Genomic DNA, 72,089 nt, shown 5'->3' on the forward strand with positions numbered 1-72,089 from the left:
GTATCCCATGTAAAGATTCATAAAATGGGTTAGAATCAATCCACCTTTTGGTGAAGTCGCTTCATGTCACACTGAAAAAATGAGAAAAATTCAACCTTTAATTGTGAGTCATGAGTAGCTATTTTTAATAACCATTCTCTGACCCTTCATAAGAACACTTCTCCCTTACTTGGTTTGTGTTCTTGTATCTTTCCCATCTTGATGGATGATTAAAGGATTTTGGCCTCTGGGTCACCTCATATTTGTCCCCCAGTTAATCAGGAAGTCATGGATTACAGCCTGAAAGTTCCTACACACTACAATCAACTCAAACATGTACAATTTAAATGGGAAACATGCTTCAGGTACATTGTGTTCACTATCATTTCCAGGGGTGCCAATAATAGTTTCGGGCACTGTGTGTATATTTTCTGATTTATATTCAATCACTTAAGGTTGGTACTGCAAATTTTGTCGCGACACTCTTGAGGAGTAAAAGATTATATCATAACCATTTAACGGTTCTTGAGGTTTCCCTTTGGGTGAATATCTAAAGGTAGAAACTCTTTCAGAAGCCTTCACTCTCTGAAGAACCTGTACTGTAGAGTGTTTGGTTGCTTTCACTAAGTTCTCCCAGATTCCTCACACTGTTCACAGCTCACAGTGATCAAAGTTCAGCCTGTTTAGCATTTTGTCTTGTCTCAATGGCGAAGCTGGTTAATAAGCAAACTAAATAGCTATTAGGTCTCAGTGTGAGTAATGTACTGTCTGTACTGAATAGTACGTAGGTGACACTGATGAGGTGGACACACACTCTGTGTAGAAACATAAACCGAGTCCAAAGTCCTCTTCACGAGGAGACAGTGAGTGGAGAATGTGAGATGATATGAGCCGCTCTTCCTAACTTCCTCCTACTTCGACAGACTTTTTTAATTGATTTAATTATTTATTTTAAAATAACACATTAAAGAATATAAAAAATAACCTGAAATGACATTCCAAAGGTGCAAAGAGCTACTGCAAATATTATTAAGATATATTTACTTTTATACATTATTATTAGCTATATTTAGTAAGTTGTTGGGTGCTTTTGATAACTGCACTGTATAGTTGAATTTCTGGGTGAGCTGAATTAGGGGTGTGCTGAAAATGCTAGCTCTGCATCAGTTCTACTTGTACTTCAGGAGCCAAGGGTGGTGTGGGCTAGCAGAAGTAAGCAGGGGTGTGTGATGCAATTACAAGGAATTTTGAGATAGAGTCAGTTAGATACCAGTTCAACCTGTACTTCGGGAGCCAGGGGTGGTATGTCTCTGATGAAGTCACTAATGCACTCATAGCCTCTCCACACCCAAGACCGCTGTGCATGGTGAAGAGCCACATCCTTCGCGAGGTGCCCCTGTTTGGAACTGAACACAGTGGATCTAGAGGAGTCTAACCTCAATAAAAATCCTGCATATACTTGTGTGTATGCAGTAGTTCACGTGGCATGCTTTAACAGACCGATGTTATGGTATGATCAATTGACCTGACAATGGGCAGGCACCCATGCTGTAATAACCTGAGAACCACAAGATTTCAGGAGGAGTTGCGACCCTGATCTTATTAGCAGCAGAAAGACAGGAAATGTCCGACCGAGGCTGTTGAGGAGATGATGAGAGATAGTTGAATTTCTCATCTCATCTCATTATCTGTAGCCGCTTTATCCTGTTCTACAGGGTCGCAGGCAAGCTGGAGCCTATCCCAGCTGACTACGGGCGAAAGGCAGGGTTCACCCTGGACAAGTCGCCATGTCATCACAGGGCTGACACATAGACAACCATTCACACTCACAGTCAATTTAGAGTCACCAGTTAACCTAACCTGCATGTCTTTGGACTGTGGGGGAAACCGGAGCACCCGGAGGAAACCCACGCAGACACGGGGAGAACATGCAAACTCCGCACAGAAAGGCCCTCGCCGGCCACGGGGTTCGAACCCGGACCTTCTTGCTGTGAGGCGACAGCGCTAACCACTACACCACCGTGCCGCCCCGGATAGTTGAATTTGCGCAATATAAAACAAAAAAAAAATGCAAAAAAAAAAACCAATCCAAAAACTGTATCCCATCCATTGACCCAAACCACTGGGAGCTTTTCAGATTTTTTTTTTTTAATTTGAGTTTATTTATAGATGAGCTTGTGAATATCAGGTCATTCAAAACCAATTCAAGTGGTAAACCAACAAATATGGATGGAAACGTGTAATAAAGTGTCATTTTATAGACAAATGTTGACTATTTACCCATCAAAAAGCCACAAATTATTGTGTGGTTATTGGTTAAGCACTGTAATGTGATCAGAACAAAACACAGGAAGAGTGAGTTTTATTTTATATTACAGTATATAGCAGCTATTTAACAATTATACACCAAAGGCAGTTATTATTCACCAATATTCATTAAGCCTTAGGTGGATAATTGTTTTAGAATAAATACACAAGTGATTATTTTTTTAAAAATGTATTAAAGAATCATTTATTTCAAACTCAAAAGCTGCATGCAAATGTAATAAAGGTGCGGCGCAGACTTCTGTCACTTATCTACACCGACTCACATAAAATCCTTTGTTTTAAAATTGATAAAATCAATCAGAGTTCCACCTTACCTTTGAATAGTTTTAGACCAAACTTCATAGCATCTTTAGTGCTTTTAGGAACAGCATTTTCTTTCATTATTTGTAATTCTTCCTCACTTACGGTGACGAAGCGATTGGCTGCCATTTTGCCGAGTCGCTCGAGGTGATAATCGAGAAAGAGCCTGAATTTCTCGACCAATCAGTGCACGATTTCCTATAATCACCTGTGCATTTATACTAATAATGTTTAAATGTGAACTGTGATTTAATATATTCACTTTTTTTTCGTCCTCAAGCTAATTTCAGAGTTAAGGTTGAGGGATATTCCAGAAATAAAAATTAACAAGTTAACCAGCAGTACAAATGCTGTGTGAATTGTAAGTTCTCCAGCCACCACACACACATCCATCACACCAAGCGTTTGGCTTTACTGGTGTTAGGGAATGTTGGCTTGGTGTGGTTTGAGCTTAATGTTTGTGTCCTAACACATCCTGTAAATCCTCACCGATAAGTTTCTGTTCTTCCTCTGCTGTGATGACAAGAGAACATGTCTCTACATGAGAAACCACACACTCCGAACACCTCTCATCTCTAATCTCATTATCTGTAGCCGCTTTTTTTTTTTGTTCTACAGGGTCGCAGGAAAGCTGGAGCCTATCCCAGCTGACTACGGGCGAAAGGCGGGGTACACCCTGGACAAGTCGCCAGGTCATCACAGGGCTGACACATAGACACAGACAACCATTCACACTCACATTCACACCTACGCTCAATTTAGAGTCACCAGTTAACCTAACCTGCATGTCTTTGAACTGTGGGGGAAACCGGAGCACCCGGAGGAAACCCATGCGGACACGGGGAGAACATGCAAACTCCGCACAGAAAGGCCCTCGCCGGCCACGGGGCTTGAACCCGGACCTTCTTGCTGTGAGGCGACAGCGCTAACCACTACACCACCGTGCCGCCCCACTCCGAACACGACAGATATCGTGTGCTTTTTTTTTCTGTGAAAGAGAAGAAAGTAGGGTTTATTTCAAACACCAGAGTCTTTTCTGGATTGATACTTTTTCCCCACAAGTCGTCAGTGTCAAGCTATGAAGTTAAAAAGCATTAAAATGTCAATTAAACAGGAATATTAAACCTTGCTGAATTCTTGATTCTGATTGGCCAGATGGTTGTTGATTAATTTGCTATAACAGGAGCTCTGACAGTAGTCACTCTCAGAAAATAAAGTACATTATTATATGGCATGAGCTACTTCCGGTAAAATCGTGCGCTCTGATTGGTTCCTTGGCAGGCAGAATTTTCCTGTAATGCTGGTGGGTGATTATGGACTTGCTTTCCAAGGTGCCGGCTTTCATCTCATCTCATCTCATTATCTGTAGCCGCTTTATCCTTCTACAGGGTCGCAGGCAAGCTGGAGCCTATCCCAGCTGACTACGGGCGAAAGGCGGGGTACACCCTGGACAAGTCGCCAGGTCATCACAGGGCTGACACATAGACACAGACAACCATTCACACTCACATTCACACCTACGCTCAATTTAGAGTCACCAGTTAACCTAACCTGCATGTCTTTGGACTGTGGGGGAAACCGGAGCACCCGGAGGAAACCCATGCGGACACGGGGAGAACATACAAACTCCACACAGAAAGGCCCTCGCCGGCCCCGGGGCTCGAACCCAGGACCTTCTTGCTGTGAGGCGACAGCGCTATCCACTACACCACCGTGCCACCCCGCCAGCTTTCAGTGTTGCAAAAAAACAAACATAAACAAAAATAAAAGGACAAAATCAAAATGGAATCAAAAACGGCCAAAACACAAAAAACAAGCAAGAGTCACGGAGTTACAGTGCCTTGCAAAAGTATTCATCCCCCTTGGTGCTTGTCCTGTTTTGTCGCATTATAACCTGGAATTAAAATGGATTTTTAGAGGGTTAGCACCATTTGATTTACACAACATGCCGACCACTTTAAAGGTGAAAATTGCTGTTTTATTGTGACACAAACAGTAATTAAAATGAAAAAAAAAAAAACAGAAATCTGGAGTGTGCATAGGTATTCACCCCCCAGTCAGTACTACTGTAGAGCCACCTTTTGCTGCAATTACAGCTATAAGTCTCTTGGGCTATGTCTCTATTAGCTTAGCACATCTAGCCACTGGGATTTTTGCCCATTTCTCAAGGCAAAACTGCTCCAACTCCGTCAAGTTAGATGGGTTGTGTTGGTGTACAGCAATCTTCAAGTTATGCCACAGATTCTTAATTGGATTGAGGTCTGGGCTTTGACTAGGCCGTTCCAAGGCATTTAAATGTTTCCCTTTAAACCACTCCAGTGTAGCTTTAGCAGTATGTTTAGGGTCACTGTCCTGTTGGAACATGAACCTTCATCCCAGTCTCAAAACTCTGGCTGACTCAAACAGGTTTTCCTCCAGAATTGCCCTGTATTTAGTGCCATCCATCTTTCCTTCAGTCCTGACCAGCTTTCCTGTCCCTGCAGATGAAAAACATCCCCACAGCATGATGCTGCCACCACCATGCTTCACTGTAGGGATGGGGTTCTCAGGGTGTTGGGTTTGCACCACACATGGAATTTCCCATGATGGCCAAAAAGATCAATTTTAGTCTCATTTGACCAGAGAATCTTCTTCCATGTGTTTGGGGAGTCTGCCGCATGCTGTTGGGCAAACTCCAAATGTGCTTTCTTAAGCAATTACTTTTTTTCTGGCCACTCTTCCATAAAGCCCCGCTCTGTGGAGTGTACGGCTTAAAGTGGTCCTATGGACAGATTCTCCCATCTCTGCTGTGGCTCTTTGCAGCTCCTTCAGTGTTATCTTTGGTGTCTTTGTTGCATCTCTGATTAATGCCCTCCTTACCTGGTCTGTGAGTTTTGGTGGGCGGGGCCTTCTCTTGTCAGGTTTGTAGTGGTGCCATATTCTTTCCATTTTGCTATAATGGATTTAATGGAGCTCTGTGGGATATTCAAAGTTTGGGATATTTTTTATAACCCAACCCTGATCTATACTTCTCCACAACTTTGTCTCTGACCTGTTTGGAGGCTCCTTGGTTTTCATGTTGCTTGCTTAGTAGTAGTGTTGCAGAGTCAGGGTCCTTCCAGAACAGGCTGATTTATACAGAAATCATGTGACAGATCATGTGACACTTTGATTGCACACAGGTGGATCTTAATCAACTGATTATGTGACTTATGAAGTGAATTGGTTGGACCAGCTCTTATTTAGGGGGTTCATACGAAAGGGGGTGAATACTTATGCACACTCCAGATTTCAGGGTTTTTTTTTGTTCATCTTAATTATTGTTTGTGTCATAATAAAATGACAATTTGCACCTTTAAAGTGGTAGGCATGTTGTGTAAGCCAAATGGTGCTTACCCTCCAAAAATCATTTTAATTCCAGTTTGTAATGTGACAAAATACCAAGGGGGATGAATACTTTTGCAAGACACTGTAAGTTCATAGTTTGGTAAATATTATTGGTGTTGGACATTTTTTCCAGTGTCTGGAATTAGTCGGGGTTAACCAGGCTATCAGTTATATGCATTTATAAGATTATCCTGAAACAGAGAAGGTGCAGAGTTTGGCATCCGGGTGACATTTGGATGGTGGATTAATCTGTTTCATATGTATAACTATAAAAGTCACATTTTTTCAGTGACTCTTTTTAATTTGAAAGCAGACCATAACTCCTGTCTATTCGGTCCTAGCCAGTGTGTGTATGCGTCTGTGTGCGCGCATGTCCATCACTAAAATATGTGCATGCCATTAGAGAACATGAGTAGACTGTTATCTCTTACAGTGAGTTGCCATTGAGAACAAATTACTCCCAGGGAAATACACCCACTTTACTCACCCAAACAAGCCACATAAAGCCTGGATACGCTAATGCAGCCATGTGACACACACGCATACCTTCTCTTAATGGCTACAGCGTAATATTAACCCCGGGTCAGGTGGTGTGTGTGTGTGTGTGTGTGTGCAGCTTGGATTCAATCCTGCCATACTGTCAGGGTGTTGCACGCCTCCTCTGTGCTCTTTCCATGAGCCTTCCACAAACATTGGCATATAAGGGGCTGTTGTGGCTGCAGTAATCCTGCTGCTGGTTCACTACTCATTCACACAGCTGTGCTCACATAGGCATATTTATATTAGCTCCAGTGCTTAATCACTAGGTGTAAGAATGCATCACATTTCAGTGCAAATGTATTGGAAATGAGAAATCAGGGTGTCATTTCACGCAAAGTGCGTATACTGTAACACTTGGTGGGGATGTGAAAAAAAAATGCTTTTGATTTTTTAGGTGCTAAACAGCATGGAAAAGCTCCAGATCCCCTCTGATCTAGTTCACAAAGGGCACCGGCTGATAGGTGTAAAGTAGGTGCAGTAAAACCCCTAAAACTTGAAGGTCTATGGGTCAGAACTAATGTGTGATACTCATTAGAGTTATATCAGTCTATTAAGTTTGAGCTAATGCACTGCAAATAAGATGTTTTGGGAATGTTAGAATGGTGCCAAAATTTGACTCATTCTTTACAATATATTTCACAATTATTCCACGAAATCGAGTCGTACATGAGCTGATAGTGGATGAGATGCGTAGCACCGATTTGTCTATAATCCATGTACGACGAGATTGAGTGGAATAACTGTTTTATTCTATCCACATTCACTGGATTTTGAGAAACAGAGCATTTTTATTTTTATTTTTTGCAAATGTGATCAATAAAAACTTTATACAAAACGTCTGACAAAATCATTTCCGCTTAGAATGTAAACAAACTGGCGTAATGACAGGAGCAATTTGTGAAAAATGCTGTAATAATAATAATAATAATGGGCGGCACGGTGGTGTAGTGGTTAGCGCTGTCACCTCACAGCAAGAAGGTCCGGGTTCGAGCCCCGTGGCCGGCGAGGGCCTTTCTGTGCGGAGTTTGCATGTTCTCCCCGTGTCCGCGTGGGTTTCCTCCGGGTGCTCCGGTTTCCCCCACAGTCCAAAGACATGCAGGTTAGGTTAACTGGTGACTCTAAATTGACCGTAGGTGTGAATGTGAGTGTGAATGGTTGTCTGTGTCTATGTGTCAGCCCTGTGATGACCTGGCGACTTGTCCAGGGTGTACCCTGCCTTTCGCCCGTAGTCAGCTGGGATAGGCTCCAGCTTGCCTGCGACCCTGTAGAACAGGATAAAGCAGCTAGAGATAATGAGATGAGATGAGAATAATAATAATAATAATAATTCTTGAAAATTAAAAAAGATACGTTCTTACCATGAAATACTTCCATTCCATATTTTGTTGCTTTTTTTATTTGTATTTTTTGGAGTTTTGTTTTCGAGTAGAGTTTTTATTTCGTCCTCGGTTGGTTCAGCAAAACGCTCCGTCATTTTGTTTTTCTCTACTCACAGTATATGCGCTGATAGCCTAGTAGTAGAGTAGCCAATCAGGGCACACGATTGCTCATATTCAGTGACTGTGGATAGAATAAAAGCTGTTATCCTGTTAACTAGCTAGAAATGTATGCTAATATTAGCTAGCTATAACTATAAAGGGTGTTAAAACTGAAAGATATTTAGTAAAATTGTTACTATAATCTTAGCTTGTAGAAGTAGGTAGAAGTGTTGTAATGACAGTAGGCAGCTAGCCACAAGCTTCCTTTCTGTTTTGATGATGAATTCTGGTACTGAACAACACTGTTCCTCATGATAAACAACACAAGACGAGACAAAACAAGGATTTAGACTTTTGCTTTTCAAAAGAGATGTGTTTAATAGTAATGGACCAATCACTTTTTTTTCCCAATTATCTAGCGATGCATGAGGCGGTCAAGGCGCTCCATTTCGACCGGTCCTACGCTATTCTGTTGGGATCTTTCCAGTTTTTATGGACCAGATGTAGGTCTCTCTCCACTGTTTGTTGCCAACTCATTTTGTGTCGCCGTCTTTTTCTTTTGCCTGTTGGAACCCATTTGGCGACCTGATTTGCAGGTCTTGTTGTGGGAAGTCTCAATACAGCGGAGTCCCTAGCCAGCGGAGGCGTCGCTTGCAGATAATTGTTGATACAGAAGGTTGTTGATGTCTGTCTCTTATCTCATTGTTTGACACAAAGTTGTTCTATTTGATGCCTAGGATTTTTCTGAGGCATTTTGTGTCAAACACATTCAGTTTTCTCTTTTGGCTGGTTTTCAGTTGCTGGGTTTTGCATTTGTATGGCAATGTGGATAGATCATTTGAGTTGAAGAACCGCAGTTTGATTTTCAGGGAGAATGTCTTGTTGCTTTTTTTCTTCAGGGGAAAATCATCATGGTTTTATTTAACTTCATATTGCCTTGCTGAAAAATCCAGCTACCAAAACACAGTCATAGCTGCTCAAACTAGTTGACAACCTTTACCAGCTGGTAATTTATTATCTGATTTCATTATTAGCTAACCCAATTAATGTTTCAGATTTTCTGCCTCACCTTTGTTTGTTCTTTCAAATAACTTGTCTTTGACTGTGATAGACTTCAATCCTATCCATGATGGCAGTGGTGGCTCAGCGGCTAAGGATCTTATCAGGTTATTCATCTGAAGGATGGGTGTTCAAGCTGTAGTGCTGCCAAGCTGGCCACTGTTGGGCCCTTGTGCAAGGCCCTTAACCCTATCTGCTTTTAACCCTAGAGCGCACAATTGCTCATATCCAGTGAATGTGGATAGAATAATATTAGGTATTCAGGCTGTACATCATGAATGAGTGGATCTGTTTTTACTTTAATCAGGACTAATACAAGAGTGCAGTGGAAGAGTTTCTGCCTTGCAGCTCCGAGTTCCTGAGTTCAGACCTCCATGCTTGTCACATGATGCTTTGCATTTGTCTTATTCACCAAGACAAAATGTGAGAAAATACTGTAGGATGTAATTACTGCAGAATCACCATAATACCAATCATATACACTGCTGTAATGATGTAATGATAATATGCTACTGCCATGTGAACTATCTTTGTTATGAAATCGCAAAAAGATCGTATTTTCAAGAAAACAGCTTTTGCTACTTTAATCATAAAAAATATGAAAACTGATCTCAAGATAACAGAATAGGAAATAAAATAAATAATTCCTGGCCTTTCTGGACTTCAGTAGTAATTCCTACACTGTTCACCTGCTTTGGATTTAAATACCTTCAAACTAAAGCTGTAAGTCTGCACATATTCAACCCTGGTGTACTGTAGTAGACAGCTCAAATGACAATATCTTTATGAATGTCTAAATATTAATGGCACTGACTGTCCTGTATGTACAGTATATAAGACACACACACACACACACACACACACACACACACACACACACACACATTTATACCTGGACAATGCTATAATGATTTGCATGCTGACTTGAAATATTCAAACTAACACCTGAGCCACCGATTTGTGTTCCCAGCTGCAGTGTATGTACAGACGGCTAACATGCTAAAGGAACAGTGTAACATTAGCAAGGTCTTGGGCCACTACAGGCCACCAGAACAACTCCAGTGTGCCTTGACATTGATTCCACAAGCAACTGTAACTGTACCAGAGCAATGAACACCATTCTTCTAAACAATATTCCCTCAGCTGGTGTTTTGATGATGGTGGTGGACAACGCTGTCTAACACATCTCTCCAAAATCTTCTATGTGTTTTCAACTGGCTTGAGATGTGGTGAGTGTGAAGGGTGTAGCATATGAGTTACATCATTTACATCCTCATCATCTTGGAGGACACCATGACCATCAGGATATAGATGTTTCCTTTTCATCATACAATAAAGATGATCAGTCAGAATAAGTATTGATTACTTCTGCCAACTTTGTTGGAGGAGGTTATGTTTTCAGCTTGGCTTGTTTGTTTGTTATTTGCGAAAATCGGAGATTTTTGCAAGTATGTTGATCTGTCCATTTGTCAGTTTGTTTGTTTGTTTGTTTGTTTGTTTGTTGCACTAGTGTCATCATTTCTTGACCAATCTTCACCAAAATGCACAGGACAACTCATTAGGGTCACACAAAGACACAATTAGTTTATGGTGGGTCAAGATCAAAGGTCAAGGACACCAAGGTCAAATCTTTTAAAAACAGTTCATCAGCCATAACTTCCGTTTCTTTGTGATTTTTGCAAGTACCATGCTCTGCATGACTTTTCATTTGTTTGTTTGTTCCCAATGCAAGTCAAAAAGTAGTGAACGGATTTTGATGAAATTTGAAGGAAAGGTGGGCCATAGGCCAAGGAACAACAGATTAGATTTTGATCCAAATCCAGATATGTATAAGGATTCAAGACCCAGATATGTATGCAAATCCAAGATGTTTTTGTTTGTTCCCAGCGTAACTCAAAAAGTAGTGAATGGATTTTGATGAAATTTGGAGGAAAGGTGGGCGATGAGGCAGCATGTGGTGTAGTGGTTAGCATTGTCGCCTCACAGCAAGAAGGTTCTGGGTTCGAGCCCAGCAGCCTGCGAGGGCCTTTCTGTGTGGAGTTTGCATGTTCTCCCCGTGTCTGCATGGGTTTCTTCCTGGTGCTCCGGTTTCCCCCACAGTCCAAAGACATGCAGGTTAGGCTAACTGGTGGCTCTAAATTGACCGTAGGTGTGAGTGTGAATGGTTGTTTGTCTCTGTGTCAGCCCTGCGATAACCTGGCTACTTGTCCAGGGTGTACCCTAGCTCTTGCCCATAGGCAGCTTGGATAGGCTCCAGCTTGCCTGCGACCCTGTAGAACAAGATAAGCGGCTACAGATAATTGATAGATGGATGAAGGTGGGCCATGGACGAAGGAACAACTGAATAGATTTTGATCCAAATCCGGATATGTATGAGGATCCAAAATCCAGATATGTATACAAATCCAGGATTTTTTTGTTTATTCCTAATATAACTCCAAAACTAGTGAATGGATTTTGATGAAATTTGGCAGAAAGGTGGGCCACGGACCAAGGAACAACTGAGTAGATTTTGACCCAAATCCAGTTTTGTATGAGGATCCAAGATCCAGATATGTATGCAAATCGAGGAAATTTTTTTTGTCTGTTCCCACTGTAACTCAAAAAGGAGTGAATAGATTTTGATGAAATTTGGAGGAAAGGTGAGCGATGGGCCAAGAAACAATTGACTAGGTTTTGATTCAAATCCGAGTATGTGGCTTGGCAGAGGTATGCACTTTACCGAGTGCCCTTCTAGTTTGCAATAAGGCTTTATTACATACGTTGTAGGCATTTAGCAGACGTTCTAATCCAGAGCAACTTACAACATACCCAGAGCTGCCTGGAGAGTAGTTGGAGGTTAGGTGCCTTGCTCAAGGGCACTTCAGCCATTCCTGCTGATCCATGCCCCTTTTCCACCAAGGCAGTTCCAGGGCTGGTTCGGGGCCAGTGCTTAGTTTGGAACCGGGTTTTCTGTTTCCACTGACAAAGAACTGGCTCTGGGGCCAGAAAAACCAGTTCCAGGCTAGCACCAACTCTCTGCTGGGCCAGAGGAAAGAACCGCTTACATCAGCGGGGGGGCGGAGTTGTTAAAACCAACAACAATAACAAGACCGCTAAAGATCACCATTTTTAAGCGACGAGAAGCAGCAGCTGTACAAACGTGAAGTCATCCATTATTATTGTTGTTGTTGCTGCTGCTGCTTCTTCCGTGTTGTTTTTGCTTCGATATTCATGCCAAGGTTTATGCAAACGTAGCGACGTAACTGACGTATACAGCGACGTAACTGACGTATACAACGACGTAATGATGTGGCTTCCTTTAGCACCGCGAGCTATGAAAAAGCAAACTGGTTCGTTGAACGAGTTGTGAACCAGCACTGGCCCCGCACCAGCCCTGGAACTGATTTGGTGGAAAAGGGGTATCAGGGAATTGAACTGGCAACTTTCTGGTCCCAAAGCTGCTTCTCTAACCTTTAGGTCATGGCTTCCTCCATGGCTTTATGGTAAATCGACTAAAAAAGAGAGACTAAAAAAGAGATATGATATGAGGTATCAACACTTTGGAAAGTGCTGTTATAGGAACATTATCAACTTTGATTATTGAGGAATTTTAAAGCAAAGCATGATCATTGGAAAATACATCATCAATAATCACACTCCAAGCCTCTTTGGAGTACGTGTTTGATTGCACTTTCTTAGGCATTCCTACAGTATGAATCATGTTGTTATTACCATAAGTCAGGTCCACTGAGTGTTCTCGACTGCTTTTAAGGATACTCAAGTACTTATACATTCATTTTTGCAGGGTCAGAGTGAGAGAGAAAGAGAGAGATGAAAAATAATCAATATCATTAAAATCTTATGTGGTAACCACAAACGTGCACTGTAAAAAATGTCCGTAGAATTAACAGTAAATTTATGTAAAATCATGACATAAAAAAACTGTAAATACAAAAACAATGAAGCAGTGTGTAATTTACATCAATATACTGTAAAACTCCTAACCAAATACCACTGTTAATTTAACAGTAAGAATATGTTGAATTGATTTTTTTTTTTTGTAGAATTTACAAATTGTTGTAGTTTAAACACAAACTGTAATACTGAAACAGAATGTGATAGTTAAAATTACATCATTGCCCTGTTAAAAAAAAAAAAAAAAATGGCAGTAGAGGCTCTCCGGCACATTTCGTAAAACTCTAAATCAAATAAAATATCTGTCTAGTAGATCATTGCTTGTAACCATCATTTTGGAGCCACAAAAACCAATAATCGAGAACACTCGCAATTCATTCCTAGATGCTTTTTTATTGTACAGTGAATATCCGTAAAATTAACAGTTATGTGTTGATTATTGTACATTGAATACCTGTAAAATTTACATTTAGCTATCATTAATTGTACATGGAATCCCAGTGAAATGTACAAGCTATTCTGTAATGTTGTTTACATTTCACTGTATTTTTAACAGGATTATTCTGGCAACCACAGCTGCCAGTATTTTTCGGTAAAAACAACGGATTTTTTTTACAGTGTGTCTATTGACAGAGAATGGTGCAATCTGTTTAATCACACCGTCCTGAAAATGATATCATGATGATCTACAGCAGAATAAACCACCTTCATGACCCATGTTATCTAAATGCATAATTAAATGCATAATAGTTCACTAGTGGTGCGTTATAGGAATGGAATTGTACAGTCAAGTGCAAGAGTTTTCACACTCTCAATGTACTGTAGCTACATTTAAATTTATTTATTTTCAGTGTTGTCCTCCACTTGCTGCATCAGCTTGTTTTGTTTTTGTAACAGGAAGTATGTTGTTATCAGTTGTTATCAATCAAGTTAAATGGTCATGTGATGATGTCTTTGCGCTTGTGATTATGATTTATGTTTATTTTTTTCTTTCACTTTGGTAAATTACAGCACTTTGTACACACTCACCGGCCACTTTATTTATTAGGAACACCCATAGATCCGCCTGCAGCTGTTTGATGCAGTTCTCGAATCAAATCCTTGTTTGACGGCAGCACGATGCATCAAATCATGTAGATACAAATCAAGAGCGTCATTTAATTCATGTTCACAATCTTCAAACATCAGAATAGGAAAAATTGTGATCTCACAGTGATCACTTTCACTGTGGCATGGGTGTTGGTTTGAGCCACATGAGTATTTTTGGTTTGAATATTTCAGAAACTGCTGATCTCCTCCTGGGGTTTTCCACACAGAACAGTCTGTAGAGTTTATACAGAATGGTGCAAAAAACAAAAAACATTGAGTGAGTGAGTGAGTGAGTGAGCGACAGTTCTGTGGGTGGAATCAAACGCCTTGTTGATAAGAGAGGTCAGAGGAACATGGCCAGACTGATTCGAGCTTTTCTTTGGCAGGAAGGATATAGTAACTCATAGCAACTCTTTACAACTGTGGTGAGCAGAAAAGCATCTCAGCATGCAACAGTAGAAGAACACATTGGGTTCCACTCCTGCAGCCAAGAACAGGGATCTTAGAATCAAAAATTAATCGCTCTTTAAAAACTGGGCGCTTTCCTTCAAACTGGAAATGTGCCGACGTCACTCCTGTTCACAAGAAGGACTCAAAGGAGCCTGCTGCAAATTATAGACCTATCTCTTTGCTTCCAGTTGTAAGTAAAGTTTTGGAGCGCTGTGTTTGCAACAGACTTTATGATCACATCTCGCGACTAATAACATCACTCCAGTATGGCTTTGTGCGCAGTTGCTCGTGTGTCACACAACTTCTGTCCGTACTTCACAAAATCGGTGAAGCTCTAGACAAAAACAAACAATCGGACATTTTATATGTGGACTTTGCAAAAGCTTTTGACTGTGTTGACCATACTATCCTGGTCGAAAAGCTGAAATGGTACGGTATCGATGGGTGTCTGCTAGAGTGGTTTCGAGATTATCTTGGGGGAAGAACACAAAGAGTGGTAATTGACAGTGCGGTCTCTAAGCCTCTGCCCGTGACCTCCGGTGTGCCTCAGGGCAGCCTGGTCGGTCCTGTGCTTTTCACTATTTTTATCAACGATCTTCCCGAGGTCGTGGATAAAGAAACTGGAGTCACTCTATATGCAGACGACACAAAACTTTTTCACACTATCCTGACATCCGAAGACAGCGAGCAATTACAGCGCGATCTAGCCAATGCTGAGGGGTGAAGTTGTGAATCGAACGTGCAGTATAATGCCAACAAGTGCAAAATATTGACTGTCACGCGGAAAAAAAACTCCAATCATTCACAACTACCACCTGGGCAGCACATGCCTTCAACGAGTTGACGAAGAAAAAGACCTGGGTGTGGTTATTTCAAGTAATTTAAAATGAGATTCACACGTTTGCTCAATAGTCAACAAGGCTAACCAGATGCTTGGCTTTCTAAAAAGATCCTGTCCCTTGCTGACGGAAATTCAAGTGAGGAGGACTTTATATTTGTCGCTTGTCAAGTCACAGCTCTGTTACGCATCTGAAGTATGGTCCCCTGCTAGAGTCAACCTTAGAAGCCTGTTAGAGAGACTCGTAGAGGTCTGCGCGGGTCGGATTTTTCAGTCCCGCTCCCGCCCACGCCCGCATTGTGCAGTCCCGCTTCCGCCCACGCCTGCAAAAAATTATGATTTTCAGTCCCACTCCCGCCCGCAAATCCCGCATGATGCAGACGTTCGCGTTATTTCTCAGGAAAGTTCTTGTCTTGACACAGCGTGATGGTGCCCCGCCCCCTACTTTGAGTGGATTTGAGCATAAATATCTACAGCTCACGTTTGTTATTATTTACCTTGTTTCTGAATTCAGCATGCAGTGTCTCTAATAATAATAATTAGTGCTGTCAAGCAATTAAAATATTTAATCACAAATCGCACATTTTTATCACATGAGAAACCATTGTAATTTTCTGATCAGCATAAAAAAGTGAATGGGCTTGCTTTGTACCAATGGTGTTTTTTTTTTTTTTTCAAAGCAGAGCTAGTAAGAGAAATGAATTGATTTACTGCTTGAGTTAGTCTACAACTCTAATCAGAGAGACAGGTTACACAGTGACGGTAGGCTTGACTCAATGCTATCCCAGAAATCCTTCCTGTAATATGCAAATTTGGCCGCCTCTGATTGGACAGCCAAATTTGCATATTACAGGAAGGATTTCTGGGATAGCATTGAGTCAAGCCTACCGTCACTGTGTAACCTGTCTCTCTGATTAGAGTTGTAGACTAACGCAAGCAGTAAATCACTTCACTCATGGTTCTCTTACTAGCTGGGTGTGAACTGCGAGTCATTAGAGTGATCAAAGGATTTCCCGTTAAGATGCCATTCCTCACTCAATCTGGCAATCTGACTCTCTCTGCAAATTTAGGCATCTTAAAATGTTTTTATTAATGCCAAATAAAATATCCAGCACAAATTATATATGATAGACATAAATTAATAATTTATAAATTTTATTTCAAACACGTTTTTAGTTAGCGGGACTGCAGCTTATCACCGCTCCCACCCGCGCCGCATATGTACGCTCCCGCCCGCGCGCGCATATGTGCACTTCCGGTCCTGCCCGCGCCCGCAATGAGCTTTCAAAATTTGTCCCGCGCCGCACTGCTTTGCGGCGGGTCCCGCGAGTCCTGCGGGACTCCCGCGGGAGTGCAGGGCTCTAAGAGAGAGTCCAACAATGTACAACACGCTGGATACTACAACAGTGTATTGGGGATGCTACTTACACAGACAGACTCAGAAGCCTGCACTTGCTTCCTCTGACTTATGGTAGGGAGATTAGAGACTTAGTCTTTGTATATAAATGGATTAATGGCCAAACAGATTTGAACATAAACCTCTACGTGTCTTTTGTAACTCATGGGCCCAAAATCCGAAATTAATTTTAAAACCTGCACACTGCAGAACTTCAACTTATCAGTCCCCATTCTTCAATAGGATTGTTAAACCATGGAACTATGTATGTAAATATTTTTTCCCCAGATAAATTCCGTAGCCTCCCTGTTTTCAAATCATCCCTGTTAGAGCTGTACTTTGAATTCCTGACCTCCACCTATAATACGGACTTTTCATGTACTTGGTCTGTGTACCGTGACTGTGGTTGCCACAGATCAATTTAGTCTAATTTTAATTGTATTATTTTTCTCTTTTATACCTTCGGGGAAACGCCTTGCATGGGTCGCCCGTTCGCGTTCTCCCTTTTGGGCTGACTTACTTTATTATGTTTATTTTTATGTTTATTTCTTTTTTTTATGTTTATTTTGTAACAATCCAATAAAGATGGTATAAAAAAAACAAGTTCCTATTAAAGTGGCCAGTGAATGTAGATTAAATTATAAATTAAGCATAAAATACAGTGTTTTCCACACATGATGTACGTTTATGTGTTTGTGATTAAGATCATTAAGTAAAATGTTTTAAGGGCAAACCTGCTGTATGTTGTAACTTGACTTCAAGTCATAAAAAAACAACTTTAAACCCATAAATAACTTTAAGTGATTTTAAATGCTGGGCATCTAATAAAACACTGAGTATTAAAAGGCTGTCGTATATGTTTGTGATTTATTTCTCGCATACATCAGAAAATGTTGAGCTGGAAAGGATGAGCTGTTAACAGACTACTGAAAGGATCAAAGCTCATGGCACTCCTCTCTCTCTCTCTCTCTCTCTCTCTCTCTCCCTCTCTCTCTTTCTAACGACTTCCTATTTGGAAAACGAGCGATCTGAGGTTAACCCAGTCGAGGTATTGTAAACGTTCCTGAAAGTCTCTCATTGACATACTGTAGGCGTGTCCATCTTTACACACACACACCATGACTCATGAGTGCGTCTATTGATGCATTCCCTCCCTCAAATCCTCATGTTTGTGTTTCATTCCCCAGACAACCAAAGAATGACATGAACTGGTCATGTAGTAAGCAACACAATGTCCTTTATTCTCAACGTACAATATTTTGACACACACAAACTCCAAAGATCCAACACCTTCTTATTTATATCCACTGGACTAATTTAACATCTCTGATGTTTTATGTTCTCCCCATGGTTCTGTTATCATCATATCCGAGATTTTCCGATCATATCAAAGCACAGATTTAATCCTCAAATTTCCTCAAGTGCAATGGTCATTTAAATTTTCTGTTTTGGTAACCATGAGAACAGCCATGCTCCATGACAGCATGCGTAAACACAAGCACTCATGACTAAGAGACCAGCAGTTTCCTGAGCTATTACACACTCCGTGTGCCTGAGATATAATTGTAGACGCTCTGGCCGTGTCTGCAATCACCCTTTCTACTCTAAATAGTCCACCAAAATAGCACTTAGCACCATTCAATCCCATAATACTAGTTCTTGAGCAGGGCGTGACCTCTGGAGGATGTCCGTCTTTACTAGTCATACTCTTTCCATCATTATCAGTACTATTAATTCCAGGCAACAGCTTTCACGTCTTAGAGTTAAAAGTATTACTTGATTTATTCATAAAGTCCGTTTGAAACCCGGAACACACAAAATATTGTGTATTTTAGATTCTGGAGGTTTTGTTTCCTCAAAAAAATCCCCACCATTTTAGCCATATTGTTAGAGATGGCTAATTTCATTCCCCATACTAAATATGCCATTTAATAGTCCAATTAAAATACACTGCCAATTCTCATCTGACACACATTTAGGATCAAAAAAAGTATGAAACCAAACCAAAGTCACATCAATGACCAATTAAAACATTTGTTTCCAAAAGGATGAGACGTCAGGCTATAATCTACAACATCACCGTTATACTAATATTATCGATTCCAAGCTATTAATATTAGCCACCTCTGTGTTAATACTGTACGTGACCTACTATATATAAACTGTTACAATGAATTTAACTAGCTAGAATGTTTTGCGAATGTTTGCCATAACCATAAAAATGGCTACCGTATTATACTAATATTAACGAGCTAATATGTTACCTAGTGTATGTTTAACAGTTATTTCACGAAACCAAGTCCATACATGTCAACCTTTGGTCAATCAAACCTGTATAACCAACCTCCAAAATCCGTATTTCCCTTATAAAATCTGTATAAGATGCAAATTAAAATAATTTACCTAAAATTTGAATGATAATTAACAATGATATATCCCAGTTACTTTTTATTCAATATTAATAACAATAAACCTTCAGAATGAATACAAAGCTCCAATGTTTGACAAAAACACAAAGTGTTATCAGCGTAGTTACAAAGGAAATACTTCGTTGTTTGGAGACAGGTTTTGAGCGGCTATTATGCACGAGACTTCATATTAGCCACAAAATCAGGAAAATCTGTTCATAATATAACGTTATAATGACCAAATACAATGAAAAGTATTTTTCCAGTCTCACCTGTGAAAGGTAATCCTATGTGATCTCGTTTGGACGGTAAACCTGTTGGTACAGTTAAACGCAGCACATGAATGAGGCATCTTTATTCTCGGCTACTGTCTAGACGCTATACCAGAGACGGTTGAAGAATCTCCACTTTGCCACATCCAATATGGTGGCGAGGATGACGTATGATTCTATGCAGAAGGCGGCGTCTATGTTTATATGTCTATGACTTCCCGGTTGGCGGGATTCTCGCAATGCGGTGTGCGCATGATCAAAAGTGGAACGAAGTCTCGCTACCACAAGATAACGCGCGATTTCATAAGACTCTTTACTGGCTGGCTGTGGTGTACAGTACGTTTGTAAATGTTATGCGCTCTTTTATCATCGTGGGAATTGATTATAGCTCTAAATAAATATTGAAGTCTTTTTAAAGAATCCGTATAACTTTATTTATACGCCCGTATACTACGTTTATTGAATCAAATCCGTATAAAATACGGACATTCCGTATAGGTTGACATGTATGCAAGTCGTACATGAGCTGATTAGCGGCTATAATCCATGTACGATGAGATTGAGTGGAATAACTGTTTTATTCTCTCCATATTCACTGGATTTTGAGAAACAGAGCATTTTTATTTTTATTTCTTGCAAATTCGATAAATAAAAATTTTATCCAAAATGTCAGACAAAATCATTTACGCTTAGAATGTAAACAAACCGGCGAAGTGACAGGAGCAGTTTGTGAAAAATGCGATAATAATAATAATTCTTGAAAAATTATTTTTTAAAAAGATATGTTCTTACCATGAAATACTTTCATTCCATATTTTGTTGCTTTTTTTATTTGGAGTTTTGTTTTCGAGTAGAGTTTTTATTTCGTCCTCAGTTGGTTCAGCAACACACTCCACCATTTTGTTTTTCCTCTACTCACGGTATATGAGCTGATAGCCTAGTAGTAGAGTAGCCAATCAGAGTGCATGATTGCTCATATCCAGTGAATGTGGATAGAATAAAAGCTGTTATCCTGTTAACTAGCTAGAAATGTATGCTAATATTAGCTAGCTAGAACTATAAAGGGTGTTAAAACTGAAAGATATTTAGCAAAATTGTTACTATAATCTTAGCTTGTAGAAGTAGGTAGAAGTGTTGTAATGACATTAGGCAGCTAGCCACAAGCTTCCTTTCTGTTTTGATGATGAATTCTGGTACTGAACAACACTGTTCCTCATGATAAACAACACAAGACGAGACAAAACAAGGATTTAGACTTTTGCTTTTCAAAAGAGATGTGTTTAATAATAATGGACCAACCACTTTTTTTTCCCAATTATCTAGCGACGCATGAGGCGGTCAAGGCGCTCCATTTCGACCGGTCCTACGCTATTCTGTTGGGATCTTTCCAGTTTTTATGGACCAGATGTAGGTCTCTCTCCACTGTTTGTTGCCAACTCATTTTGTGTCGCCGTCTTTTTCTTTTGCCTGTTGGAACCCATTTGGCGACCTGATTTGCAGGTCTTGTTGTGGGAAGTCTCAATACATGCCCTAGCCAGCGGAGGCGTCGCTTGTAGATAATTGTTGATATGGAAGGTTGTTGATGTCTGTCTCTTATCTCATTGTTTGACACAAAGTTGTTCTATTTGATGCCTAGGATTTTTCTGAGGCATTTTGTGTCAAACACATTCAGTTTTCTCTTTTGGCTGGTTTTCAGTTGCTGGGTTTTGCATTTGTATGGCAATGTGGATAGATCATTTGAGTTGAAGAACCGCAGTTTGATTTTCAGGGAGAATGTCTTGTTGCTTTTTTTTCTTCAGAGGAATATCATCATGGTTTTATTTAACTTATGCTATTGCCTTGCTGAAAAATCCAGCTACCAAAACACAGTCATAGCTGCTCAAACTAGTTGACAACCTTTACCAGCTGGTAATTTATTATCTGATTTCATTATTAGCTAACCCAATTAATGTTTGAGATTTTCTGCCTCACCCTTGTTTGTTCTTTCAAATAACTTGTCTTTGACTGTGATAGACTTCAATCCTATCCATGATGGCAGTGGTGGCTCAGTGGCTAAGGATCTTATCAGGTTATTCATCTGAAGGATGGGTGTTCAAGCTGTAGCGCTGCCAAGTTGGCCACTGTTGGGCCCTTGTGCAAGGCCCTTAACCCTATCTGCTCTGACCCTGGATTCTTACCAAGTGAGAATATCCAAAGAAAATAATTTCACTGTGCTATTCCCACCTGTTCACTGGATCAACTCTAGATCTGCCATGACCCCGATCAGGATAAAGTGTTTACTGAAGATGAATGAACGAATTTGTTTGCGATGTAGCTTCTATACAGAACCTGTTTGGTTCCTACCAACTGGGCCTGTGTTTCTGAAGCCGGTAGCTGAATGAATCATGCATGCAAACATTTGTTACCTAGTACATCCTAGTAATGGGTGGCACGGTGGTGTAGTGGTTAGCACTGTCGCCTCATAGCAAGAAGGTTCTGGGTTCGAGCCCAGTGGCTGACGGGAAGCCGTTCTGTGTGGAGTTTTCATGCTGTCTGCATGGGTTTCTTCCAGGTGCTCCGGTTTCCCCCAAAGCCAAGCGGTTAGGTAACCTGGCTACTCTATTTGTGTGAATGGTTGAGAGGAATAAACCTCTATAATAATCTGTAATTCTTCTCTTGAAACTTGGACCTACCATCCGAGTAATAATCCATGTGGTGGCTCTTTCTGAAATGTAAAAAAGGTTTCTTATTTGCTTGTCATAACACAAACTGAGATGCTTTTAATCAGCAAGATAATCACCAAACTCTACACTCCAAAGTCTAAGAATTTTGGGAAATCCTACCACTGGGAGTGAAGATAGAGTTTGATTTGGGACGCACTCTGGCTGTGACGTCACGTGGCTCAGAGGGCGTTGGCCTGGTGGAGAGTGAAAGAGTTTAAAACTGCAGCCCTGCGTTTCAATCCGTTCCAGTCTGTCTGCCCTGCTGTCGGACTTGAGGAGTAACACTGTGACCTTTCTCTCTCCCTCCCTCTCCGTCTGTCTGTCTGCTGCCGCAGCTGCATTTTAGCTCCTTTTCCTCGCTGCATAATCTCTCCTGGAAATACTTTCACTCAGATCCCTGTAAGTTGGACTTTGTATTATTATTGAAGCTACTATTCTGGACTGATTGTTGCTTCTCCGGCTCATGAAGGACAGAATAAAGGGGAATAAATCCGAAGGCGCACCGTGTTGCGCATCTTTACGCACGCCGCATGTTGGGTGTTTATTGTTTGTTTTTGGATGTAATAACGCATTTGTTAACATTCTCAGTGTGTATTATGTGTATTACCAGTAATATATTATCAAGAAAACAAAATACACAAATAAACAATTAATGCCATCTTAATTATTATTAGAAATATTTTCTATCAGGTTTCTTCTTGGTGCGTCATTACGCACAACCAAATATACATTTTAGGTTTATTATGAATGTTATGACGTAATTATTTCAGAGAATGGAGGGATAATAGGATCACTCAATACTTCCAGATGTTGAGTAAACATGCACAGTGATCATTTGACTCTCTCATTAAGAATAAATGAGGAATAAACCCTGAGGATATACCCCTCCTGGATGAATTAATTCAGCAGCAAGAATGTTGCTGCGTTTTTTTGTTTGTTTGGAATTGAATTGTAATTTTCTTGTGCCAAAAGTCCGTCTGGTGACTGTGTGAATATAAAAGGTGCACTATTTCCAGGCTCATAGCTTCCACAGGCGCTGCATTATACTAGACTCCTGGTAACACCCAGTTAAAGTAAATGTAGAGGAAACCAAGAGTCAAATGTAAAGGTGTGTGTCTGTGTGTGCAGAAATCCAGCCTTGGAAACATGCTGATCCTACTTTGTGGCATCGTATTCCTGCACATCGCAGTTCTGGTACTGCTCTTCGTCTCCACTATAGTCAGTGTGAGTATATGCTCTTGGATATCCTCCTCATCATCATCATCTTCGTCATCATGGTGTCGTTCTTCTTAATAGAAGCTCATTATTGAAAGTGTGTATATTTATTTACACAGGCCTGGACTGTATCTTCTACCAGTATTTCAGACCTGTGGGTAAACTGCTCCACAGTTGGTAAAGTGTACAGCTGCCAGACTGAGGAAACTGGAGGTAGGAAATGCTTTCTCATCTTCATCATCGAAATACTGTCCAGGGTGATGCTTGGAAATCGATATGCATGTGGATTTTTCACATGGAGTGCCAAAGGGTGGGCTAAGGAGTGGCAGTATGTAATTATGGGTCATTCAAGGTTGCGTCTGCAGAATATCACTTTGTTTGTCTCTTGGTACTAAATAAATAAATAAATAGATAGATAGATAACGAGATTCTTAAAAGATGTGGTTGAAATACCGACAATAGGACTGCACATGCGTTATAGACTTTTCAGAGATGTCAGAAATCTGAGGTCAGACTTTGGGCGTGATGAGGCTTATTTCATCTCTCCGTGTCCTTCTTCTGAGCAGATTTGGTCGTCTACTTTACACAAGGTTGAAAAGGATCAGTTATCAGTTATTATTCACAGACTGTGATCTCTGACCTCTGCCGAACTGTCATCTTAAAGACCCTGTGAAAAATCCTGTACCATACTCACATAGGCGTGACCATGAGGTCTCCTGCCCCTTTTACTGCCATCTAGGGGTGAGAATGCATCTATGCAACCTGAGTGGGATGCGAGATCCCCCCTGGCTCTAACAGCTCATCTCGGCAGTATAAATAGTCTCCGTGCCGAAGCTGAGCTCAAAACCCTTGTTTGGGAGTGGAGATGGCAGGCTAGAGACATGGTACAGGGTGGGGTACAGGTCGAGTATGTAGAACAGATTAAATTTAGACGGCTATCTGGTCGTGTGTGTGTGTGTGTGTGTGTGAGTGCTAGTGTTTAGTGTAAGGTGCTGGGAGATCCTCTGAATACTCTGTGTTTCACATCGCGTGTCACTGGGTTGGGTCACACCCAAGGATCATATTTAGATAGTACTGGTGGTTCGTAATAAAAGATCAGAGAGATGCTGTCGCTAGTGCACATGCACTATATATACACACATATATGTATATATGCAACTTATCATTTAGTTTAATCAGCTTTTATGAACCTGATCTCACAAGGTTTGAAAATAGTTTTGAAAATTGCAGCACTGGCTGCAGCTGTAGCCTGGTTCTCTGTTTTGTTTTAATGCACTGCAAATTGGGATGTGAAAGATATTCCGTTATCAGGCACTTTGCTTTTGTAATCCAGAAGGATCCACTGTGGCACAAAATGACACAGATTTTAGTATTTCACTCTTTTTTTTTAAACCAGCACTACCAAGCATTTTTGATAAACTAAATGCGACTGAATTTTTTACTTAGTGAAGAAGCCAAGGTTAATATTGCTGTGTGAATTTATACTTGTTCATAAGAGGAAGGTTTTAGGGAAAAAATATTTTTGCTGTCTTGATGATAATAATAAATAAAAATAGATAGTAAATTATAACCTGCTGGTTGGCATTTTACATACTTCAATCTGTGTTGGTAAAAGATAATAGAGATACATTAAGCTTTTTATCCCCCTGGCATATAATGCAGGGAGATATAGCTATCGCTCTGTCCATCTGTCCGTCCGTCTGTAAACATTTTAGTTTCCGGAGCATAACTCAAAAACTATTAGGAATTTTTTCACGAAACCTGACAGTTATATTAAGTGACTCGAGGAGTTGTGCCTTTTGACATTTTTCGGATTTCTGTGATTTTTATTTTTTCCATATTTCCATGGCAATAGGAAAATTTGGAGTGGGGTTTCATGTGGGGGTCGGGGAGATACATCGTCTCCTGATGACCCTTGTTTTTCATGGTGGATAAAATAATCGTAATAAAGTTATAAGGCCAGAAAGTTTTAAAAAAGTCATAACATAAGCTACAGAAATCAAAACTTGATACCTGTATGTATCAAGATAAAAATTAATTTAAGCTATGAGATGCCTCGAGCAGCCAGACTGCAGCTGGTCTAGATACAAATGAAGCGAAATATTTTAGCCGACTGAACCGAAACTACGCTGTCGGAGAGACGCATGTTCTTGATTCAGCAGCTCCAGATTTCACAACATGACCAAGCTCAGCTTCTGGATCAGATCTCATGCTGCAGCTTTTCCAATAACATGCATTAATGTCAATTATTTAGCAGAAAGCATCTCATTGGACCAGAGGCTAGCTACAAGACTTGAAAAAGGGAAGAGTTTGCACAGATTTTTATTGATTTTTAGCTCATCCAGCCAACAGGCGATTATCTTATGCCATCATGTGTCATTCGTCGTCCATTCAGCGTCGTCTACATTTCACAAAAATCACTTCTTTCAAGTCTTCACCAATTTTTATTCTCTTTGGCAGGAAGGTAGGTCCGCCTGGGGTGCATACAGCTTCGACTCAAATTTGCATAATTGCAATTAATAATGAAGATATGGAGTAATTAATCAATCCCTAATGAGCAGTTTCCACACAAATCGCTTCTTCTCCCTCAATTCTTCACCCATTTTGATTCTTTCTGGCATGAAGGTAGGGGTACCTAGGGAGCATAGAACTTCTACCCAGATTTGCTTCATTACAATTATTAATGAAGTTATGGACTAATTAAGTCTTAATGAGCAGTTCAACAAAAATCACTTCTCAGTCAGTTCCTCACCATTTTGGATTCTTTCTGATGAATAGATTCAGTGTTCCTAGGGTGGATATCGCTTCTGTTTTTAGTTTGTATAGTGTATATAGCTTGCAACATTTATTATGCAAGGTGTCCCACTTTAGATCATTCCTTCTGGACTAGACGGGGCCGGAGTGAGCTACGCCGTCATTGACGGTCTCGTTTATCTCTTTTAGTGAAGTTGCAACATGGATCTAAAAAAAAAAATGATGATGATGACGATGATGAAATCAGAATGTGTAAAGATGACTGGGCAGAGAAGTTTGCGTTTATTCTTGGCTTCAAGTTCATTACTGATGTGTGTCATCTTTTCAGAGGCAGAAGTGCTCATCAAAACATGACCTGATACTAGGAAATGAGCGAAATATTAACTGTTAAACTTTAAAAGATAACTTCAGTCAATTTAGTTGCTTTTCCAGACTTTTGTTAACAAGGAATTTTACCTACCTGGATCTTTGCACAACTTTTATTTGAATAATCCTGATTTAGAGACTATCACTCTTACTTATAATACATGTCGTGATCGATATTGTGATGTGTGTGTATATATATATATATATATATATATATAAAAAAAACAGCAGTATGTCATTTTGGTACAAATCATATCCATAGGACACACCCAACTCATATGACTAATAACCTATAATTGAATATTCAAAGCTGTATACAGTAAATGTGCCTTGAATTATTATTCCTGAAGGCACAGACCTGGGCACAGGACTCGATTTATCGTTCCTGGTTACGTGTACTGATGGACAAATTCCCATAGACATGCTTTAGCTCCTTTAATAGCTAGGTTCAACTTCTGGTTGTTTTTCACTCATATGTTTTGGATGACGTACCCATTTCAGAGGGCGGGGTCTGTGTGTGTGGGTTTTTGTAATGAAGCCGAAGCAGCATCTGCCTGCTTTTGTTTGTTGAGTGCTCATAGGCCAGTCATGTGACTGCTGGGCGAGGCCATGAGCTGAGCAGCCCGCTTTATTTAGGCCTCTTCCCTCCGTGTGTAGTTAGTAATCAAGGCATCATCACCATTTGTTCGGCATGAACATGGCCATGCATGATGGAGGATCTATGATGGCTCTCCATGGAGGAAAATGTGTATCTGTCTTAATTAAATGATTTTTAATCAAACTTTTGGATGTTTCAAAGAACAAAGTGTGTGTATAAGACACTGTCATTATACTGTAAATGTCAGGAAATGCCAAGCATCAGGAGCTCACGGGTACAGTACTGGATGCTTGGAAAGGAAGTGCCGCTCAAGCTGTTTACTTCAGAGCAGAGTTGAATGAAATTCATGTGTATTTTTAGAAACTGAACACAAAGCGCTTTGCCTAATTCGAATCCCTTCTTGTTATTCGATTCGGGGAACATACTGAGAGATGAGCTGGTGTATAGATGCAGTATTTAATGTTTAACGTTTAAAAGTAGTGCTATACTGTATATGCGACAAACTATTCAATTCAGTTCAATCAAAATTATTTGTATTCTTCTTTTAACAACACACATCGTCTATTTTTCACCTAATGCAGCCTTACAGAAATCTGGCTGTAGATTCGGATCCCTAATTAAAAAACAAAACAAAACAGGAAGAACCCTTTCGAAGAACTGGACTCAAACAGAACTTGTCATCTTGGAGCTGAACTTGAACAGTCATATTGTAAACCATTACAGTCAGTTGTAAAAGAATAAGTTCAAACAGTACTAAGTGTGTTCAAAAGATGTTGACGATGAGCAGATTGATGTGATAAGAGTCCCGGGGTGAACACAGGACAGTCTTTATAATGACAACAGCACTATCATACAATCACTCTACTTCATTGCTTCGTTGCTTCATTTTAGGCTTCTGTTTGCATTTTTTTTCTGGCCCTGAAATGCCATCCACTTCCACTCTGTTCTCTTTTCTGCCTTTTTTTTTTTCTTAAGAGCCAAATCACAAGGCTTCAGCACACAGGGTGTGGTCAGTCCAGGGAAAGGAAAAGATTCACCACACCTGCCTCTAAAAATGACAAACTGCCCCTTTAATGGTCCATGCATGTCAATAAATGCACCTGTCTTTTGTATATAATGACCCTAGACTGAAACAGTACTAACAAGGTTATTGTGCTTTTGAAGAAATAGCTGTTATTTTTAGGTGATGGTGCTATATTGCATTTGCTCTGATCTAAATCGTTTAAAAGATAATCAGTCTGCTGGTATTGTTCCAAACCGACACTGCAACATTATGATCTTTTTCTTTTGTCTAGACGCATTTTTAGGGTGTTCACACGGCACATATTTGCATCGATGCTGCACCGATGTATTTTGTTGCGATATATCTTACACCGGTGTAAATTTTGCGCAGCGTTCACACGTCACAACCCTGCTTACTAGAGAGAAGCGTGTTAGCACCGGTGCAGCCCCACTTGCGGTCACACGGCAGTTTCTGCGACCGTGTTATAGTAGCAAAAACTTTATTACTATCATTTCCTATCATTATTACTATCATTTCCGATAGTAATAATGCGTAAATGAAATATGCGCATGCGTGAAAATGTACTTCTTTTTCCCGGTTGTCATGGCATCACCAAGCGCCGGGAAAACAACGTGGATGAAGACACCAGTGTTGCCAGATATTGCTGACGTTTTCCAGCCCAAAATATGTTCAAATCCGCCAAAATGCACTTAAAACTGCCAAATCTGGCAACACTGGAAGACACGCAGTTCTGTTGTTGTTGATATTCGCCATTTTGGAAGCGCAAAATACCAGGATGCAAATTATGCAATGCCCGTATGTAATCAACTCTCCTCACGCGTAGCGAGTCTACCCCTGTAGCGTTCAGACGTCCCATTTTATATCGGTGCTGCCCCGCAAACTAGCATTTACTCCGGAGTAAATTTCTTAAACCACCTCCCGAGCAGGGTTAGATTTGCACCGGTTTAAGCAGCTTTCAGGGGCTACACCGGTATAACTTTGTACCGTGTGAACGCTCTACCGGGGCAGCCCCGGTGCTACACCGGAGTAAAAGTTGCCGTGTGAACACCCCTATATAATGTGCAGTATGTCATGTGATCAACTGATTCTGTTCAACAGCTGTTAGTGCACTTTAAAGTAAAGACAAATTCAAGAGATTTCTACAAAATGAAAGCATAATTCGTAAAAGAGAATTTCTGGATCTCATTCTGCACAGAAGAAGTTTTTAAGCGATGCAGACGATGCCCTATCTTGCGTTAGTCGCAGTGCTAGTACCCCGGTATGTTGGTTGCCAAAAGGAGAACTCATACACAGTTGAACGAGAGCGAAAGGGAGATGGAGAAACCTGAAACTACGTGCATGACCCTTAGATAAGAAATAGACATGCTAAAAAGTCTCAGCATACTGAATATCAGAGCCAAGTTAGAGTACTTGAATAGAGAGAACAAATCGTAAAAGTCTTGTCCTTCCAGACAAAGACGCAGATTTAATCTTAATAGTGACGTATTTTATGTTTAGTACAGCTTTCTCTTAAGTATAACCTTCCATTTCACTTTATTTTATAGCACTTTGAATGATAATAGTTGGATGTTCACCAGAAATTCTTGTCTAGATGCTTACTGTGAACGAGCTGAAGGTGACAATTTCAAGGAAAAACACCCCCTAAAAAAAAAAAAAAAAAAGAGAATCAGGAGGGAACCATTATGGGAACTGAGATTTAAAATGGGAAGTTATTCTCCTCTGGTTAAAACTGGTATTGGAATTACAGCAGGAAGGAAACGAACCAAGTCCGTCTGTTAAAGATCACGGAGACGCAACGTTTCAGAAGAATTTACCAAATCAAGAACGGGGTTGTTTTAGAAAATGGGGATGTTTTATTACATCATAAAATACCTGAACCAAATCATAACCATGTCCTATTATGCAAATACATTTCAGGAGGACAGTTTGGAATATGTAGACTTTGAGACATTTCTAAATTACACATTTATATCGTCTGTCTTAAAGTCTTAGGGTTCGTTCTGTTGTCTAATCATGTTTTATCTGGAACCGTCACCTAAGAGTTCCTTAATTTCACAATGAAAATAGTGCATCATCATCATCATCAAGTTTTGAATTGCACAGCAAATTTAATGTGTCAAAGTAAGAAACAAATGGAGTTATCAGTGTACTGGTACTGAATAGGTTCCCATCAGATCAGGAGCCTGTGTCCCAAATGAGAGAACGTAGGTTTATTTATTTATTTATTTATTTATTTATTTTTAATTTTAGTCGAGAATATCAGCCATTTAAAGAAACATCCCAAATGCTAGAACACATTGAGAAGCTTTGTTAGAACATACTGTACAATTTCAGCCAACGCCTAGCTTTAAGAAGAAGAAACCTTTATTTGTCACATGCAAACTTCAAACACAGTGAACTTCATCCTCTGCATTTAACCCATCTGAAGCAGTGAACACACACACACACACACACACACACACACACACACACACACACACACACACACCCAGAGCAATGGGCACTTAAGCAAATCCTACTACAGCTACCACTTGTGATGTTCATGTTAGCAAAGTAATTAAAAATAATTACCTGGCTAATATTAGCATGAGGGTGGCACAGTAGTGTTGCCTCACCTTGAGCAGGTTCTGGGTTTGAACCTGTCACTCGACTGGGACCTTTCTATGGAGAGTTTCTCCACATGTTCTCCTCAGGCCTTCATGAGTTTCCTTCAGGTGCTCTGGTTTCTTCCCATAGTCCAAAGACATGTTGATTAAGTCAACTGGCTTCTTTAAATTGTCCATAGGTGTGAGTGTGACTATCTGTCTGTCTCTGTGTGTTAGCTTCATGATAGATTAATGACCCTGTCCAGGCTGTACCCAACCTCTTGGCCAATATCAGCTGGGATTGGCTCCAGCTCACATGTGACCTGCAATAAGCGGTAGGGTTGGGTTAGGGTCAGGGTTAAAAGCATTAGGGTTAGAGGTGAGAGTTAAGCCTAACCTTGGTATAGAGGATGGATGGATGGATGGATGGATATTACCACAATTCATTACTTATTTCATATTGTTTCATGAATGTGAAATGATTAGTATATAAATGCAATGTAAATCAATTTTGATTATTTATATTTAAAGCAGGGCGGCACGGTGGTGTAGTGGTTAGCACTGTCGCCTCACAGCAAGAAGGTCCTGGGTTCGAGCCCCGGGGCCGGCGAGAGCCTCTCTGTGTGGAGTTTGCATGTTCTCCCCGTGTCCGCGTGGGTTTCCTCCGGGTGCTCCGGTTTCCCCCACAGTCCAAAGACATGCAGGTTAGGTTAACTGGTGACTCTAAATTGAGCGTAGGTGTGAATGTGAGTGTGAATGGTTGTCTGTGTCTATGTGTCAGCCCTGTGATGACCTGGCGACTTGTCCAGGGTGTACCCCGCCTTTCGCCCGTAGTCAGCTGGGATAGGCTCCAGCTTGCCTGCGACCCTGTAGAACAGGATAAAGCAGCTACAGATAATGAGATGAGATATTTAAAGCACTTTTAGATTTTAGACTCTGCTCACTCATAGCTTATGTCAGTTTTCATAATTAAAAATAGTTGAGAGCAGTGAATACATTTGTCTAAGTAATTGTGTAATGAAATAAAGCTTAAAGCGAGCTACGTTATGTCATCTCTAACCTGCTGATTGTGCTTATTTATGCAAAGCTCATGAATCTTGCTAATTACTAATTAGCCTTAGCCTACTCATGGGTTAGGCTAGCTCCTGGATTAGCTTTCATTATGCGAGGTGCGTCGCACCAACTTGTCTATGATCCATGCACGACGAGAATAACTGTTTTATTCTATCCATATTCACTGGATTTTGAGAAACAGACCATTTTTATTGTTATTTTTTTGCAAATTTGATAAATAAAAACTTTATACAAAATGCCTGATAAAATAATTTCTGCTTAGAATGGAAACAAATTGGCAAAATGACAGGAGCAATTTGTGAAAAATGCGATAATAATAATTCTTTAAAAAAAGATACATTTCTTACCATCAAATATTTTATTCCATATTTTGTTGCCGTTTATTTTGTATTTTTTGGGGGGTTTTGTTTTTGAGTAGAGTTTTTATTTCATCCTCGGTTGGTTCAGCAACACGCTCCGCCATTTTGTTTTTCTCTACTCACGGTATATGAGCTGATATCCTAGCAGTAGAGCAGCCAATCAGAGTGCGCGATTGCTCATGTCCAGTGAAAGTGGATAGAATGAATATCTATCTATCTATCTATCTATCTATCTATCTATCTATCTATCTATCTATCTATACTGTTGACTCTCGATATATGTACACTGTCTTAGGTCTGTTTTCATTTATTAAGACTAAATTTGATTAAAGCCAGTCTCACTAGGGTGTATCCTGTCTGTCTTTATTGTCCTTACGCAGACAACTTGAGCTTCATATTGTGTCACAATGCTACAGCAGGATTTTCCAAGCCATGTTTTCATACCAGTGCCACATAGTAGACCACTGACTTTTCACTTGAAGGGAGATTATAATTGTTCCGCTGCTCTTTTGCAAACATACAGCCTGTGAGCTGAACGAAAGAAAAAAAAATGCATTTCCTGGAATTCAGGAAACACTAAGCAAAACAAGACTACACACCCAGATTCCCATATGAGAAATGTGTTGTGCATCTAAGGTAGTGCAGGATGGTTTAAATGATGGATTGGATGTGGAGCTTTTAAAGCCATCAAGACAAAGCACTCAGGAGAGTTACCAGGCCTCGTTTAGATTTCTCTGGCTCAAGGATGACCAGGCGATCAATATTTAGAGAGCCGGTATCATTTTAAGCGTCTGGAGCTTGTAGGAACAGGATACTCTCATTTGTGAAGTGCTCCAGTAAAGAAAAAAAGAGGTTTTTGGCACGATGACAGACTTTGAGCTCTTATATAGAAAACATTTGTCTGGCATGTTTTGTCTCCTGATGGATTCAACATGTTTATTTGGTCTCATTTTTGTTGAATCGGTTTGACATTTTAAAATATTTAGTCTCGAGTAACCTCTCTTAAATAGATGAGCGGTCTGTTCATGTTCAGAATGAACATCCATAACTCATAGTTTTGAATCACAGATCCAACCGCAGTATACCGTAATGTCATGTCATGTAATGCAATCCTAGTGTCTTTATTTAATAAACAAGTCAAACTGAACTTTCTGTGAGGTCTTGGAGATATTTTCTGCAATAAAATATTGTCCTAATGTTATTTCCATATTTCTGTCCTTTCTCCCCCCCAGTATGGATTCAAGCAGTGCAGGCTCTCATGATCCTGTCCATCATCTTCAGCTTCCTGTCACTGTTCCTATTTTTCTGCCAGCTCTTCACGCTGCAGAAGGGTGGACGCTTCTTCCTTACTGGAGCCTTCCAAATCTTTGCCTGTGAGTATCGTTAAATCTGAATTGCTTGCTGGTTATCGTGGAAAAAAAGACACTAAAGCTAATTTAACAGTTTCATTTTTTTAAATGTTTTTTTATGAAGTGTCTCTGCTTCTGGTCTGTTTACAACCACAGAGTAAAAACAGTATACTCCCGCTCAGGAGAAAGGAATAAGCTTGAAGTTGAGACTGAAGTTTAGTCGCTAATCAAAATATTCTCTGAGAAAATATTCCCTCATGCCATATTCAGTTACACAGTAAAATCACGTCAGATCCATATATAATGATCATGACAACAGGAATCAATGCTGGAAATCGTGTCCTTGTTCTTATTGGCTCAAAACTTAAATGTTCTTAAATACTGGTGTTTTTTTTTGGGTTTTTTTTCCAGGACATGTCACTCCATTTTTTGGAATGATATGTATTTTTTTTTTCCCAGCATGTTTTTCTACAATTATTTTAAAAATAGATCTCTCAAATATTATTTCTCCTATAAAACAGCCAGTAATTTTTAATTTATCTCAAAAAAAAAGTTTTGTTTCCCATCATGTCTTCCAAAATAATGTATCTAAAATAGTTTTTTTTTTTTTTTTAAACAGGTCATTATATTTATAGTTTTAATTTTCCATCTGATTTGTTCTGTTTAGTTAAAAAAATATATATGGGTCTGTCTCAGAAACCGGGTACTGTGGGGGTCCCCCACTAAATATACTCACAGTCAATAAACTATACGGTTTTGAATGGTGATGTTGGTTTTAATTTGAAATAAAATGATGAAAGAAATAATACAGATAAAACTAAATCTTTGATGTGAATACTCTATTCAGAATTTGGCAAAAATTCTGCAAATTTGTGGAAAAATGGCGGCTTGATCTGGGACATGATAAACGGTCGACTACATCGCATTCCCTTAAAAAGGTTGTAGTCCACTGAAAAGTCTACAGTTATCACTAATTGTATTTTAAGTTGTAACTTTATACACCTAAGGATTGGTGCGATCACAGAATAATCATAACCGTAATAAAACATCATGCAACATATTTGATCACCGTCGTAACTCCGTTTTCTGCAAACCCAAAACCAATACGATCGTGTGTTTTGATCTAAACGGAAAGCCTCAGGGTCGAGGTCACTACCTCACCAAAAGTAGGAACTTAAAATCACTACGCCGTATAAAAATTTAGTTATAAATCTGCGATTTTGTTTTTTAAAACGAAAGCTGAAAGTTAGGTATAGAATATGTTTCTTACAGAATATGTTACGATGGTAGCTGGTCTTGTATGAATTTCTGAGCTATAAAATGAGTCATGGTCTATTTTTTACCGTAGCGTGTTATTTGTGTGCGGGGAAGGACACACATTAACAGTTTGCATGTGTAGAATGGAATTTTCCACTCCAGCAGTTAGAAGTTGATCGTGCTTCCATTTGCGGTCTTTCTGTTACGCGGGTGATCTGTTCGGACGTTATCGCTGCAAAGGTGAGTTTTGACAGTTTTATTTTGTTTTAGTCTTGCAGTATAAGGCAATAGAATGTTTCTTTTTCATCTTACTTTCATATTGCGTATTTTTGGCCAATATTTTGCAACCGTGGTCAATTTAGATCGAACTTTTGATAGACTCTACGGCCAGTCATTTTGCCCCGCCCCCGCATCGCGCTCTGTCCGGTGCGGTAGTGATGTCCCGTTGCTCGCGCGCCGCAGCAGAGACCCGCGCGACCTTCAGCCGGTACAGTCGCTGTTCTTTTACCACCGCCGTTATTCTCATCTTTCCAGTGTGTTCTTGATTTTTCCATTGTGTCCTATTTCGCCATATCAAACACCCAAAATGTATCATATTATTCATATTTAAGTGAATAATCAATAATATATATATTACGCTTGTACTTGGGACGGTATGTTGAAATTGAATTTAAAACTGAAAACAATGATTTGTAAGTTATCTTTGACCTGTATTACACTCAAAATAATACAACAACATATTTTATATTTTACCTCATGGATTTTTTTGCCTTTTTTTTTAAATAAACACTTCTTTCAATTTTTATTCATGCAACACATTTCAAAAACAGTTGGGACAGTAAAGCATTTACCACTTTATAATGCTCTGTTCCTTCTCATAACACATAAAGATGTTGATGGAATGAAGACACCAAGTGATGAAGTGTTTCAGGTGTTTTGTTCCATTCTTCCTGCAAACAGGTCTTAAGGTGTGTACAACCCCGATTCCAAAAAAGTTGGGACAAAGTACAAATTGTAAATAAAAACGGAATGCAATAATTTACAAATCTCAAAAACTGATATTGTATTCACAATAGAACATAGACAACATATCAAATGTCGAAAGTGAGACATTTTGAAGTTTTATGCCAAATATTGGCTCATTTGAAATTTCATGACAGCAACACATCTCAAAAAAGTTGGGACAGGGGCAATAAGAGGCTGGAAAAGTTAAAGGTACAAAAAAGGAACAGCTGGAGGACCAAATTGCAACTCATTAGGTCAATTGGCAATAGGTCATTAACATGACTGGGTATAAAAAGAGCATCTTGGAGTGGCAGCGGCTCTCAGAAGTAAAGATGGGAAGAGGATCACCAATCCCCCTAATTCTGCGCCGACAAATAGTGGAGCAATATCAGAAAGGAGTTCGACAGTGTAAAATTGCAAAGAGTTTGAACATATCATCATCTGCAGTGCATAATATCATCAAAAGATTCAGAGAATCTGGAAGAATCTCTGTGCGTAAGGGTCAAGGCCGGAAAACCATACTGGGTGCCCGTGATCTTCGGGTCCTTAGACGGCACTGCATCACATACAGGCATGCTTCTGTATTGGAAATCACAAAATGGGCTCAGGAATATTTCCAGAGAACATTATCCGTGAACACAATTCACCGTGCCATCCGCCATTGCCAGCTAAAACTCTATAGTTCAAAAAAGAAGCCGTATCTAAACATGATCCAGAAGCGCAGATGTCTTCTCTGGGCCAAGGCTCATTTAAAATGGACTGTGGCAAAGTGGAAAACTGTTCTGTGGTTAGACGAATCAAAATTTGAAGTTCTTTATGGAAATCAGAGATGCCGTGTCATTCGGACTAAAGAGGAGAAGGACGACCCAAGTTGTTATCAGCACTCAGTTCAGAAGCCTGCATCTCTGATGGTATGGGGTTGCATTAGTGCGTGTGGCATGGGCAGCTTACACATCTGGAAAGACACCATCAATGCTGAAAGGTATATCCAGGTTCTAGAGCAACATATGCTCCCATCCAGACGACGTCTCTTTCAGGGAAGACCTTGCATTTTCCAACATGACAATGCCAAACCACATACTGCATCAATTACAGCATCATGGCTGCGTAGAAGAAGGGTCCGGGTACTGAACTGGCCAGCCCGCAGTCCAGATCTTTCACCCATAGAAAACATTTGGCGCATCATAAAACGGAAGCTACGACAAAAAAGACCTAAGACAGTTGAGCAACTAGAATCCTACATTAGACAAGAATGGGTTAACATTCCTATCCCTAAACTTGAGCAACTTGTCTCCTCAGTCCCCAGACGTTTACAGACTGTTGTAAAGAGAAAAGGAGATGTCTCACAGTGGGAAACATGGCCTTGTCCCAACTTTTTTGAGATGTGGTGTTGTCAGGAAATTTAAAATCACCTAATTTTTCTCTTTAAATGATACATTTTCTCAGTTTAAACATTTGATATGCCATCTATGTTCTATTCTGAATAAAATATGGAATTTTGAAACTTCCACATCATTGCATTCTGTTGTTAATTACAATTTGTACTTTGTCCCAACTTTTTTGGAATCGGGGTTGTAACAGTACAGGGTCGTCACTGTCATATTTTTTCATTTCTAAATTCTTCACACATTCTCTATTGGGGACAGAGGGGACACACCCTCTTCTTCCACAACCATGCCTTTGTAATATGTGCAGAATGTGGTAAAAGACGTCATCTTGAAGGCAGCATATGTTGCTCCAAAACCTCAATGTACTTTTCTGCATTAATGCTCCATCACAGAAATGTAAGTTACCTTTGCCAAGGGCACTGACCCAACCCCATACCATGACACACCCTGGCTTTTGGACTTGTTCCTGGTAACAGTCTGGATGGTCCTTTTCGTCTTCAGAGCACACGACGTCCACTTCTTACAAAAAAAAAAGACCTCGAACACTGATTCATCTGACCACAATACACGTTTCCACTGTGTGATGGTCCATCCCAGACGCCTCCGAGCCCAGAGAAGTAGAAGGCGCTTCTGGACACAGTTAACATAAGGCGTCCTGTTTGTACAGTAAAGTTTTAACTGGTGTTTGTGAATGTAACTCCGTATTGTAGCTTGACAAAGGTTTGTCAGAGTAATCCCAAGCCCATGTGGTTCTATCAGCTGTAAATGAATGATGGTTCTTGATGCAGTGAGGGATCGGAGAGCACGGGGGTTCAGTTTAGGTTTGAGCCCTTTGCCTTTTATGCACCAAAATTCCTCCAGATTCCTTGAAACGTTTATGATATTATGTACCGTAGAGGGTGAAATATCCAAATCCCTTCCTATCTTTCGACGAGGAACATTTGTTTTTAAACATTTCAGTTATTTTCTCATGCATTTGTTGACAAACTGAAGATCCTCAGCCTATCTTTACTCCTCAAACATTAGGCCTTTCCTGGATACTGATTTTGTACCAAATCGTGATTATAATCACCTGTTGACATCACCTGTTTCAAATCACATCATTATTTAATTGTTTTACCTCATTCAAAAAAAAAAAAAAGTCAAAGTCCTTCCCACGCCTTACAGTACCTGGTATTCCTAGGCAGTCTCCCACTCAAGTACTAACCAGGCCCAACCTGTATGTGGCGCATCGGGCAGTGCCAATCTCCGTTTCCATAGCCCTTGGCCTCTCACCTATTACATAGCTAGGGTTACAGTGGGGGGCTAGTCCTCTGGTAACCACAAGAGTTTAACTCCCCATGCACATCTGTATTGCAGCGTGCCTTGCCAGATGGCGGTAGGTACCATTTTATGATGGTCTTTGGTATGACCCGACCGTGAATAGAACTCACGATCTCCCGATCGGGAGGCGGACACGCTACCACTAGGCCACTAGTTGGTGTTTTACCTCATTACTAGCCCTAAATTGCCCCCATCCCAAGTTTTTTTTGGAATGTGGTACAGGCCTGAAACGCAGGAATGGAAATATTAAAAAATGAAATGAAGTTGACCAACAAAACATGAAATAGCTTGGATTCATTCTGTCTGCAATGGAATACAAGTCAAAGTACATTTAAAAATCACTGCTTTCTTTTTTTTTTTAATTTGCATTTTACATACTGCCCCAACATTTTCTGATTATGATGTTTTGTAGAGCGACGTAGAATCAGCAGATCATGACAGGGCTTGTAAAAATCAATTACTTCTTATACACACCTCAAAGACAATTTTTCTTAGTCTGTCCTTGGCATCTATTCAGGTTCACTGAGGCTGTATTAATCTAATTAGTCCTGTCACAATTTGTTATATATTAGATTGTGCAGAATATGCTTAAATGCCTTCCAGTTCAATTACAGGCCAACGTCCTGAGGCAATTTGTTCAAATTAAATAAGTTTTTATATTGAGGTATAATTAGGCAAGGTCAATACTGACTCATGCTCCATACACTTTTATCTTATTAGTGAACCTGTGTTGGAGGATCGTAACTATATTTAAGGTGACATTCCTAAATTCTTATGATATCATTTCTGAGAAAAGAAAACATGATGCTTTTAGGGGACAGAATGCAGGTTGTTTGGTCACATTAGCAATTGGCTGAATGTCAGGGGGAAGTGGTGTGGGCCGTTTGGAGCTTGGTGTCTCCAGGTGCCCACCGGATTGGCACTGGAAACAGAGGCCCAGACACAAACCGAAATGTCATGGCTGGCACGCTGAGGGTGGCTCATGTCCTGCCAGACTGAGAGCGATTTCAGAAAGTGCTTCATCATGCTGTGGATGTGAGTTACTGCACTGAAAAGAGGATGAAGACAGTGTTGGCTCTGTCTGCTCAGAAATGTAATGGGCACTGCCTTGTCTAGTTCAGATGAGGACATTTCAGGAAATGTCAGTATTGGTGGAGGCTCGTACACTAAGACAAGTGTACAGTTTTGTTTGTTTTTTTGAGAGAGAGTTTGCATCCTGAAAATCCATGTAAAAGACCATGCAAAACTTGCATTGAATCCAGAAAAAAGTCATTGAATGGGCTGTTATGACATTCAGGCAAAATGTCATTCTAACATGTTGGTACCATTTTCCAGTATGCTTGAAAAATGAGTTTACAATGAAATGAATAGTTTCATACAATTAACCACCACTACATTATACACTACCGTTCAAAAGTTTGGGGTCACCCAGACAATTTTGTGTTTTCCATGAAAAGTCACACTTTTATTTACCACCATAAGTTGTAAAATGAATAGAAAATATAGTCGAGACATTTTTCTGGCCATTTTGAGCATTTAATCGACCCCACAAATGTGATGCTCCAGAAACTCAATCTGCTCAAAGGAAGGTCAGTTTTATAGCTTCTCTAAAGAGCTAAACTGTTTTCAGCTGCGCTAACATGATTGTACAAGGGTTTTCTAATCATCCATTAGCCTTCTGAGGCAATGAGCAAACACATTGTACCATTAGAACACTGGAGTGAGAGTTGCTGGAAATGGGCCTCTATACACCTATGGAGATATTGCACCAAAAACCAGACATTTGCAGCTAGAATAGTCATTTACCACATTAGCAATGTATAGAGTGGATTTCTGATTAGTTTAAAGTGATCTTCATTGAAAAGAACAGTGCTTTTCTTTCAAAAATAAGGACATTTCAAAGTGACCCCAAACTTTTGAACGGTAGTGTATATAAAGTGGAAAAGTAAGTAACTAAATTGTTTAAGAATGGGAAGCGATGGTCTAATAGTTAGAGAAGCAGCTTTGGGACCAAAAGGTTGTCAGTTCAATTCCCTAGACCAGCAGGAATTGCTGAAGTGCCCTTGAGCAAGGCACCTAACCCCCAACTGCTCCCCAGGCTGCTCTGGGTATGTACGTCACTCTGGATAAGAACATCTGCTAAATGCTTGTAATGTAATGTTTATTGGACATATTAATTGCAGTCCACCATGAATATTCACTACCTGGATATGAACAGAAACACTACCAACTCGACTTATAAATCTAACCACCCACCTACTTTACCAACCAACTGTCCATCCTATCTACTGAACCAAATGAATCTGACTTCCCACTTACCCTCCTACCTATTTATCAATACTTGCCAACCTTTCCTTACTACCCGACTTTCAAACCAACCACCTTTCTACCTACTTAGCAACTGTCTAACCTACGATCCTTCCTACTTACTTGCCTGGCTACCTATGCAGTCCTAAAGTTTATCTCATCTCATCTCATTATCTTTAGCCGCTTTATCCTGTTCTACAGGGTCGCAGGCAAGCTGGATCCTATCCCAGCTGACTACGGGCAAAAGGCGGGGTACACCCTGGACAAGTCGCCAGGTCATCACAGGGCTGACACATAGACACAGACAACCATTCACACTCACATTCACACCTACGGTCAATTTAGAGTCACCAGTTAACCTAACCTGCATGTCTTTGGACTGTGGGGGAAACCGGAGCACCCGGAGGAAACCCACGCAGACACGGGGAGAACATGCAAACTCCGCACAGAAAGGCCCTCACCGGCCACGGGGCTCGAACCCGGACCTTCTTGCTGTGAGGCGACAGCGCTAACCACTACACCACCGTGCCGCCCCTAAAGTTTATTATTATTTATTATTATTTTTTTAATTAATTAATTTATTTATTTTTACTAGTTCTGCCGTCTTGAAAGGGTCCTATTTGAAATCTTTTTTGTGAAGGAGAAACCCAGTGTTCTGTAAGAATCTACTTAGAAGCTGTAAAAGCCCCCCAAAGAAATATCGGCCTTTTGAGGACTGTGCCAACCATCCCATCAACCTAACTGTTTACCTACCTAACCTGCATCTGTCTACATCCTCCTACCCATCCAAAGATGTTCTACTTAGCAATTTTTGTGAAATAGAAACCCTCAGTTCTGTAGGATTCACAGTTCTGTAACCCAAAAAGAGGCATCCCAAGGAACATGTGAGAGCTCTTGGTGTAATCTTTTTAGGATTATACCTCACGTAGCATCCCACCAGCCAAGGGGTTCTACTGACATTTTGAGAAAGAAGAAAGCCTCTGTTGCAAGTTTCTATGTAAAACCTTTACCCCAGAAGGACAAATTTAAGAACTCTAAAATTCTATCTTTAACATTTTAAGAGTATAACTAAGTTACCATCCTGTCAACCAACTATCTATTAATTACGAGCAGAACTTACATACCAAATCTTCCTACATACTTAGCCTACCAGCTTACTTACAGACCAGGGTCTTTAGATGGGCATAGTTTCTGATTTCCTGAAGTGATCCAACTTGAAACCTTCCATCCTACCAACCAAGGGTTCTCCTTTGAACCTTTTAAGGATTCCAAGTAAAACCTTTAAGGCTTACCCAAGAATAACAAATTAAATGATACCTCTAGCTTTAACTACATACCTACCAACTATCCTTCCAAACCTATGAACCCATTTGCCCATGTACTGAACCTATGATCCTGTGTACACTAAAGTGTGCTTTGGATAGGTGAAAAGTTCTGCTTTCTCAAAGGGGTTCTACATGAAATCTTTTGTGAAAGAGAATCCTTCTCTTGTAGGGTTCTCTCAATGGGAGGAAGTGTGCAACATTTTATGGTTCTGGATGCAATATTCTTTTCAGAATCAAGTTTTTTGCCAAGTACCTTCTCATATACAAGGAATTTGCTTTGGTGGTTGGTGCTTGAACAGTTAAGATAGAAGAATTTTAAAAATATAAATAGAATAAAAATGAGTCGGAATCCAAAATATACAATTTGAAGAAATAGACATATTTAAGGAGTATGTGCATGGGTTGTTTAAACGTCTAAGCTGTACAGCATGTTCCGGAATGTGCAATAAAAATTTTCATGACATGACCATGAAATTTGCAAAATCGCAGTGCAGAGAGGAAGTGCGTTAATGTCACAGATTGGAAGTGTGAAGTTAGAGTCAGTGGGGGTCTCGGACCTTACTGACAAGGCCAGCTGCAGTGCGGAAACAGCTGGCCTTATGGCGTGAGGTTTTGGTTCTAATGGACCGCAACCTCCTACCAGAGAAGGGTGTCTCAAAAAGTTTGTGTCCGGGGTGAGAGGGGTCGGCCACAATCCTTTCTGCCCTCCTCGGGGTCTTGGACTTGAACAGGTCCTGAAGAGATGGAAGATTGCAGTCGATCGTCCTCTCAGCAGAGTGAATGATGTGCTGCAGTCTGCCCTCGTCCCTAGCAGTGTACCAGATGATGATGGAGGAGGTGAGGATGGACTCAGTGATGGCGATGTAAAAGTGCACCATCATTATCTTTGGCAGATCAAACTTCAACTGCCACAGGAAGAACATTCTTTGCTGTGCTTTCTTGGTGAGAGAGCAGGTATTCATCTCCCATTTGAGGTCCTGAGTGATTGTAGTTCCCAGGAAGTGGAAATACTCCACAGAGGTTACTGGGGAGTCAAACAGGGTGATGGGGAAGGGTGTGGCAGAGCTCCTCCTAAAGTCAACAATCATCTCTACTGTCTTTAGAACATTGAGCTCCAAGTTGTTCTGCCTGCACCAGAACACTGGATTGTCAATCTCCCACCTGTAGGCAGACTCATCCTCGTACGGGATGAGTCCAAAGAGGGTGGTGTCATCTGCGAACTTTAGGAGCTTGACAGACTGATGATTGGAGATGCAGCTGTTGGTGTACAGGGAGAAGAGTAGAGGAAAGAGGATGTAGTCTTGGGGGGGGGGGGGATCCGATGCTTACAGTCCATGAGTCAGAGACGCATTTCCCCAGGTTCACGTGCTGCTTTCTGTCAGACAGGAAGTCAGTGATTCACCTGCAGGTAGAGTCAGGCATGCTCAGCTGGTAGAGCTTGTCCTGCAGAAGAGCCGGGATGATAGTATTGAAGGTGGAACTGAAATTCACAAACAAGATCCTAGAGTAGGTTCCTGGGGAGTCCAGGTGCTGGAGGATGAAAGGTTTATGCAGCTTACCAACTTACCCCCTTACCTTTTCTAACCTGCCATCTTAACTTCTTACATACCATCTTAAACACTTAGGCTACATAACTAACCTACACTGTCAGAAATAGGGGTACAGGAGGAGTCCATTTCTGTTCCCCAAGGTACAATCTGCACTGATATACCCCCTAGGACTCATTACTGGACCTCAAGGTAACTATTTGTACCTTTTTAGGGCCAAAATGGTACATACATGTTCCCAAGCAGTATATAAAGGGTACAAATAAGTGTCTTAGAAGGTACTGCCCCAGTGACAAGGAATTGTACCCCCAACTATACAACTGTACCGCCCAATTGTTGGGTGGCACGGTGGTGTAGTGGTTAGCACTGTCGCCTCACAGCAAGAAGGTTCTGGGTTTGAGCCCAGTGGCCGATAGTGCCTTTCTGTGTGGAGTTTGCATGTTCTCCCCGTGTCTGTGTGGGCTTCCTCTGGGTGCGCCGGTTTCCATCACAGTCCAAAGACGTGCAGGTGAGGTTAACATGGGGCAGCTATGGCCTGTGGTTGGGCTGAAGTGCCTTTGAGCAAGGGCACCTACCCGACAGCTGCTCCCCGGGTGCTGTTGCATAGCTGTCCACTGCTCTGGATATATGTGTGTGTGTGTGTGTGTGCTCCTCGCTCACTTCTGTGTGCATGTGTGTGTGTTCACTGCTTCAGATGGGTTAAATGCAGAGGTTAAATTTCACTGTGTGCTTAAGTCTGTGCTTGAGTGTACGTGTGACAAATAAAGGCTTCTTAAAGGTACAAAAGTGCACTTTATTTCCTGAGAATGTAATTCAACAATCGACAAAATATTCATTATGAAGCACATTAATGAACCGATCTACTGTATATTCTGTGATAGGTGTGGTCATAGTGATGAGAATGGATGGCACTGGTCATCTTCTCTTGCCAGGTCATTCTCTTAAGTCATATGCCCATTCATGTGACCAACCATGTGACCATCAATAAACCAGTAGTGCAACTGGCTATTTTAAGTAATGAAACTAAATATTCTGTGTTCTTGCCCTCCATCAGGTCTGTTCGTCATGTGCGGTGCGATCATCTACACGGTGATGAATCATAGATGGGTTCCTGCGAGTGAATCATATGGTTTTGCCTACATCCTGGCCTGGGTGGCTTTTCCTCTGGCGCTCATCAGCGGCTTAATCTACGTCATCTTGAGGAAACGGGAATGAACAGGGCACCCCCTTGAGGCTTGGCCTCCAGACATCAAGAGCATCTAAAGCGCCTACTGCATCTGCAGACAAGTTTAAACAGCCCATATCTTATAATACAATATAACTACGATATCATACCAAAAAAAAAATCACCACCATGAAAAGACATAACAACCAATGCGGTCACTGTTTGAAGATGTATATAGTATCTATGGTTTAAAACCTATTTATAACACTTTTTACATATATGTACATAGTATTGTTGTGCGTGTTGACAAAGAGCTTTTGTTTTGTTTGTTTGTTTTTTTGCTAATTAAGTGCCTAAAATGTGCGTTTTTGTCAGAGGCAAGTGCATTATTAGCCATATTATGTGTTTTTATTTTTCTTACACTGCCAAAAACAGTTATATATATATAAAAAAAAGTCCTCTAAAGTATTTTAACCAAAGAGCATGTATTAAAAAAATAGCAATAGTGAGATGAAACAGCTTTCGAAAATTAGCGATGTGGTAACAATTACTGAAAACTTATGCTAAGCTAGATACAAAAGTTGACCTTTTTTTTTTTTTTTGCTTTTAAGAGGATATTAATTTTTTTTATTATTTTTATTCGACAAAATGGTGCTATGTATTTACCATTCCTATAGCCATTTTGATTTTATCTAGTCAGACAGACGCGAATGCCTGCGAGTAGACGTGACAGCTCTGTATACTTACTTCTGTACATACAGTACTTACCAAATAGACTCATTTTATAATAAATTGTGTTTGAAATAACGCGAGACTTGAGTATTAGCTAAGCAAATGGCTTTGAAAGGCCACAGACGTAGAAATTGTAGCGATACTATAACAGCTAAGAGGGCATTATATTACCAAATGCCATCAGGAAGGTGTGAACTGCCCGGTATGTGAGTGTGAGTGTATCTGTGTTTTGTGTCTTCAGCTAGCTTAAAAAAAAGAAAAGAAAAGGAAAAAAAACAGCACTAGAGTTAAAACACCTATTTACTCAAGCTATTTGTGATCTGAAGGGAATCTTACCGGCATTTTGCATGGATTTAAACACCAGACTTAGATATTTTCTGGTAGTGGATGTTCCAGAATTTTTGCATTTGTTGCAATGTTGTGCTGATACTTGAAATGTGACATGCTGATTATGTCTGCTATTGTGAAAAAAAAAAGGCAGAAAACAAAACAAAAAAAGTCTCCACCTTGAATGCAGTGTTTTATTGGACGTCATGTGGTTCTTTACAAATACATCACTTGCAAACTCACGATTTATCTGTATGCAACTCACACTGAGGACCATGTAAGAAGAAGAAAAAAACTATAGGAGGATCCCTATGCACTGAAACCAACAATAAATGGCCATTAACGCAGTTTTGTTGTCAGATCTCATGGTTATTATGTGATTGCAGTGTTCTGGTGCATGTTTTAAACAACAATTTAATCATCATGACTAAATTATTATGTCCACCTCATATTTTAGCATCATTTACCCATGTTTGTTCAACTGTTCTCAGTTTTCTTACATTAAACACTGATTTTATACGTTTCGTTACTACAGAAGAGATGATGATGATGATGACAGTATTAAAAGTTGTCAGCTTTGTTGCATACTTGTCCATTATTAATACTAAATCTGGCCTAAAGGCAGGAGGAAACAGTTTCTGTGGCCAGAGGAGGAAGCCGGACCTCTTATGATGGCCATTTTATAGAAAAGCGCCTCCCTCTGTAACTCTAAGCAGCTGTTTGCATGTTCACACGATTGCTTGTGTATTTATTAAAAGCTATTAAAGAAATGTCGCTCTGTCTCAGTGAGTCTATAAGGCTAAATGAAAAACACTTGATGTATTGTCTGTGAGCCAGTGGTGTCTGTTGGATGAGGGTGTGGCTGGACTAGTTCTGCTGAATCATGTTGAATCACGCCACCTAGTGTTTAAACACAGACAAAAAAAGAGGGATTTCTTACCATAAAGGCACCTCTGTTCACATTTTCCACACAGTTTGACAAAAGCCTGGTTTTAACATCTCATCTCATTATCTCTAGCCGCTTTATCCTTCTACAGGGTCGCAGGCAAGCTGGAGCCTATCCCAGCTGACTACGGGCGAAAGGCGGGGTACACCCTGGACAAGTCGCCAGGTCATCACAGGGCTGACACATAGACACAGACAACCATTCACACTCACATTCACACCTACGGTCAATTTAGAGTCACCAGTTAACCTAACCTGCATGTCTTTGGACTGTGGGGGAAACCGGAGCACCCGGAGGAAACCCACGCAGACACGGGGAGAACATGCAAACTCCGCACAGAAAGGCCCTCGCCGGCCCCGGGGCTCGAACCCAGGACCTTCTTGCTGTGAGGCGACAGCGCTAACCACTACACCACCGTGCCGCCTGGTTTTAACATAAATAATGCTAATAAATGAAAACCAAACAGACATCCTTAAACTACCGGTATATATCTAGATGTTTGATTGGAGAAAAGAAATGTCAAATAACTCAATGCAGTGCCCTCCACAATTATTGACTTCGACAACCTTTACTGTCATTCAGTACGCAACACGTGTACACCGAATGAAATTCCGTTGCAGTTTGGCTCAGCACAGAAATAAATATGAAATGTATTAAATGAAATTATGCAGCAGCAAAAATATAATAAAATGCAATAGTATAAAGTGACCTGTGGAATTTAGAATGTTCAAGTTATAAATACAAGTTTAGAGTTTGGGTTTGGAGTTCAGCAGTCTGGTGACCTGGGGGAAAAACTGTTCCAGAACCTGGTGGTCCTGCACCGAATGCTGTGGAACCTCTTTCCAGAGGCCAGAGGGGAGAACAGTCCATAATGAGGGTGTGAGGGGTCACTGATGATGTTTCTGGCTCGAGACATGCAGCGCCTTGGCGCAATGTCCTGAATGGAGGGAAGAGAAGTCCCAATGGTTTTCTCTGCTGACCTCACCACTCTCCTCACATTCTTCCAGTCAGAGGCACTGCAGCCTCCACACCACACCGCACCCCTTCTTAAGATTAGGGAAGAGGATTCGAAAAAAAATCCACCTTTTGGTGAAGTCGCTTCATCTCACACTGAAAAAAAAAGAAAGAGAAAAATCCAACATTTAATTGAAATAAATTTATTCAAAGGAAAATAAAATCCCTCATCAAGAAATAATTCTTTAAAAAAAAGGCCACTATTACTGGCACACCCGGAAATGATAGTGAACACAATCTAACTGAAGCATGTTTCCCATTTAAATTGGACATTTTTGAATTGATTACAGTCAAGCTGAAATCCATGATTTCCTGATTAACTGGGGGACAATATGTTTTTTTTCTTTTTCTTCCCTTCTTCTTCTTTTTCTTTTGGCTGCTCCCGATTAGGGGTTGCCACAGCAGATCTTTCATCTCCATTGGTCCCTGTCTTCTGCATCCTTCTCTACCATGCCTGCCACTTTCATGTCCTCTCTCACCACATCCATGTATCTCCTCTTCGGCCTTCCTCGTTTTCATGTGCCTGGCAGCTCCATCCTCAACATTCTCCTTCCCACATGCTCTGCATCTCTTCTCAGGATGTGCCCAGACCATCTCAGTCTCATCTCTCTCAGCTTCATTCCCAAGCTCTCCACATGTGCTGTCCCTCTGATGTGCTCGTTCCTTATCCTGTCCAACCTCCCATCGCAAACCTTAACATCCTCAACTCCGTCACCTCCAACTTTGCCTCCTGTCTCTTCGTTAAGGGTACGGTCTCCAATCCATACATCACAGCTGGTCTCACTACTGTCTTATACATCTTACATTTCACTTTTGCTGGGACTTTCCGATCACAAATGACTCCCGAAATCCTTCTCCAACTGCTCCACCCTGCCTGCACTCTCTTTCTCACCTCACTATCGCAGCCCCCATTTTCCTGCACAGTTGACCCCAGGTACTCGAATTCACCAACTTTCTTTACGTCTACTCCTTGCATCTTCACTACACTCTCATCCCCTTTCTCATTGATGCACATGTATTCTGTTTTGCTCCTGCTCACCTTCATTCCAATACATACCTCCATCTCTCCAAACCCAACTCAACCTCCTTTCTACTTTCACCACATATCACAGTATCATCCACAAACATCATGTTCCATGGTGACTCTTGCCTCACTTCGTCCGTCAAGCTATCCATCACTATGGCAAACAAGAAAGGACTCAAAGCAGATCCTTGATGGAGTCCCACCTTCACCTTGAACCATTCAGTTGTTCCAACTGCACACCTCACTGCCGTTTCACTGTTCTCATACATGTCTTGCACCACTCTAATATACTTCTCATTCACGCCACTCTTTCTCATACAATACCATAACTCATCTCTCGGCACTCTATTGTATGCCTTCTCCAGGTCTACAAACACACACTGTAGCTTTCTCTGGCCTTCTCTGTACTTCTCCATTAACATTCTTAAAGAAAAATTGCATCCAACGTGCTCTTCCTTGGTATTTTCTTTTTCTTCCCTAACCAGTTTTATTAATGTTTACAAAGGGTGCCAATAAATATGGAGGGGACTATGGCTAACGAACAAACTGGGTGTCTAGATATTTGAGATAGATAGATAGATAGATAGATAGATAGATAGATAGATAGAGTTATGGAAAAAAATTAAGTGGTCCCTATTTTTTTTCCAGAGCTGTAAACACAAGCGAGTCAATAAATAAATCATGCCATCTAGTGGTTAAACATGTGTAATGCCGTCTATCAGACTTTCGAATCTCACTGCATGCCAGTGAAAAGCTGGAGTGTGAAACATCGCCCTCATGTGGTCAGTGGTAAAAGACACAACTGAATAATAATAATAATAAGCAGAAGAAGAAATTAGGTCGCTAAAATGAAAGACTGAGATCGCCCTCTAGTGGTCATCATCTTAACATGCAGATTCCCCCTCCCCCCGACTTAAAGTGCATATCACGGGTAAATTCAGGAGCAAGATCCGAAAGTTTGGGCACCCCAATACATTCGAGTTCTCAGGTAAGTTTTACCAAGGTTCCAGACCTTAAAGTGCATATCACGGGTAAATTCAGGAGCAAGATCAATATTATTCTCTTATTTTATATTAAACTTTGGTCAAATATCTGTCACATTTTGCATTTTGTGCAATTTTTTTTTTACCTTGCGCAATACCAGAAAAATTCAGTTGAAATCAAGCCATTTGAGGCGAATTGGTCCGCCTCTGAAAAAACTTGGCATTTGGATTTCCCGGCAAACATTGATTTTCGTGACGTCACGTGCGGGACGCCTCCTTCTGAATCCTACGTCAGCGCTGGTTTGTTTATGAGAAAACGACCTGGTGGTTTTCTGCAAATTTCTTCAACGTTATCGCGTAATTATTAAAATGGTTAACAGATGTATCGTAGGAGGGTGTAGAAACACCAATCTTGATGGGATTAGTACTCATCGTTTCCCAAAAGACCGGACAATGAGAGAGAAATGGGAGCGCTTGGTCTACACAGGCTGTGCACTGAAACCGTGCAAAGCTCACGCAGCCTGCTGGCGCTTCCACAGGTGACGTCACGAATCTGGCTCCAGACTCCCTTGGGATTTTTCTAGATGCATTTTGTTATTTTATTTTTTTCTGCTGTAGACAGATGGCCTTGTGCAAAATTACCCTTCTGGATGAGTGTGTAAAGGGACATACTTTCATATAAAAAACCCGAAATTGGTCCAGAATATGCACTTTAAATTCAGATTTGATAATTTTGCATTGAGACAAAATGCAGAAAGTAACTAATGTACATAAATGATTCTCATAAAATAGAATTATGTATTTACAAAATAAAAATTGCCCTCGGCCTGGAGCTCCATGCAAGATCTCGCCTCGTGGGGTAAGGATGATCATGAGAAGAGTGAGGGATCAGCCCAGAACTACACGGGAGGAGCTTGTTAATGATCTCAAGGCAGCTGGGACCATAGTCACCAAGAAAACCATTGGTAACATACTACGCCATAATGGATTGAAATCCTGCAGTGCCTGCAAAGTCCCTTTGTTCAAGAAGGCACATGTACAGGCCCGTCTGAAGTTTGCCAGTGAGCACCTAAATGATTCAGAGAAGGCTTGGGAGAAGGTGATGTGGTCAGATGAGGCCAAAATTGAACTCCTTGGCATCAACTCAACTCGTCGTGTTTGGAGGGAGAGAAATGCTGAATACTATCCCTAGAACATCATCCCCACCGTCAAGCATGGAGGTGGAAACATTATGCTTTGGGGCTGTTTCTCTGCTAAGGGTACAGGACGACTTCACCGCATTGAGGGGCTGATGGATAGGGCCATGTACCGTAAGATCTTGGAAGAGAATCTCCTTCCCTCAGTTGTAGCACTGAAGATGGGTCGTGGATGGGTCTTCCAGCATAACAACCCAAAACATACAGCCAAGGCAACAAAGGAGTGATTCAAGAAGCACATTAAAGCATATACGCAGAACCATGGCCTCACTTTTTCTTTATAAATGCCTTGAGACCTCAAGAATGGCACAGGAATAGTTTTAAGCGTTAACAATAAATCTGATATTGTAATTTTTATGATTAAAGTGATTCAGATAGGTAGCGGTCTGAGTTAATGACCTTGACGTCCATGACATCACCACAGGAAGTCTATCGGTCTCATCCAGTGATGGGAATAACGGCGTTAGAATAAACGGCGTTACTAACGGCGTTACTTTTTTTAGTAACGAGTAATCTAACTAATTACTTTTGACATCGTTATAACGCCGTTCCCGTTACTTACAATAAAATACTATGCGTTACTTTATTAAAGCTGTTCTCATCTGGCACGCTGCTCGTTCAGCCTTTCTTTACTCTGCTTTAGTGTGGGGCGGGGAGACACAAGACAACGGCACAGTAAGCCAATCGGAGTAGATTTGGACAACATATGTAGGTAGGCCACGCCTACTGCACTACTGCGCACGCTTTCAATCGGAAGAGCCAGCGATGGCGAGCGGTCAGCCCAGCACTGCGCTTTCACACTGGAAATACAGCCAGGACTTTTCATTACTTGAAATAAAAGGCAAGAGTGTTTACGTGCAATGCACATTATGTCGAGGAACAAAGCGTTTGTCCTCGTCAGTGGCCAGTAATTAGTAACATAATTTTAATAACTGCAAAAATATATTACATTTGATAGATGTCTTATCTCACATTGTCCCACAAAAATATTAATATAGTGTAGATAATGTTACTAACTGGTTCTGTTAAGTGTCCATTTCAGTCATTAAACACATTTAACATTCACTTTTATTATGATTACACTAATTGAATTTGATTTTTTTGAGGGGGAACAAAATGTAACGGAATAATTACTTTCCCTGGTAATTAGTTACTTTTATGACAAAGTAACTCCGTTACTAACTCAGTTACTTTTTGGGAAAAGTAACTAGTAACTATAACTAATTACTTTTTGAAAGTAACGTGCCCAACACTGGTCTCATCGCCATTTCCGCTATACTAAAACACAGAGCTGACTGCAACTCCGAGCCTCCATTTTGAGCTAATTTATCGCCATGCCACGTACAGTGGTGCTTGAAAGTTTGTGAACCCTTTAGAATTTTCTATATTTCTGCATAAATATGATCTAAAACATCATCGGATTTTCACACAAGTCCTAAAAGTAGATAAAGAGAACCCAGTTAAACAAATGAGACAAAAATATTATACTTGGTCATTTATTTATTGAGGAAAATGATCCAATATTACATATCTGTGAGTGGCAAAAGTATGTGAACCTCTAGGATGAGCAGTTAATTTGAAGGTGAAATTCAAGTCAGGTGTTTTCAATCAATGGGATGACAATCAGGTGTGAGTGGGCACCCTGTTTTATTTAAAGAACAGGGATCTATCAAAGTCTGATCTTCACAACACATGTTTGTGGAAGTGTATCATGGCACGAACAAAGGAGATTTCTGAGGACCTCAGAAAAAGCGTTGTTGATGCTCATCAGGCTGGAAAAGGTTACAAAACCATCTCTAAAGAGTTTGGACTCCACCAATCCACAGTCAGACAGATTGTGTACAAATGGAGGAAATACAAGACCATTGTTACCCTCCCCAGGAGTGGTCGACCAGCAAAGATCACTCCAAGAGCAAGGTGTGTAATAGTCATCAAGTTGGTAAAACCTGGGACGGAACGGGACGGGACGTGACATATTATCGCTCGGGCAGTGACCTCCCTACGGTTGTTGCTAAAACCAGTGACGTCCCGTCCCATCCTGGGTTTTAGTAATTGCCTGAGCTGAGCAGTAATGGCGGACAACTCAGTATGGAGCAAATGGAGAATGAGTGGAGCAGCCGTCTGATTTCTCCACTGGATATGCCGCCTCAGCAGCAATATCTTGCCCTTATGTGGAGGAAGCTGAAAGTCAGATTGTTTCAAAACAATCGGCCACAAGGTCGGCCTTCAAGAAGCGAGAACACAGATGGGTAAGACACGACTCTCTTTTGGATACAAAACAACAAAAACAACAACACACGTTGTTTACCTGCATTTAGATTACTACATGTAACTTGTATTGTGTGTTTAAGTTAGCAGTATAAGATTATTTAATTTGCTTCAGAATGTGATTGTCTCAGTTCATCTGATTATTTAATTAGCCTTTTATGTTTTATCAGTGAAAATGCATGCATGTACATGTGTGTTGCATGAGTTATAACACCTATCCTGTTTTAATGAGTCAACCCACAATCAATGAAGTCAAATCAGTCTTAGTTGAGCAAGTCTGTTAGGACTAGGACTGTTTTGGCCTCTAGAGGCCGCTGTTATTTCCTTTTCATGTCGTGTTTATTTTGGCCTCTAGAGGCCGCCACTGTTCCTGTGTTTTGTGTTTGTGTTTATTGCCTAATTATCTTCACCTGTGTCCTTAATTAGTTTGTCTATTTATACCCCTGAGTTCAGTCCTCTTGTCACGGAGTCTTTGTGCTGTTATGTTTATCTCCAGTTTCCTTTGTACTGTGTTTTTTGATCTTCTTAGCGTTTGAATTTTTGCACTTTGCTTTTCTTTTGGATTATACTCTTTGGTTTTTTTTTGTCTTTTGTTTTGCCCTGTATATAGTGTATATAGTTTAAATAAACCTTTTGATTCTTTTTCTACTTCCGCCTCACGCCTCTGCATTTGAGTCATCCCCCTGGTGGCCTAGTGGGGGTTTGCTGGATTATCACACCAACGAACCAGGTTCGAATCCCAGCAAAACCCTAACAGAAAGACTCCGTCATGACCGACTCAGCAGAGGCTGCTTCAACTGTCTACCCGGCCAACCTTCAGGGAATTATGGCAGCTTTGACACGCTTCGGAGCGACCATGGACGCTCATGGACGTACGCTCACCAGCCAACGTGAGGCCCTCGCTCGCCACGAGGAACTGCTTCAGCAAATTGGGAAAACCCTGGCACAGCTGACATCTCTGCCTGCATCTCCTGCTCCTGATCCAGTTCCTGCTCCTGATCCAGCTCCCACTCCTGCTCCAGTGCCTCCTGCAATGCTGCCTTCTTCACCTCGCGAACCCAGCCTTCCTGCACCACAGAGGTATGACGGCAAGCACAGTGAGTGCCGAGAGTTCCTTACCCAGTGTCAACTCACCTTTGAGCTTCAGCCTACCACCTACACTACGGATCGCCGCAAGATTGCCTTTGTGATCACCTTATTAGCTGGTAAGGCACGAGCCTGGGCTACTGCTATCTGGCAAAGACAGGGACCTGAGTGCTTTGATTTCCAGCTGTTTTCTGAAGAGATGCTTCGGGTCTTCGATCAGGCAGACATCAGTACCGACGCAGCCCGAAAGCTCATGTCCATCCGGCAAGGAGGAAGCGTCGCAGATTACGCCATCTCGTTCCGAACACTCGCAGCAGTAAGTGGATGGAACGAGACTGCCCTGGTGTCAGCCTTCCACCATGGTCTGTCTGACCCCATCAAGGACGGTCTGGCCTCTATTGGATGCCCAAGTGACCTCGAAACCCTCATCTCACATGCTATTCGTCTGGACAACAGGATGAGAGAACGCCACCAAGCCTTGAGCCCCCCCAGCCTCCCTACCTCTACCTGGAGACCGTCTACCTCCTTCAGTGACTGTCCAGAACCCATGCAAGTGGGTCGTACTCGCCTCTCCGCATCTGAGAGGGAGCGCAGAAGGAGGGACAAGTGCTGCATCTACTGTGGCAAGCCTGGTCACTTCCGAGCATCATGTCCTGAACTCTTGGGAAAAGGACCGCCCCGTCCAGCCGAGGGAGGGTTGTGACGGGGCCTACCCTCTCTCCCGGACTCCCTGGCCAAGGAATCTACATCCCGGTCTCCATCTCCTGGGGTGAGTCTGTCCACTCTTGTCAAGCTTTGATAGACTCAGGGGCGGCTGGGAACTTTATGGATATTCACTTCGCCCAAAGCATCAATATTCCGACTGCACCTCTTGAAGTCCCTCTGTCTGTGTCTGCCCTCGATGGCCAAGCGTTAGGTGATGGAAGAGTCACCCAAGTTACTTCTCCAGTCTTCCTCCAGTCTCAAGGTCACAAGGAAGAAATATCCCTGCACCTGATTCCTTCACCTGAGTTCCCAGTTATTCTAGGCCTTCCTTGGCTTATTCGCCACAACCCTCGCATAGACTGGGTAACAAGCCAGGTTGTGGAATGGGGCCCTGCATGCCATGCCTCTTGTCTGCTCTCTAGCTCTCCTGTGTCTCCTGCCGAGCCCCCTGATCTCACCGAGTTATCTCAAGTTCCCACAGAGTACTGGGATCTCAAGGAGGTATTCAGCAAGAGCAGGGCCGCCGTTCTTCCTCCGCACCGGGCCTACGACTGTGCCATCGACTTGCTCCCTGGGACTACCCCTCCTCGTGGCAGACTGTTTTCACTCTCTCAGCCAGAACGCAAGGCCATGGAGGAATACCTCAAAGATGCCCTGGTCTCTGGGTTTATTCGACCCTCCACTTCACCTGCTGGAGCCGGCTTCTTCTTTGTCGGCAAGAAGGATGGGGGGCTCCGACCATGTATTGATTACAGGGGCCTGAATAAGATCACTGTGCGCAACCGATATCCCCTTCCGCTGATGTCCACAGCTTTCGACCTGCTCCAAGGCGCCACCGTCTTCACCAAGTTGGACCTACGGAACGCATACCACCTCATCCGTATCCGACAGGGAGACGAGTGGAAGACTGCCTTTAACACCCCGTCTGGGCACTACGAATACCAGGTGATGCCCTTCGGACTCACCAACGCACCAGCTGTTTTTCAGGCCCTAATCAACGACGTCTTAAGGGACATGATTAACCTATACGTTTTTGTCTACCTCGACGACATCCTTATCTTTTCCAAGACCGTGCAGGAGCACCGCCACCATGTCCGCCAGGTTCTCCAGAGGCTGCTACAGAACAATCTGTTCGCCAAGGCCCAGAAATGCGAATTTCATGTTCCCGAGGTCTCCTTTCTGGGATTTATTGTACGGACAGGCCAACTCCAAATGGACCCTGCCAAGACCCTGGCCGTCCGGGATTGGCCTACTCCCAAGTCCGTTAAGGAGGTTCAGCGGTTCTTAGGATTCGCTAACTTCTACCGCAAGTTCATCAGGAACTTCAGTTCTGTGGCAGCACCCATGTCAGACCTCACCAAAGGGACAGGTGGATCTTATGGCTGGTCTCCTCAGGCAGAAAAGGCGTTCAAAGACCTCAAGGACCGCTTCTGCATGGCACCCATTCTGGTTCTCCCGGACACCTCCCAACCATTCATCGTGGAGGTGGACGCCTCGGACAGTGGTGTCGGCGCGGTGCTCTCTCAACGTTCGGAAGGAAAGCTGCACCCCTGCGCTTACTTCTCCCACCGCCTGAGTCCTGCTGAGTCCCGGTACGATGTGGGGGGTCGAGAACTGCTAGCGGTCAAACTGGCCCTTGAGGAGTGGAGGCACTGGCTGGAGGGAGCACAACATCCATTCCTGGTTTGGACTGACCACAAGAACCTGGAGTACCTCCAGCAAGCCAAGAGACTGAACCCTCGACAGGCTAGGTGGGCCCTGTTTTTCAGTCGGTTTGACTTCACCCTCTCATACCGCCCCGGCTCCAAGAACACCAAACCTGACGCACTGTCCAGACTGTTCTCTGCCACTAACAGGGAGAATGAAGTCGGGCCTATTATCCCTGTGTCCCGGATTGTGGCCCCTGTCCGCTGGGGTATTGAGGAGGCTGTCCGACGAGCCCAACGCCAGGACCCCGGTCCTGGGACGGGGCCACCAGGCCTCTTGTACGTCCCACATCAAGCCCGGGCCAAGGTTCTCCAGTGGGGTCACTCTTCCCCTCTCACCGCCCACCCGGGAGCTCGGAGGACCCTGGACTTCCTGAAAAGACGCTTCTGGTGGCCTAACATGGAGAAGGAAGTAAGGTCATTTGTCCTGTCCTGTGAGGTTTGCACCAGAACCAAGAACCCACGACAGCGTCCCCAGGGTCTCCTGCATCCTCTGACCATTCCCCGGCGTCCCTGGTCCCACGTGGCAGTCGACTTTATCACGGGTCTCCCTGAGTCACAAGGTAACACGGTCATTTTGGTCTTAGTTGACAGATTCTCCAAGGCCTGCCGCTTCATACCACTGTGCAAACTCCCCTCTGCTCTTGAAACTGCGAAACTTTTGTTTAATCATGTCTTCCGAGTCTTTGGTCTTCCACAGGACATCGTCTCAGACCGAGGGCCCCAGTTCTCCTCCCGAGTGTGGCACGGGTTCTGCAAGGTCATCGGAGCCACTGCCAGCCTCTCCTCTGGGTTTCACCCACAGTCCAATGGTCAGACGGAGAGGCTCAACCAGGACCTGGAAACCACCCTGCGAGGCCTGGCTATGGATAACCCGACATCGTGGAGCACCTGGCTGCCATGGGCGGAGTACGCCCACAACACCCTGCAGTCATCGGCCACCAAGCTGTCGCCATTCCAGTGCCAATTCGGGTTCCAGCCACCTCTGTTCCCGGACCAGGAGGAGGACGCGGGGGTGCCCTCGGTCAACCAATATGTGAGACGGTGTCGCAAGACCTGGAGCAAGGTCAGGAAGACCCTCATACAGACCTCCAGAACCAACCAGACTCAGGCCAACCGCCATAGAAGACCTGCACACGCTTTCCGCCCTGGGCAGCGTGTTTGGCTGTCCACTAAGGACCTTCCACTGCGGGTGGAGAACCGCAAGCTTGCTCCTCGCTACATTGGCCCCTTCAAGGTGGTGCGCAGGGTGAACCCTGTCTCCTACCGGCTCCAGTTGCCCCGGACTCTGAGGATCAACCCCACTTTCCATGTTTCCCTGTTACGGCCCGTACTGACGTCTACGTATGCCCCTGCCCCTAGGAACCCCCCACCCCCCCGCATCTTCCAGGGGCAGACTGTGTTCACTGTGCATCGCCTGCTTGACTCCCGCCGGGTCCGCGGCGGGTTGCAATATCTGGTGGACTGGGAGGGCTATGGTCCTGAGGAGCGCTGCTGGGTTCCTGCTCGGGATGTCCTTGATAAAGAACTATGTCGGGACTTCCATTCGGCCCATCCGGATCGCCCTGGGAACGTCAGGAGACGCTCCTAGAGGGGGGGGTCCTGTTAGGACTAGGACTGTTTTGGCCTCTAGAGGCCGCTGTTATTTCCTTTTCATGTCATGTTTATTTTGGCCTCTAGAGGCCGCCACTGTTCCTGTGTTTTGTGTTTGTGTTTATTGCCTAATTATCTTCACCTGTGTCCTTAATTAGTTTGTCTATTTATACCCCTGAGTTCAGTCCTCTTGTCACGGAGTCTTTGTGCTGTTATGTTTATCTCCAGTTTCCTTTGTACTGTGTTTTTTGATCTTCTTAGCGTTTGAATTTTTGCACTTTGCTTTTCTTTTGGATTATACTCTTTGGTTTTTTTTTTGTCTTTTGTTTTGCCCTGTATATAGTGTATATAGTTTAAATAAACCTTTTGATTCTTTTTCTACTTCCGCCTCACGCCTCTGCATTTGAGTCATCCCCCTGGTGGCCTAGTGGGGGTTTGCTGGATTATCACACCAACGAACCAGGTTCGAATCCCAGCAAAACCCTAACAAAGTCGGTAACGGTATTTCTTACTTTCACCATCAATTTTTATTGATATGACTTTGGTCTATTGCTGTCAAAGGCCTTGGCCTTAAAACTGGTTCCTGCTGTGACGTCACGCGCTCAGGGCTGGCTGGTTCAGCGGGGCAGCTCCAATGACAACTTTGCAGTCGATTTTAACTCTCAAAAATATATTTTTTTATTCCCATTTATGCAGCATACAAGAGTCAAGGATGGAGATACTATCCACTCAGAAATTTACTTACAAATAAAGGTTCTGCGTATCTGCTTTAAGGTCATGGAATGGCCTAGCCAGTCTCCAGACCTTAATCTTATAGAAAATTTGTGGAGGGAGCTGAAACTTCGAGTTGCCAAGCGACAGCCTCGAAACGTTCAGAATTTGGAGAGGATCTGTAAAGAGAAGTAGACCAAAATCCCTCCTGAGATGTGTGCAAACCTGGTGACCAACTACAAGAAATGTCTGACTTCTGTGTTTGCCAACAAGAGTTTCTCCACCAAGTATTAAGTCATGTTTTGCTTAGGGACCAAATACTTATTTCACTCAATCAAATACAAATGAATTTATAACCTGTGAGGAAGATCTATGAGGAAGATCCTATATTCATTGAAATCAAAGCTTTATAGCAAATTCATCTTATAGAAACATCATTAGTTAGCCATCAGATAGTGTTTTTAAAAAAAAAATCAGTTGATTGCTCATAATGATGAAATATCAAAGTGTAACAGAATGGCCTAGTAAATCGATCAATACCTGTATGATATATGGTGTGTCTGTTGCAGCTAAAAAAGTGAAAAGGTTGTAAAATAAAGCACTGAAAAAAGCTCAGACTTTTATCTTTAAAGTCAAACAAAACCCAAAAATAAATGCTGTTTGCTGATCATGGCAAGTACCCTGATGTGCCATCCATATGTTTAAATTAAACCTTTATCACAACAATATCAATTTTAAGTTATGATATTGGTAAAAAATAGGCTTACCTGGATGCAATCATTTGCCCTGAAACCGGATATGTGCTTAAGATGTAACCGGATCACTAGTACACCATTTTCCTGAGCTACACACAGCCATCAAATAAAGGCTTCCAATTCTAAAAAAAATCCCCAGGCACCACTGCTCTCTCTCTCTCTCTCTCTGTGCAAACGTGCGTTTTCACCTCTTCAGCAGGGTTAAATTCAGAGAAAGAACTTCACTGTGCTGTAATGCATATGTGACAAATAAAGGCTTCAACTTCTAAAAATCTAATCAGAAATTTTCTCTAACCATGTGATTTTTACTAACATTAAAATCTGCGAATCAACAGATTAATCTCACTCGGCTAGATGAATGAATGAATGAATGAATGAACCCTTTATTGTCACTGTTACCAGTGAAATTGACCATCAACCTGTCCTTACAGAGGGGGAACAGGACAGGAAGACAGGGATAAAAGAAAAAGAAACACAGTAGTAACATGAGGAAAGATGAGGAAAAAAAGAACCCCCCCCACGATGGAGTATAGTGTGGGAACATTTAAAAAACCTCTGCACAAGCACACAATAACACAAGTACACTTTAAAACATGGGACTTGAGGGGGGGAAGGGGGGGCAATCAGGGGTGGGGGGGAAGGGGGTAGGAGGGGAGGGGAGGAGGTAGAGGTAACCCAGCGCAAGCAAGCAGCCGTCCGCTCCTGCAGCCACGCAAGCGGCGCTGGTCACGCACCCGCTTGTCACACTGGGGGTGAAAAACGGCGACCGCGGATAATGCATACGCAGCACTGACACAGATGCTAGTTAAACAATTCTGTTGTCATCACAGTGCGATTCTTGCCATCTAAAAAGATCATTTTTCTCAGTGAGTAAAAACAAACAAAAGCATGTCACATAAAAATGCAAGGAAAATTTTCTTAAAAAAACAACAAACACTGTGAGGAGCCGGTAATGGAGCATTTATTGGCAGCAATACGGTATGTGTGCGCTCACTGTTTACTTGTGTGTGTTGATTGCTTCAATTATTCGGCTTATTTTTACACCCAAACTTGACACTCGGCATCTTCAGGGTTGTTTACAACAATTTAGAAGTGACGTATCCACTAGATCTCAGCCTCGGTAAGTCATGTAACGTGTAAGTGATGTCACAATCTCAGATTATTTCACGTAATTTGATATTTGAACCTCAGAGAGAGTAAGATTTCAGTGCCCATGGACATTGATCTATCTATCTATCTATCTATCTATCTATCTATCTATCTATCTATCTATCTATCTATCTATCTGTTTATTAATAAAAATTGTACACAGTATAATATGAACAGGTGAACACTCGAACATGTCTTGTATGGATATTATTTGTCAGTATAAAGGAGTTTTTTTTTTGCTTTTGTTTGGCTTTAAGGGTTCATTATTGTCAGCTCGGACTAATGAGTAATAATTAACACCTGATTCTGGTTCACTTAGTTATGCCTCTGTGCCCACAATATGAACACACTGTTTTGACTTATATTCGGAAATAAGTGATCAAACTATACATGAGATTCCAATTAGTGATCAAACATCAACATCAGTTCATATTTAGTTCTTCATATTTCATGCAAACATTTCTGACTGTCCATAAAAAATAGTTATTTGCATCTGAGAAGGTATGTGTGTGTGTTATATCGCCCCCTTGTGGTCAGATGCTCATAACATAGATGGACATCAGCATATAAATAGAGAAATTCACAATGGACATCCATCCATTATCTGTAGCCGCTTATCCTGTTCTACAGGGTCGCAGGCAAGCTGGAGCCTATCCCAGCTGACTATGGGCGAGAGGCGGGGTACACCCTGGACAAGTCGCCAGGTCATCGCAGCACAATGGACATTTTCTGTTGAAATTAAAACAATAGAGACGATGGAAAGAGGAAGAAATAATGAATTGAAGGCTCAAAAGTCTGTCAGAAAATAATGAAAAGAGAACTTATTCCGAGGTCACAGTCCATTTAATCCTGTTTAAGTATTTCATACATCATTAACTGGAGACACATTAGTCTTAATTTGAGAGCTTGGTATTTGCCCAATGAGGCCATGCACACGAGGTTTCTTTTGTGTGTGTGTGTGCGCGTGCGCGCGCACGTGTGTGTGTGTCTGTGTGTGTGTTTAAGCTCACCATTTACCCCTTATTCTATTACTGGTGTTGAAAATAGGTGTAAATTGCAAATTTCTGATTATACACACACACACACACACACACACACACACACATTTGAGATAAACATATTTGTGATGAATATTTCTAGAAATCAGGCTAGAGGTGAGCCCAACTGGGAGTATCTCAATGCACCAGACAAATGACTCTTCATTCATGTCTCTTATCTGATAATGGAGGCAATTAATGAACGTGACCTCAATGACCCCAGGAACTTCAGCGTGTCTGAGGGATGCAACGTGTCCCGCCCCGTTTCGCTCCTTCTGTCATCTGTTTTAGGCCCCAAAACCCTTCTGAATATTTACACAGATGAGTAAATGCACATGCATGTGATACCCAATATATACAGTGGTGCTTGAAAGTTTGTGAACCCTTTAGAATTTTCTATATTTCTGCATAAATATGACCTAAAACATCATCAGATTTTCACACGAGTCCTAAAAGTAGCTAAAGAGAACCCATTTAAACAAATGAGACAAAAATATTATACTTGGTCATTTATTTATTGAGGAAAATGATCCAATATTACATATCTGTGAGTGGCAAAAGTATGTGAACCTCTAGGATTAGCAGTTAATTTGAAGGTGAAATTAGAGTCAGGTGTTTTCAATCAATGGGATGACAATCAGGTGTGAGTGGGCACCCTGTTTTATTTAAAGAACAGGGATCTATCAAAGTCTGATCTTCACAACACATGTTTGTGGAACTGTATCATGGCACGAACAAAGGAGATTTCTGAGGACCTCAGAAAAAGCGTTGTTGATGCACATCAGGCTGGAAAAGGTTACAGAACCATCTCTAAAGAGTTTGGACTCCACCAATCCACAGTCAGACAGATTGTGTACAAATGGAGGAAATACAAGACCATTGTTACCCTCCCCAGGAGTGGTCGACCAGCAAAGATCACTCCAAGAGCAAGGCGTGTAATAGTCATCAAGGTCACAAAAGACCCCAGGGTAACTTCTAAGCAACTGAAGGCCTCTCTCACATTGGCTAATGTTCATGAGTCCACCATCAGGAGAACACTGAACAACAATGGTGTGCATGGCAGGGTTGCAAGGGGAAAGCCACTGCTCTCCAAAAAGAACATTGCTGCTCATCTGCAGTTTGCAAAAGATCACGTGGACAAGCCAGAAGGCTATTGGAAAAATGTTTTGTGGACGGATGAGACCAAAATAGAACTTTTTGGTTGAAATGAGAAGCGTTATGTTTGGAGAAAGGAAAGCACTGCATTCCAGCATCAGAACCTTATCCCATCTGTGAAACATGGTGGTGGTAGTATCATGGTTTGGGCCTGTTTTGCTGCATCTGGGCCAGGACGACTTGCCATCATTGATGGAACAATGAATTCTGAATTATACCAGCGAATTCTAAAGGAAAATGTCATGACATCTGTCCATGAACTGAATCTCAAGAGAAGGTGGGTCATGCAGCAAGACAACGACCCTAAGCACACAAGTCGTTCTACCAAAGAATGGTTAAAGAGGGATAAAGTTAATGTTTTGGAATGGCCAAGTCAAAGTCCTGACCTTAATCCAATGGAAATGTTGTGGAAGGACCTGAAGCGAGCAGTTCATGTGAGGAAACCCACCAACATCCCAGAGATGAAGCTGTTCTGTACGGAGGAACGGGCTAAAATTCCTCCAAGCCGGTGTGCAGAACTGATCAACAGTTACCAGAAACATTTAGTTGCAGTTATTGCTGCACAAGGGGGTCACAGTAGATACTGAAAGCAAAGGTTCACATACTTTTGCCACTCACAGATATGTAATATTGGATCATTTTCCTCAATAAATAAATGACCAAGTATAATATTTTTGTCTCATTTGTTTAACTGGGTTCTCTTTATCTACTTTTAGGACTTGTGTGAAAATCTGATGTTGTTTTAGGTCATATTTATGCAGAAATATAGCAAATTCTAAAGGGTTCACAAACTTTCAAGCACCACTGTAAACTTCCTGTGAGAGTATGAATTGAAAAGACCGTTTACAAATGGGTGGGATTTATGAAAAGAGAGTGCATTAAAGAAACATTGGAAATGCATTCATACTGGTCCTATTACAGTAAATATTATCTATCTATCTATCTATCTATCTATCTATCTATCTATCTAAGTCCAAATTGCTTCTGAATGTTCATTTGTCGGGTTGAGAATTTCTCAGGTTATAAATATACATAAAGGATATTACATGGTGGCACGAAGATATGAAGTTTATCTTTGAGTTGTGAATATATTCACAAGTGGGGCGGCACGGTGGTGTAGTGGTTAGCGCTGTCGCCTCACAGCAAGAAGGTCCGGGTTCGAGCCCCGTGGCCGGCAAGGGCCTTTCTGTGTGGAGTTTGCATGTTGTCCGTGTGGGTTTCCTCCGGGTGCTCCGGTTTCCCCCACAGTCCAAAGACATGCAGGTTAGGTTAACTGGTGACTCTAAATTGAGCGTAGGTGTGAATGTGAGTGTGAATGGTTGTCTGTGTCTATGTGTCAGCCCTGTGATGACCTGGCGACTTGTCCAGGGTGAACCCCGCCTTTCGCCCGTAGTCAGCTGGGATAGGCTCCAGCTCGCCTGCGACCCTGTGGGACAGGATAAAGCGGCTACAGATAATGAGATGATATATATTCACGAGTGAGTGAAGCAAACGAGTGAAAATATTTTCAACATGAAAAGATAAACTTCATATCTTTGTGCCACCGTGTAAGGATCTTTATATTACTGTATATGGACACACACACAAACCCTACAAGTTAATCAAAACAATTTTAATTTTGAATCTGTTTGCCATTTTTACAGTGCACGTCTAGTCAGCATGAAAACACTGGAAGTGACGTCATCGGAGTAAAATATCGAGAATTATTATCCATACAGGACACTTTTTCGATGGAATAAAAACATGCTCTATTCCCTTCTAGCAGGTTTCATTCATTTGGTTTGATAGCATGCAATATTGTTAGCATATCGCTTATCCTACATGTATTACGTCACTCTCCCCATTGGAGAATGAGCGTTGAATATGGTTTAAGATATTGCATGGTTGTCAAGACAACATGACGTCACACGTCCGAGACATAAAACTTCTGTGCTAGCGAGCGACTGTGACAATTTGTAAACAAACATGGCCGCAAGGTTTGCTTTATTAAATACAGAAGATTTTGAGAGAATTTTGAAAGAGAAAGACGCGTTGAACACTCGAAAGAAATGTATAATAATAATAATAATAGTAATAATAATAATTATATTGGCTGGCTTTTTTTCGTGGTCTATCAGATATATTCCATTCAGCTACTCATCTTCGACTCGTTCAGTATCATGCTAGCTGAATGGAATATATCTGATAGACCACTCAATGCCAGCCAATATTATTTAAATACGTCACTCAGATCTGTGATGTATTTCATATGAAAAATGTGAATTTTTCAACACGAGAAGATAAATTTCATATCTTCAAGTCAACGTGTGATTTTCTTTTTATTATATTGACACATTCACGGCAGCACGGTGGTGTAGTGGTTAGCGCTATCGCCTCACAGCAAGAAGGTCCTGGGTTCGATCCCAGTGGCTGACGAGGGCCTTTCTGTGCGGAGTTTGCATGTTGTCCACGTGGGTTTGCTCCGGTTTCCCCCACAGTCCAAAGACATGCAGGTTAGGTTAACTGGTGACTCTAAGGTGGGGTTTACATTAGACCGTATCAGCGGATCATCAGATTAACGTTTTTAAAACGATTAGTGTGCACACAGCAACACCAATACACGATTCGCGTGCACACAGCAACACCAATACACGGATACGCTCGGCTCCGCAGGCATCCTGCGCTCCAAATCACTCCGCCCTGAACAGCGAGTGCCCTCTGGAGGGTGCGCACTCCGGCCCTGCGCAGCTCACAGAGCGCGCGAGTGAAGTGCACAAGCAGTGATTCGGGACTGAGCCGCTGTGTGTGTGATCCCAGCGCATATCACTTACCACTTGCAAGTGGAAGGATGGCAAGCCTAAAGACAATCATAACTACACAATGGGCAGTATTTGCATCAGTATTTGCAGTATTTTTCATACTTTTATACTCTTTAATGAAAGGTGATACAAGGCGGAAGTCCGCGCCGTTTTTCAGCAGTCGCGTCACATGACCAACGCCAGCGAATCAGGAAGGTGGATGTCACAGTGACGTTGTCCAATGACGACGCCAGCTAGAGCTCAGCACAGCGTATCCGCGTATCTCAATGTTTACACAGCACCGGAGCTGACACGATCTGGATTGAATACGTGGACGCTGGCGGATTCCCGTTTCCAGGCGTTTTAATGTAAACGGACAGTGCATCCGCGAAGAAAACGAGACAGATACGGTCTAATGTAAACTTGGCCTCAATTGAGCGTAGGTGTGAATGTGAGTGTGAATGGTTGTCTGTGTCTATGTGTCAGCCCTGTGATGACCTGGCGACTTGTCCAGGGTGTACCCCGCCTTTCGCCCGTAGTCAGCTGGGATAGGCTCCAGCTTGCCTGCGACCCTGTGGGACAGGATAAAGCGGCTACAGATAATGAGATGAGATGAGATGACACATTCACAAACAAAAAGTCCCCAAATTTATCAAAACAATTCATCGATAAAGAGATTTATGTCACGGTTTTGGTTCTCCATGTCCCGGATGGAGCTCAGACGAAAAATACGAGTGGTGTATTTCCCAGTAAAACACTTGTGTCCATTGAATACATGTTAATATGGAAGCTTATTTCTGCCACATACTGTAATATATAATACTCTATGAACATATCATCAAACAAATAGAACAGTTTTTCTCTGAATTGTGGCATAATATCATGCAATTGTAATCTTTTATCTCGCAATTGTGACATAAGTGCAAGTTAATATCACTCAACAACTGTGAATTAATATGGCACAATTATACAACGGTTAGTTCCAGGTCACTGATCTGACTGGACGAGAGTGTTTATATATTTACTATAACCACACTGGGATGTTTCACTGTGTGTGTGTGTGTGTGTGTGTGTGTCAGTGTATCCACTTGCCCGTGTTCACTACATAAAATTTCAATTCTTGCAGCATTTAACTGAAACTGTTATAATAGTAGTGAAGAAGAAATAGAAGCCTTTATTTGTCACATATACAATATAGCACAGTGAAATTATTTTCTTTGCATATCCCAGATTATTTAGAAGTTGGGGTCAGAGAGCAGGTTCAGCCACGATACAGCATCCCTGGATTAACCAGAGAGGGTTAACCAGTGAGCCACCACTGCCTTTGTGTTAATGACATCATCAGAGGACACAGTGAACAATACACTTTTCATGATTATAACTTTTGACTTGAAGATGAAAAGGAAGAAGGGGTGCCAATTTTACTGGATGCACCTTTAACAGGAGTGGACAAATCAAATAAATTTGGTGGGTCCAATAAGCAGCAATGGGTCATACCATCATAAGCCCATCATAAAAATGGTCCCTACTGCCATCTGGCGAGGCATGTCACAATGTGGATGTGAGTAGGGAGTCAAACTCTCACGGTTACCAGAGAACCAGCCCCCCACTGTAACCCTAGCTATGTATTAGGCGAGAGGCCGAGGGCTATAGAAACGGCGATCAGTGTCGCCCGATGTGCCTTTAAGGCTTGGTTAGTACTTGGATGGGTGACTACCTGGGAAGACCAGATGCTGGCACAGGAAAGACTTTGACTTTGAATGAGCAGCAAACTAACCAGCTCGTCGAAGGCCTATCAGTGAGTGTGGCTTCTTTGGGATCTATGGACCCTTTTCACGTGACATCACGACAAACGCGGCCGCCATTTTGGACATGTACTACCAGTAGTTTACCACAGCCAACATTGAGGAACGGCAGCAAAGAAAGTTTTTACTTTCAGCAAGACTTCCATCATGCCACTATATTGTTGTGCACCTGGATGTAGTAACCATCAACAAACAAGGCAAGGTTTATCATTTTATCGGATCCCGACGGAGAAGATGGATAGCGGCCATTAACAGGAAAGATTGGCAGCCCTCGGCATACCAACGCTTGTGTAGTAACCACTTTGTTGGAGGTAAGATGAATAAAATTAGCCAGAAAAGGCATTACATTGCTGTTAACATTCTGTGGCGGCGAGTGTGTAACCAAATAGGTTAAAATAACCCATTGTAACCTCTTTGTTCTTCTGTAGTAGCTATTGTTGACTAGCTAATGTCAACAACATAGTAGCTGGTATGTTACTGTAGCAATGTTTACGTTCAGTCATTTGGATGACTGTTAAAACCTTTCAGTCTCAAGTTTTTCCTTTACTGTGTTTACTAGTTTACTGTAATTATGATCCGGCAGCTATTTACACCGGATCCAGTGTAAATAGCTGCCGGAGCCAACGTCCGAGGTTCCGGAGCGCGCTCCGGCTTGCTCCCCCTCAAATTAAGCAGCGCGCTCCGGAAGCTGGAGCGCGCTGCTTAATTTGAGGGGGAGCAAGCCGGAGCGCGCTGCTTAATTTGAGGGGGAGCAAGCTGGAGCGTACGTCAGTGAACAATCCTGGTGGAAGCAGGTAAACGTCGTTCTCTAAGCCTGCTAACCTCAATTTTTGCAAATACCTCTCCCTCTGCTCACCCTGTAAATGCCCTACGTCACTCGATAGTGAAGGTGTTTTCTGCATCTCACTCCTTTTTCTTTTATGTTTTTCGTTTGTCGCCTTCCTCGCATTCAAACTGATTCGAGCCGAAGTCCACTACATGTCCAAAATGGTGGTCGCGTTTACGAAGGTCACGTGACTGAAAAGGGTCTATAGCCAGCAAGTGACTTCCAAGTGAGACAGTCCAATCTAAGCATATCTGATGGTCTGAGAAACGCTGTCAGACTAAATTCTGAAAAACAGCCAAAAAGTGATTGGGTTTTGAACCAAGTATACTGTATATTTTGTAGTCTTTATACTGTACCTCCAGTATACTTTACAAAAACAGGAATACGGTATATTTTACCAAAACGATGTGCATTTTTCCCATTTATTTAGACTACTTTCGAATCTCATCTTAGCACCTGTTTGCAAAGATCATCTTGAGTTCAACAAATGTGGTGGTAAAAACAATCAATCTGCATCAATATGTCTAAAAACTTATTAACCAAATAAGTGTGATGTTAAAATTTGAATTGAACACATGAAGAGTTTTCCCAGGCCAACACACCACACTTTTGAGTAAGCAGTTGAAAGTTAAAAGTTCTACTCAAGGACCTATAAAACGCTTCTGTTCAGGGATTCAATGCACAAGGTTTCAGTGAGGAGCACAGAAAGCTAACCACAATGTTTGGAAAGTCGACTAATCAAGTATGTGATATAAACCAGCTTAGATTTTATGACAGTCATAATTCTGTCCAAACAGGATCTTGAACTATGGGGAGGGGGCACTTACTTATATATTGCTGTGTTCACACTTATACCGGTATGAAAGTGGTATAACTGTATCGATACAAAGTATACCGGGACAGTTTAGTACATCTGTCCACACTAGCGAGAAATGTTTGCGGTTTTCTTTCACGGTAGTTGAAATGCGCGTGCGCAAAATGTTTCCGTGGTTACCGAGTAACTTCCTTCCGAGAATATATGGCATCCGTTATTTCGAGATCTCGAGAAAATAAAACAATTATTCAGTGATCTCGAGAAAACAAAACAATTATTTCATGATCTCAGCTGGATCACTGTATCTCCGTCTGTAGAGACGAAGCCGGGCCAGTCTTCTGCGGAGGTGCCGCGGACTAATTTTGAAATTATCCCTTATTAAAAGACTTAATGCAATCTCTCCCTGTGTCAACCGCTGATCAAAATATTGCCTTATTAGGTGATCGATTATTCCAGACATTCTAATGACCAAAGTTGCGTCTATACAGAATGAGAAATAGCCCCAAAGTCAGCATATCACAAGTCTCTTGGCGCACCTGAATGAACCATTTCTCAGCTGTTTACTCGAGATCATGAAATAATTGTTTTGTTTTCTCGAGATCTCGAAATAACGGTTTTGTTTTCTCGAGATCTCGAATTAGTTGTGTTGTTTTCTCGAGATCCTGAATTAATGATATCGTTATCTCGGGATAACAAGGTGAATAAAAAAAAGGATTATATGAAGGGCCTCTCTCGGCTTCCGTACGGATGAAACAACGTGTGTGCGCTTTTTGTTGTCAGTGTACAGTCTGTATTTCTGGTGGTCATTTATTCAGTCGAATCGTATAAAACGCGCGAGGCAGTTGAGAAAGAAACAAACGAATCTCCGTTCTTCACTATTTTATTCAGCGAAGACATCGATTGAGGTGTGTGACTTTGCGCATTATATTTGTATCGATACAGAGCCGCTTCATCTGTCCACACTACAGCGAAGCGCTACAGTACCAATACTGTACCGGTACGAAACCCATACATTTGTGGGTTTCGTACCGATACAGTTATACCGCTACAGTACCGGTATAGTTGCTAGTGTGGACAGGTGTTGCGGTATGAAAGTAGTTTCGTATCGGTACAAAATCCCTAGTGTGGACAGGGTATATCACTGGTGGCTTTCGTAGTGCATACTCAGTCAAAAGATCTAACTTTATATATATAAAACCTTATATTATTTATTTAAACTCCAATCTAAGCATGCAAATATGTATTTGAATGTTCTTGAGTTCTACTGAAGAGCCTAACTTTTTTTTTTGTCAGTTGAGGGATTGCTCGCACAAACATTAATTCACAAGCACAGTATTAATAAATTCTATATGTGAGCCAATCAAAAGTGTGACATCATCCAAATTGCCCATAGAAGATGTTGAACTATGGAGGATGTTGAACACATGATGTTGAACAGGTGTTAAAAAGGTGATTTTTGGTCTTGAGCTTGCTGTTGAGCTTTCAACATCAAGCACCATGTTCATTCCCACAACTCCACTCTGTTTCCACAGCCATAATTGTTCACATCTCCAGGGTCAAGGATGTGACTGGAGAATAATTACATTAGACCCCCCCGTAACCCCTCCCTGTTTTACTTTCACCCCTTTAATTTCACCACGCAATGTCATTATGGCCGCCCACCCTTATTCTCACGAGTCTACTGGGACACAATATTCTTTCATTTCTGAAACACAATGGGTGAAGACGTATGCAGAAGGTCCACCTTAATCTATCAGGCCTCCTTCAGTCAGACGGAGTCGCTATCTGACAGGCATAGCATCGCAGGCTGCATGCAGCGACACAACACATGCAATTTAATCTCATGAAATGCAAATGGAGTTCTTTTTCATGGGAGTTGTTGGTGGTGGTGGTAAGAGGGGGGGACTCTCTTTTTGTCCAGACCAACCACCATCTGCTTGCTATCACCCGTTCGGTTCATCATTGGGTTGGAGTAATTTGTAGTCTTTCATAATTTCACTCATAATTACAAAAAGCAATTAAAAAAAGAAAGAAGAGAAGGAACGAAAGGAAAGGAAGGGGAGAAAGGGTACAAGTTAGCATCTGGTGCAGATTAGAGAGTGGACTTGACTGTTTGTAGCAGCTCATACACACACCAAATGACAAAACACTTGGGGGTGCTGTGATAGGAAAACCATTAATGATGGGGCACATCTCAATGCAATGTGGAGTTACTGTAACCACCCTGAAGTTGATTCATTTCCAAAAATGGCATGAAGGACTTTATTCCTTTTATACCACAACAATTTGCCAACAATTACAATTTCATATAAGTATCATATCTTTTATTGATTGATGCACTCTCAGAAAATAAAGTACATTACTGTACCTTTAGGGGTACAACGGCTTGTCACTGGGGCAGGACCCTCTAAGGTACTTATTTGTACCCTTTATATACTGCTTGGGAATATATATGTACTTTTTTGGCCTTAAAAAGGTACACATAGTTACCTTGAGGTCTAATAATGAGCCCTAGAGGGTACGTTAGTGTAGATTGTACCTTGGGGGACAGAAATGGACTCCTACTGTACCCCTATTTCTGACAGTGTAGCAGGGGTTGCAAGACTTCAATTTTTTACTACTTGACCTGTAAGGCAAAAAAGTAGTCAAGGTGTCGAGGTGCAGGATGTGTCCAAACCATCTAACTCTATGCATTGCTGCAAAATGGGAGGTGGGAGGCTGTTGAGGTTGATCTTGT

The 72,089-nt window shown here is 41.7% G+C and overlaps 1 protein-coding gene across 1 annotated transcript; it reads left to right on the plus strand.

Moving 5' to 3' along the window:
• The first annotated feature begins 22,331 nt into the window (after positions 1 to 22,331).
• On the plus strand, positions 22,332 to 46,576 carry pmp22b (peripheral myelin protein 22b). Its single transcript, XM_060940307.1, has 5 exons — positions 22,332 to 22,501; positions 23,231 to 23,326; positions 23,437 to 23,530; positions 33,310 to 33,450; positions 44,633 to 46,576. The coding sequence occupies exons 2-5, from the start codon at positions 23,249 to 23,251 to the stop codon at positions 44,791 to 44,793; spliced, it is 474 nt and encodes a 157-aa protein (XP_060796290.1). The 5' UTR covers positions 22,332 to 22,501; positions 23,231 to 23,248; the 3' UTR covers positions 44,794 to 46,576.
• Positions 46,577 to 72,089: the final 25,513 nt, after the last annotated feature.

The sequence above is a fragment of the Neoarius graeffei genome, chromosome 14 (genome assembly GCF_027579695.1).
Source record: "Neoarius graeffei isolate fNeoGra1 chromosome 14, fNeoGra1.pri, whole genome shotgun sequence".
Classification (NCBI taxonomy): Eukaryota; Metazoa; Chordata; class Actinopteri; order Siluriformes; family Ariidae; genus Neoarius; species Neoarius graeffei.

Coding starts and splice junctions, on each gene's coding strand:
- pmp22b (XM_060940307.1), top strand. CDS start 23,249: ATGCTGATCCTACTTTGTGGCATCGTATTCCTGCACATCGCAGTTCTG. Junction 23,531..33,309: donor CCAGACTGAGGAAACTGGAG/GTAGGAAATGCT, acceptor TCTCCCCCCCAG/TATGGATTCAAGCAGTGCAG. Junction 33,451..44,632: donor AGCCTTCCAAATCTTTGCCT/GTGAGTATCGTT, acceptor GCCCTCCATCAG/GTCTGTTCGTCATGTGCGGT.